The sequence below is a fragment of the Gobius niger genome (assembly GCF_951799975.1).
Source record: "Gobius niger genome assembly, chromosome: 24".
In the NCBI taxonomy this organism is placed as follows: Eukaryota; Metazoa; Chordata; class Actinopteri; order Gobiiformes; family Gobiidae; genus Gobius; species Gobius niger.
In genome coordinates, this window is record NC_136875.1 from 1260655 (window position 1) to 1331663 (window position 71009).

General features: G+C 43.0%; 3 protein-coding genes across 3 annotated transcripts in view; 1 reads left to right on the forward strand and 2 right to left on the reverse strand.

Moving 5' to 3' along the window:
- Positions 1-1300: 1300 nt before the first annotated feature.
- Positions 1301-56242, forward strand: LOC306982485 (lysyl oxidase homolog 2A-like; the record flags this gene model as incomplete). The annotated part of the gene is made up of 13 exons (XM_079582421.1): positions 1301-1580; positions 5059-5231; positions 28577-28785; positions 30768-30984; positions 35259-35442; positions 40849-41000; positions 41073-41240; positions 42718-42883; positions 43591-43831; positions 51911-52026; positions 52634-52770; positions 55106-55217; positions 55928-56242. 13 exons carry the CDS (start codon positions 1301-1303, stop codon positions 55996-55998), a joined length of 2226 nt encoding a protein of 741 aa, XP_079438547.1. The 3' UTR covers positions 55999-56242.
- Positions 56243-58942: 2700 nt separating this feature from the next.
- On the reverse strand, positions 58943-65600 carry r3hcc1 (R3H domain and coiled-coil containing 1). Its single transcript, XM_079582266.1, has 8 exons — positions 65436-65600; positions 65072-65196; positions 63970-64107; positions 63066-63759; positions 61423-61598; positions 59751-59821; positions 59587-59682; positions 58943-59143 (listed from the first exon to the last, which is right to left on the reverse strand). The coding sequence occupies exons 3-8, from the start codon at positions 64041-64043 to the stop codon at positions 59037-59039; spliced, it is 1218 nt and encodes a 405-aa protein (XP_079438392.1). The 5' UTR covers positions 64044-64107; positions 65072-65196; positions 65436-65600; the 3' UTR covers positions 58943-59036.
- Positions 65601-66046: 446 nt separating this feature from the next.
- The window catches only part of LOC306982357 (golgin subfamily A member 7-like), a 5169-nt gene continuing 206 nt past the window's right edge, over positions 66047-71009 (reverse strand). The window contains exons 2-6 of the mRNA XM_079582271.1: positions 69294-69416; positions 68066-68218; positions 67634-67735; positions 66805-66862; positions 66047-66490 (exon numbers count right to left, since the gene is read on the reverse strand). Coding sequence (XP_079438397.1) covers positions 66815-66862; positions 67634-67735; positions 68066-68218; positions 69294-69416 — 426 coding nt within the window. The 3' untranslated portion in view covers positions 66047-66490; positions 66805-66814. The remainder of the gene's footprint in view (positions 66491-66804; positions 66863-67633; positions 67736-68065; positions 68219-69293; positions 69417-71009) is intronic.

Genomic DNA, 71009 nt, shown 5'->3' on the forward strand with positions numbered 1-71009 from the left:
AAACTGCAATCAGAGTCACGTGTGGGATGCGGAAGTTCCCTCGATATTCTACGGGCTGTGCCCAATGACCAAAAACACATGGGCAGTAGGTGAGTTTTGTGATTCATAATTCTGCTAACAGTGCCACTGATTCGCTAATTGGTTTACTCCACTTCCTGTTTGCTCGCGTATGTTGCGCTGTAGAAGTCAAGCTGATGCGGAGTCTTACCAGCGGTAACCCAGCCCTACCCACTGCTCAGTCCTCCGGTACCCCTGGTCTGGAACCACTGAGCTATAGGTTTCTTCAGCCTAAAGCAGAAGAATAAGTGTAGTCAAGTGAAGCCCCGCCCCCTCTCTCTGAAGTTGTGTTTTTGACGTGTGAAGTGTGGTGCGCTCCTGCAGCTGCTCCTGAAGATGAATGGAAGTTTTCACACTGCGGCTCGGGCCCCAAACCAACTCAACTAAAGTTTATATACTTTTGTCTCAATGCACTGACGCGTTCAGTCAGACTTTCTAAACAGCTGAGAGAGGTTTTGGTGCTAAAAGTGAAGGTCGAAACCGTCACACTGTCACAGACAGGCTCCTGGCCCTTATGTACAGTATGGACAGCGCAGAAACAGGGATGGTTCATGAGCTGGGAGGTCAGGTATTTACGACGGGCCTCACGCCGAGGGGCCGCCCTTTAAACCCCGCCCCCAGCTCCTCTCACTGCCACGTTCCGAGGCCGGGAAGCTTTCACTGAGAGGCTGAACCTGAACCTCAGGAGTTCTGAAAACAGGCTCCCGGGTCAGCACTTTCAGCAGGAGATGAATGTGGCAGCTTTGAGAATCACTTCCAAATCATGGTTCCTGAACTGTCTCCCGTCACTTTATCCCATGATGTTCTCGGCGTTATTCAGCCTCTGTTCAGGGGAGTCACACTCTTCCTCATGTGTGAAAACGAAAAGTAGAAGCAGCCGCCCGGTCGGAGACTGAGCTGCTGCGGTTTGGTTCCAGGACAAGAAAAACAGGCGAAAATGAAATATGTGTTTCAGGCGCTCACCCCAACCTCAGGATCAGCAGGAATGCAGCAGCTACGGTGGCCCCACAGTTCAAACCGGCTTCACTTAGTGCGCGACAGGATCAGCATGGGCACTTGTGAAAAGATAGATGCTTTATTAACCCACAAGGGGACATTCAGTTCTCTCGACAGAATGAATGATTCAAAACGGGGGCTTTGCATGTTCTCCCCGTGTCTGTGTCGGTGTTGAATCCAGCCCAAAACACAAACTAGTGATTAATTCATTAGACTATAATGAACTCCCCTCTCTCCGCAGTGAACCATGTGGGCTCCTCTGTGCCTGCTCCTCCTCTGCGCCTCCTCCTCTCTGCTCGTCCTCCAGGCCGCGGGCGCCGGCGCCTCGGACCCCGGTTTGGCGCTGCGCCTCTCGGGGGAGAAGAGGAAGCAGCACGAGGGCCGTGTGGAGGTGCTCCTGAACGGGGAGTGGGGCACGGTCTGCGACGACGACTTCTCCCTGGCCGCGGCTCACGTGGTCTGCAGGGGGCTGGGCTTCACCGACGCAGAGAGCTGGGCGCCGCGGGCCAAGTACGGGCAGGGGCAAGGTAAGACACGTACAACGGGGACCGGGGGGGAGAGCGGGTTCAGCCTGGGTCATGTGAACGTCTTAGATTTAACGTCAGAGTAAAAAACAGACCGAACCCCCCTTTCACAGTGTTTAGTCGATGACGTTTGGACGACTCCACCGTGTTTCTTGACGTCTCCATTCACAAACACTGACATGTGTGGTTAGAGCTGGGCAATTCATCCAATTTTAATCTAAGCGATTTTAATAAAGGTCGATCTCGATAATCGTCATATTTGTCTTTAGTTCTAGTGGTAAAAATCGTGACAGATGCATAAAACTGAATGATTATAATTAATATATAATAATAATTAATATATATATATAATGACAATAGACGATTACTAACTTATTACTAACTATAAAAATTAAAAAACACAATTTCTTCTTTCTCTTGTCAAAAAAAATGACATTACCAAGCCCATTGCCACCAGCCGTCCTTGATCATTCATAATTTGGGATGTTTGATGGCTAATGCTAACAGTGTCCGCATGCGTATGTTTTGAACGCTGGCTCTCTTGGATGAACGCCCACTTTGTCCATTATATTTACATTCTATGGTACTAGCAAATGTTGACCAGAGGCTAACATTAGCTAAAAACAACTAGGCATTCACAGATACCGATACCAGTATCGGGTATCGGGCCAATAAGACATGCTTGTACTCATACTTATGCTCATTCATGTGGTCCCGATACCAGAAACCGATACCACCTGACGTGTGGCCGGTGTCACGTCGAGCGGCCTGAAAGTTCCCCTGCGCACGCTCCCGACTTTAAAATGTGTAAAATACACTTAAACTTCTTGTTACATTATTTTACAGGATTTAAGCCTAACCCTAATCCTAACTTTAACATACTTTGATTAAAAGCAGATTTGAATGAAAAATGCAAGTTGGAACATATGCCGGTCGTTCTGAGTGTGCACAAGTGTGCTCTCCTCAGCTGAGCAGAGCAAAGAGCAACAAGCTGGAGAATTCTTTAATGGAAATACAATATTCCACACAGAGCTGACTTTATTACAGACTGCGCTCTCTAAATCAGAGTCTGAGCTGGATTTACCCAGAGCTAAATGTTGTCTTCCTGGTGCCTCAGCGCTGGGTCTGCAGTGTTTACAGGACCCGTGTTGTTGGTCAAATACACAGCCGTGTGTTCAGGGCAACAGTTGCTAACATTAGCGGCTGGTCTGATGTTTACAACATTAGCGGCTAACGGCTCTGGCTCGCTTCATGCCCAGGGGCTTAATTCATCTGTTAAACTAAACCAGCCACTAAAAAGTACTCAGAAAATGGAATCTAAAGAGATACAGCATGTCTGTATTGAGCAAAATGTAGCTGCAGCGAAAACAAGCAAAATGCTGTAGACTAGATAAGTTCTAGTCTACCAAACACGTGGCTACAGGAAAATCCACAGAGTTGTAGTAAGGCAAAAAGAGGCCAATCAGCAGTAGTAATAAGTAATCATCTCAATATAATATATACATTTTAAAAAACAAGGCATTGAGTAACCTTTGGACATGGGCTTTCTGTCTATGATGGACGGTGCAATCAAAATGAAAAATGAAATAAATATAAAATGGCATATGTTCAATTCTGCTCTAACCTCTCTCAAAAGGAAAGCCTGCTTTACTCAAGGAAATGTAAATGAGTAATGTCACTAACTACTAACCAGTCTTCTGTGAAAAAGTCAGTCTATAACAGAGGTCACTAAACGGCGGACCTCGGTCTGTATCCGGACCCATGCGACCGCCCATTCAGACCCAAACCTTGGGTCCCAACTTTGGAGCGGATCACTTACCACTGATATAAGGCTCCCAAAAGAAGAATCTGAGGACACCCTAATTAATGATGCATTATCATAATGTGCATATTAATGTCACTGTTTCCCCATCGGCAGCGAGCAGGTCTGAACCAGAACTAAAGCAGGACTAAGCCAGGACTAAACCTGGACTAAGCAGGGCCCAGTGTGTTGAACTGAGAGAAGAAACACATCACTGTCACATATTATGAGCACATTGTGCATAACAGAGGTGAGAGGCATCCTGCTGTTCAAGAGCCAAAACCTCATTTTATAGCAAAAAAAACAATGACAGGATTCAATTAATTGCATTATTTTCAAATCACAGTAATTTAATAAAGGCCTTTGCTTGACATTTTTTTTCAATTCAGACCATGGTGAAATTTAATTTGTGACCCCTGGTCTATAAACTTTAGTCTGTACACTTTAAAATGTATGCTGACGCAAATGCCTCGTACTCGTATCGATATTTGGTATTGGCAAGTACTCAAATCAAAGTACTCGTATCGGTTTTAGCAAAAACTGTATGAGTGTGTCGCTTAAAACACACTGTAGAGTCCAAATGTTTGAATGTGAACGATAAGGGTCCAGGGTTTTACTTTTAAAAATCTCCTCTAGTTTATTATGGTCACTCAAAATGACCATTTCAGAAAAGAAACTAGAGATGAAGACTGTGTTTTGGAGGGGGACCATGAACGCTCCTGTTATTGGCTGTTTGTTGATAGTGGAATAACAATAAGGGTTCCTGTGTTTGCTCAGTGGTTTATAATCCGCTGTGAGTCAGATGAGGAAGCCTCAGGACGTGCAGTTTGTTCTGTAATGAACAAAATCAAACAAGTGGCATTGCACGATGACGACGGCGCTGCCCGGGGGCGGAGTCAGTAAAAACAGCTGTGTGTCTCATAAAGAGAATACTTTCCGTTCCTCATCACAGACATGAGGATCTCCACATCAGACACTTCAACACGGGTGGCGCGTTACGAGGATCACTGTGGAGAGGCCGTCAAAGTTTAAAGGGGATGTTCGCGATGACAGGGACAAAATGTGCTCACATAAATGTATTTTTAAACATCGTTAAGGCGAGGCGCTGGAGGCGGGGGAATAAAGGGAATCAAAAAATTAAAACTGGCCAAAATTGCAAAGTAATTTTTTACAGCAAAATCGAAATAATCCAAGACTATTCAGTGTGGAGTCTGTAGGAGCTACTACAGCCCTGTGTATATGTCTCCCAGCTTTAGCCGCTGCTGTCTCCCACAAATTTGGATTACAGAGTCACCTCAGTCGCCTTTCGTGCTAGATGTGGATACCAAGCATGTCAGTGTTTGTGAATGAATATAGGGAATAATGGGAAACAGAACGTCTGCAGTTCTGTTATGTGACCTTGTTTTCTCCGTAGGTCGTGTCTGGCTGTTATCTGCTTCTCTCTCTGTAGTCCTTTTACGTGACCTTGTTTTCTCCGTAGGTCGTGTCTGGCTGTTATCTGCTTCTCTCTCTGTAGTCCTGTTACGTGACCTTGTGTTCTCCGTAGGTCGGGTCTGGCTGGATAACGTGCTTCTCTCTCTGTAGTCCTGTTATGTGACCTTGTTTTCTCCGTAGGTCGTGTCTTGCTGTTATCTGCTTCTCTCTCTGTAGTCCTGTTACGTGACCTTGTTTTCTCCGTAGGTCGTGTCTGGCTGGATAACGTGCACTGCTCGGGCTCGGAGAAGTCGTTGCTTGAGTGCGAGTCGAACGGAGTGGGCGTGTCCGACTGTAAACACTCGGAGGACGTGGGCGTGGTCTGTTCACAGAGGCGGATCCCGGGATTCAAGTTCATCCGCAGCCACTCACACGACCAGGTAAGGCCATGAACAGCAGCAAATAGAGGGAAAAAATCTATAACATTGGAAACTTTCCACTCAGTTTGCTGCTGGATTACTGTCTTACTGTTCCTCTGTTATGACATCACAACCTGTACACATAAACTATACTATACTATACACGGCTAAAATGATGTTGTCTAGTGCTGCAGTAGTCTGTTCATGCTCTGCTATACGCACTTGAATGTTTCATGCTGTGGTCAATGTTGAGATTTTTCGCTAGTTTCCCCTGCAGTGTCTCACCTTCAGTCATACATCTTTAGCTCCCAGCTGAATGAATGAGCATGCAGGTGGGTTTTCCTTTATTTATTTCCATAATCACCACCGTAAGAGCTATAAAAATATCAGTGAATTAATCGTATGTCACAAAGAATCAACCTTACAATAAAAACATACCATTATTTCCCCAATCAGCTAGGGCCAAGACAATTGTCAGGACGTCTGGTGAACCCACCCGCCCTGTTCTGTTTGAATGTTTCCTATTTCCCCCAAAACAGGAAGCGCTCCATACCGGAAAACAAAACTTCAAAATAAACTGTCCAGTACACTCCCCCCAATAATGAGTGCATACAACGAGTGATTATCGGATAGTATTTTTTTTTCTTTTCTAAAATAGGGGGTGGGCCCTCTTTTTGTTCTGTTATCTTTTGTCCTTCAAAGGGGCTTATCTGAATTTTTAGTGGCTTCCACCACCACAACCAGTTTCTGAATTGGACGTTCGACCACTGAAATGTTCATCCTTTGCTCTGCACTCAGTGTTGGTCTACGATCTCCCAGTATCAGCCGCACTCTCCTCACTAGACCATCCTTACTTGGTACAGTTTCAAAAACTCTTCCAAGCCTCCACTCATTTTGAACAGCTTCTTCATCCGTCAAAATAATAAGCAGGAGGTACTTGGAGGTTTCTCTGCCATCACTGTCTTATAGTTATATTGGACAGGTACTCTTTGCGCCACCGACTCCAAAATGGCTCTGACAAATATTGCACCTGCCGCCATGGCTTTTTACTGGAACTAATTGGCCTGGTGGAGGCAATGCAGGCATGGTCTTCATAGTTAACAAGTGATTAGGTGTGAGTGGCAGAGGACCATTTGAATGGCAGAGTCACAGTTAAAGGGCGACTGTTAACAGTTGCCATAGCTTTGTAAAAGAAGGTCCTTAAGGAAGAATCGCTCAAGCCCTTAGATTGATCAATGGTCATGCGGAGGATATTTCTCACTATTTTGTTTGTTTGTTTGTTTGTTTGTTTGTATACTTTATTGTCCCCGTAGGGAAATTTGTCCTCTGCACCTTCGATGCTGCTGGGGCGGCCCGTAAGGAGCAGTGGTTAGCCTATCTTGACTCAGCTCCTGTAGGGCATGTGCAAATTCTTTCTTGGCTCCCACAAAATTGGTGCCCTGATCGCACCAGATCAATCGCCCAGAGCCTCTAATGGCAATGAGACGATGCAGTCCATTAATAAAGGCATCTGTGGATAAATCTTCCAACATTTCGATATGAATAGCACGAGAGCTGAGGCAAGTGTAGGGCAGGCCATATCTTGTAATTTCCTTTCGTCCTTGTTTTGTAAGAAATGGACCAAAGCAATCCATAAGTAAAGAAAGTAAAGGGAGGTGTTGTCTCAACACGCTCTTGAGGAAGGTCTGACATTCTTTGATTTTCCATTGATTTCACACATTTATAAATGCAAGAGGCAACAGCATGCCCGATTCCATGAATCTAATTTCCAGACTTCAGACATTATTTATTGTCATTCCCTTGCCTTGATGTTTAACATTTTCATGACAATGAAATATTAAAAAACGTGTAAGCTGATTAAAGAAGCAAATTACTTAGACTTCCTCCCAGACGTAAGATTCCTGTCTGGTCAACAATGGGATCCAAAGCATAAAGTTGACTTAGTGGGCAATGACCTTTTAACCTCCAGACAATTCCAATCATCCTTGAAGGCAGCACCTTGTAGTCCTTGATAATGCAGTGTTCTGCCTGCTCTCTGTCCGTTACAGAAGATTGATGATTCTACTTACTTCCTTTAACATGTCGCAATAATCGCGTGACCGCTCGAACTGCAGATGCCCAAGATTAAAGTTTGGACAGCTGATCCACACGACTGCTGAAAGCAAAGCCTTCCATGTTAAATGCTGTAGTATTCTGGACCTCAGGGTCCCCAGTTGCTATTTCAGGAGTTTCCTCCTCTGACAAGCCGAGATCCCCTTTCCACAAAAATTGAGGTCCAGTCAACCCGTTTGACAACAAAAGTTAATTAGGAGTCAGCCCCCTCGATGCATGGTCCATATGTCCATTGTTCTGGTAAAGATCCTAGATGGATTTTCTGTCCACCTCCTCAATGTCCTCGATCACCATCTCCTTCCTCTGAAATTAAATCTGAAATTAAATCTTTAGGCTTCATTTTTGATTTATTCCAGGACCACCCAAGAATCCATCAAAAAGTTTTCCACGACATCTGTATATGGTAATTCTTGTTTCAAAATCTGCTAGCTTGAACAGAAACAACTGCAGCTGTAAACTCTAAACGAGGAATTGTCGTAAACTTTATAGGCGACACACGAGATTTCCCAAGGATCAAGGCACAATAAATGTTGCCCTTTTCATTTTGAAAGCATCTGACAAGTGATGATGCTCTACCTTGAGAATTGATACAAATCCAACAGGTACATAGGTGCGGGGAATGGCAACATTGATCATGTTGGCAAGTTTATTCTTCCATTTCAACCAGTGAGGAAGCAACTCCACTGAGATGAGCTCATCCCAGGCAACACCAGGTCTGCACATTTCTTGTAAGATGTTTTTTGCCTTCAAAAGCACCGGCGATAACATTCCTCTCCTTGTAGCAGGTTGCTCTTTATATTTATATTGAATGTAAACTTGTCAGCTTCCACATTCCATTGAACACTAAGTGCTCATTCGAGTGACAGGTTTTCAAAGCTGAGATCCATGACTGATGTTGTCGAGCTCGCTCCAATTCTGGGAAACCATTAACGCTTGCTCGATCATCTCAGTCCTCCCATGGCACAAAGATCTATTGCCTCCATTGCAAGCTTGATGGCTTCATCAGAACTCGAGACACTGTTCAGGCCATCATCCACATAGAAATATCTCAACTCTGCATCTCCTGATTGAATAACTTCCTCCATGTATTTCACATACTAATCTTTATAGGTTGGATTTCATTGCAGCTTCCTCTTTAGCTGATTTAGCCGTTTTAAGGCAATGTCCTTGTTGTTTGGCAACACTGGCCGTCTTTTAAGAGGCAGAGATGTCTCGTAATGACCATCTTCATTCTTTTTAATCTCGTAACTAACCATGTCAAGAAAAGCGACATCATCTTGTGAAAAGGTCACCTCGTCGTTATCTAGATCTCTGAAGTCTGATTCAAGTACACGGACTGCGTCAGATAGAATCAGTGATGGCTGAGGGTTCTTCGACCGGTGCATCTATAAATGCATCCCCAAGTTGAGGAGCGCCCTGACTACACTCCTGCCTGAATCTGTACGACTAGCACAAGCTTCATCGTCACCTCCAGTAATGACTTGCTTTGGTGCCATGACTCTTGAACAGTTGTATCCAATTAGGAGCCCAACTTCACAATTCTTCAAGGGTTCCGTCTCTCCACTCATCCCAGCAAGATGACTCCATCCCTTTGCCGTCTCACGGGTTGGTATATGAGCGATATCCAGTGGGAAACAATCCTTTGAGTAGGTTACAGGAAGGTCATTTTTGATATCAGAATTATAGCCTTGCAAAGACCCGATACCCTTTCACTCAGAACTACCATGTCTGTGGCACTCACTGTGTGTTTGTCAGCATCCAACATGTCACAAACACGATAAAGGTAGTATCACTCTGAGGATCAAGAAGAGCGTCAATCACTATCTCCTCAGAGGGGTTATTCTTTGAGACCCACACAGGCAGGATCATAGATGTTAGGAGGTTTGAATTAACTGTTACTTGAAGAGATGTTGCAGTGCTATCCCCCTGTGCAGTGACGCAGATGTCTTCTCTTCCAAAATGATCCAAAAAATCCTGACATAAGTGCTGGATCTGTTGTTCTCCTACTGATAAGGGCGGTAAATGAAGCCTTCCACTTCCATAAATTGGCAGCGATTTAGGACAAGGTTATCCTGAGGCACAAAGAGGAAAAACCAGGTACTGCAGGTGGATCAACCAGAATGGGTGCCGAGGCTGGACGGGGCGGACGGGGCCCCATTTGAATGCAGTCCAGACTAAACCTGTGTGAAAGTGTTTTTTTGTTTCACTGACGACTTTCCCAGACGCTTCTGCCCACTCGTACCCCCACGCTCTCCCCAACCCCACAGCGGCGGCACATGCACGACTGCACGTACATGGGTGAGGTCACAGGAAGCGCGTCTGAAAGCTGTGTGCAGGAGTGTCCCCCTCTGCTCAGATGAGTCACTCCCTCGGGCTCGCTCTCAGGGGCCCGTCTCAAACATCTGGAAATGTGCACTAAAATCCCAAACTCCTGTACTGGCCTTCCCAGGTTTATGATCGTATTAGAACTATAAGGAGGTCCAAATCCACTTTTTAAAGCTCCTGAACTGATCCAACTTTTTTTAACACTTCATGCTCTGCTGATACTGAGCCAATACAGTCTTTTTGTTTTATTATAGTGTTATATGTTAAGCCCAGTTAAGGGAAAAACTACTGAAAAAGGATGTTCCACTTTATTATGCAGATCATCATTTTCAAGCAATATGGGAAAGAAAAAGGTTCTCTCTGCTGATGAAAAGTGTGAAATAGTTGAATACCTTGGTCTAGGTATAAAAACCTTTGATATTTCATGAAAGATTAAGTGTAATCATCACTGTTAAGAGATTTGTGGATGATTCAGACAGAAGACTCATTTTCAAACAGTCTTGTTCACTGATGAGGTCGTGTAACCCTGGATGGTCAGATGGATGGAGTAGTGGATGGTTGGTGAATGACCATCATGTCCCAACAAAGCTGTGACGTCAGTAAGGAGGGGGCGGAGTCATGTTTTGGGCCAGAATCATGGGGAGACAACGCACCATGTCCTGCTGTAAAGAAAACCTCTGCATCACTGGCTGCTATGGGCATAAAAAGAGACTAACTCATGATGTGGACCCCCTCCTCCCCTGACCTCAACCCTATTGAGAACCTTTGGAGCATCAAGAAAAAAAAACTTCTATGAGGGTGGGAGGCAGTTTTCATCCAAACAGCAGCTCTGGGAGGCTATTCTGACATCCTGCAAAGAAATCCAAGCAGAAACTGTCCAAAAACTCACAAGTTTAATGGATTTAAGAATTTTGAAGCTGCTATCACACAAGGGCTCCTATGTTAAAATATAACTTCACATGTTAAGATGTTTTTGATTGAAATAGCTTTTGATTTCAGTAAATATGACCTCCTAATGCTACAAATATAACAAATGACCATTTCCAGTTAATTACAAGCTTTAAAATGTATTGAAACGATGAGTTGCATAATAATTTGGAACAGTGGATTTTGAGGTTTTTACTATATTTATTTTGGAAAAAAATACTGTTTTCACTGGGAGATTTTTTCAACCACATTTAAATGATCCTCTACCAGGTAAAGACATGAAAATTATGCTGACTCTCATTTGAGTAGACAACTTAGAAAATCTCAGAAAAATGTCATTTGCATAATAATTTGGAACGCAGTATATAATATACCAATATGCATATATTATGTGTTACGTATGTTGAAAGTTTCACCCTTTCTATAAGCATGTGAGTAATAAGAGTCATATTAGAAGGTAATGTTGATAATAATGAGTCTAAAATAGTCATTTTATAATTGCAACATTTTAGGCTGTTTCATGAAACGACTTAAAATGTTGATCATTTCGGCTCTATCTGCCTCTAAAGGCCATTCAGGTCTATGGTGTTACGTTTAGGAAGACATAAGCACTTGGAGCACATGGCTAATCATCACACTACGTACCTGAGTCCCACCTCCGCTGTTGGACTCTGACTCCTTTGTTAAAGCAGAGAGTCCTCAGTTAGGTCTTTTCCACCAAGCTGGTGCCGGACCTAGAAACGAGCACCAGTGACGTTGTAGGAAAACAACACAACACAACATTTTTAAATGTCTGAAGCTTAGATGAGGGCAAACATAAGTTATCAACACTAGGGGTATAACGGTTCACGGGGATGTATTGAACCGCTTCGGTTCGGCCTGTTCGGTTCGGTCCACTTGCGTACCGTTTTGGTGTATTATTTTCATTAAATAATGTAAATTTATTATTAGCGTCATATTAAGTGCCGCGGAACAAAGTTCCTACGCGAGTTTCCGCACGGACGCTATTGAAGCTGCATGAGTAGCTGAGAGAAACGGCAGTTGTTGAAGGCGCTGGCTTTAAGTATTTGATTAAAAGTCTTGAGCCTCGCTACAATATCCCATCACGTCCGCACTTCAGCCAAAAAGTTATACCAGCGCTCAGAGCCGGTTCTTCCTATACGCAAACTACGCAAGGTGCCTAGTGTTGCTTCACTGATTAACCAACGCGTTGTTATGGGACAGGCTCTTCCAGCGCGCACTCACTCTCCGCCTACTTCGCCACAAATAAAACCAAGTTATAGTCTGCTGAAGTGAATGAGCAGGAGAGACCGACCGCCTTCCCCCTGTCTCTTCCAAAGCGCGAGTGCTTCTCCGCTCGTGTCCCGCTCGGCCGTCTGTCTCCCGGTGCTTCGCCTCATACTCGGCTCCTCCGCGGCTGCATCATGTCACCCGTGTCCCGGGCGCAGCTCTCATGTTTTCTCTGCGCGGACTCTGGGCTGCAGCTCTGGGCCTCACTCTCATTTAAACTCTCTTCTTATTGTGTCTGGTGAGTCTAGAGTATCAGGACAGTAGTTTGAGTAGACGAGAGTAAAGCCGTGTCCGAGGCCTTTTTGTGTAAAAGTGGAGTTGAATCCACATGGTTCTCATGAGCACAGTAACTTACAGTAACTCTGGTTCTCTGAATGTGCACAGTCTATAACGAGTTGGGCGACTCACAGACTAATTCTCAGCGGTCAGACAGAAACAACCCTCAGGTGCAGGTTTCAGTTAGTTTTAAATCAGCGGTTGCCAAATTGTGGGTCAGGGACCAGAGGTAAGAGAATGACACCATTTGCCATTTACTATTTTAAAAATGGAAATAGACTAGTAGTCGTCCTAAATACCAGTCTCACAGTGGTTTAGTGGTTAGTGGTTCTCACACAGGGGGTCGCTTTTATTTATTTTATGCAAGAATTCTATTGTGTATTGGCAGCTTTTCAAAAGAAACATTTTGTTAGTTCTTATTTATTTGTACCGAAAATTAACCAAACCGAGCCCTCCAAAACTGTGAACCGAACCGAATACAATTTTAGCGTACCGTTACACCCCTAATCAACACAGACAAATGGAGAAGCCAAAGCAGTGGTCAGTGGAGGAAGTCTCTTGCCGTGTGGTCCTTCACCTGTAGTGCAAGTGTAACTAGTACTATGCTGGAGGAAAGGCAAGTAAACACGGCACCAGCACCAGCGCCGAACTCGCCCGGCTGCTGCTGACTGGTGTGTTTAATGACTTAATGGCTTGTTGTTGGAGACCTGGCTGTGATTATCTCTTCACGAGTGACTTTAGCGGGAGCCTTTCCAGTCAGACATCACGGGGCTCATGTTGTTTTGACTGTAGTGTCCGCCTGGCTGTGGCAGAGGGGAGGCAGGGGAAAGCCTGTCGGCAGCAGTGTGTTTTTGTAGTGGGTTGTGGGGGTGTAGTGGTGTTGAAAGGCTTGTCTGAACTGACTCTGGATGGATGACTCTGGACACGAGAGACTGAAACTGGAGAACTCAGAGGCACATTCTTTCTTCTCACCCAGAACTTCCAGCCCGACCAGAACAGCCAGCCCGTCTCAGAGTCAGTGCTGGGCCGCACTGACGGGGGATTCCTCTTTTATTGAGCTCAAGTTACCATTCATTGGTTAGAAATGGATCATTGATGGCAGAGCTGCACAATTTATCGCCATATGATCATAATCGCTGATTTAGGAGACGTAGTTGTACACGTCGCAAGTCAAAGTCACAAAAGCGGCAACAATATTCCAAAGAATGAAAGGACTTTCAGCATGACTGTGTCAGGTCACTTTAAAATAATGGTAAAACATTTGAGTCGTATCAGCCCCAGCGGATGTTCTTGAATATCATTAATGGACAGTTTTGTTCAACCTGTGTCATGTGAAAAGACTGATTCCCTTATCAATAGCTAGCCTGGCTAACACCAGACTGAAATCATACGTGATATTTAGTCTGGGGACACCAATTCATTTTCTGGTAGGAGAGGTGTGGTTTAAGATCGTCCAGAGCCGTTTATTGGGCTGAATGTCTATCATGCGTCTGCACGAGGCCACAGCCAATCGTATCATCGTATCCAATGACATATGACGTACCCGCTGTAAACTTTCGAGCTAAACTATTTAGAACAAGGTCTAAAGCTTGATCGAACAATAGCGTTGTGTCTGCTGCTGTCATGTTTGATCCTCTTTTTTTATTAAATCCCTAAATAAACTACAAGCTCCTCGTTCTGTGATTGGTTCCCAAATACATGCGAAGATTTGGGCCTTGGTCCCCCGGCTGCTGTGCAGTTCCAAATGATTGGAGCGCACATAGCAGTCTGCCGTTAGCCAGGCTAATCAATACCAGCAGCTCCTGTGAATTCCACACTCTGTTTCTTTGGAGAATTTCTTCAAACCAAATAAAAATGATTTATGTGTTTTTTCTGGACCCGCTGCCCAGGAAAGAATGCTGAGTTATAGAAATGATAGAACTATTAAACGCTCAACGACCATTAAGTTTACCCACGGCCAGCGCTCTGGCCCAGCGCTATGGGCGCTACGTTATGGGCCGGTATTATGGGCCAGCGCTATGGGGCAGCGCTATGGGCCAGCGCTATGGGCTGGTGTTATGGACCGGTGCAATGGACCAGTGCAATGGGCCGGTAGCTTGACGCACATGTGCCGAAGACTCATTTCAGTCATTTCATTTAGATAGAAGTCTTTCCTTTGACCAACATCATGCACATGCTCATGAACATTGCCACTGCTTTATGAACTTTGTGGATACTACTTTCAGTAACAACCGAGATACTGCATTTTGTCATACTGGAGGGCGTGGCCTAGTGAGGAGGAAGGAAGAGTGTTATGGACATCATCACCTTTCCACTCCTTTAGACTGTTAACATATTAAGCACACACAAATTAAGTCGAGTTATGATTATGATTACGTTTCACTTATACACTTATACACTTGTACACTTGTACTTAGACAATCCAGATGCAATGTTCGGAGTGCGTTAGCACAAGAGCTAATTTTCAGCACCTGCTCATGAGACAAACAGTACACATTACATCGTCATGCATTGTCATGACATGACAAAAGAAATCATACATTTAAACAGCATGATCCATTGTTTATGAGAACTTTGGATTTTAATTTCATCTTAATTATCGTGTGTTTTTTAATGTAAGTATGCTGGTAAAGCTCATTCTAAACACGAGGGTGTTGAAATGAAGAAACTTCTCAAAATGTAAAAAAAAATATGCTTGTGTTATTTGACCTTTATTGAACCAGGAAAGTCCCACTGAGATTAAGAACCTCTTTCAGGGTAGTCCTGGCACCAGAGGGGAACCTATTGCACATGTTTTAGTGATAGGGTAAACCAGGGTACCCAGAGGAAACCTACACAGACACAGGGAGAACATGCAAACTCCACAGAAAGGCCCCGTCCAGGTGGAATTTGAACCTGGGACCTTCTTGCTGTGAGGCACGAGTGCTGACCTCTGCACCTCGGGGCCGATCACTTGTGTATCACCTCACAGTGATGCCAGTGCAAGGTCTCCTGTCAAAGACCTTTACAGTTGTTTTGTATGAAGAACATAAAGCAGTTGAAGTGAATCTCCTGGTGTTCTGCTTCTGGTTAAGTCTGCTGTTTGTCCTGAGCTGATCTCTGAGGTTACCGCAGTTCACAGCAGCAGCAGCAGCAGTACTTGTAGTAATTGCAGTAGTGGAGGAAGTTGAGTAACTACTTTTTCTTGATGTATCTGGTCTGTTTTGCGTTTGTCTCCTGATTTCAAAGGTTACTTCACAGTTTTTGTAAAACCTTTACAAAAACTGTAAAACTTTTACAAAAACTCGACCAGAAAAAGGATGAGAAACCTGTACTCTGTAAAAGTACTACTACTACTACAGATACAACAGTACTTGGAGTAAGTGGAGCTGTCATGAGTTAAAGCAAAACTCTATACGTTTTGTCTCTACAAGTGCCACTACAGCTGTTGTGGAGTAAATGCTGAAAAAAGACAAAGGGACAGCGGGATATTGTATGTACATTGTGCCACAACCCAATTATAAAATGTATATATATGTATAGTTTTTTTTTTTTCTCGCTCAAACTTGGCTATAAATACTGCTAAAGTGGTGCTACTCCACGGTTAGCTTTGCCCCTTAGCCTGTTAGCTTCTTCTGATCAACAAACCGAAAGCTGTAGACAGAAGCAGTCAGGACTTACCTGTACCATGTCATACACCTCAGAAATGATGATCAAAAGTGATTTTGTGGACAACTGAGAGCAGTGATTTAAGGGCCATACCGCCTTTGCTATGCCCAATCCCGTCAGATCTTGGAAGCTAAGCAGGGAAGGGCCTGGTCGGTACTTGGATGGGAGACCGTTTGGTAACACCAGGAAGCCTGGGGTGAATGTGGTGTGTGAGTGAGTGGTTGGTGGTGGTCGGAGGGGCCGATGGCGCAGACTGGTTGCCTCGCTTCCGTCAGTTTACCCCAGGGCAGCTGTGGCTACAACAGTAGCTTATCACCACCGAGTATGGAGTGAATGAATAATGACGACAATGTAGCGCTTTGAGAAACTTGTTAATACAGGCTTGTAAAACGCATTACAAGTGTAAGGCATCATTATTATTATTATTATTTATTCTATTACTGTGTATTGGTGCTCCGGGTCAGAGCAGGGAAAGTTGCAAGTGTGGTTTTCTGGCCAGAGACACCAGGGGGAGATGAAAGACCCCCCCAGTCATCCCATCCACACTTGTATTACCCCCAGAGGAACCGCGTGATGGGTTCATTATGGTAAAGATTGGGTGATGAATCTTGGAGCACCACACGCTGGCAACAGGGAGAACTAACCATTAATCCATCCGTCTCAAAACAAGTCGAGACAGTAGAAAATGATGACGTTTTGAGAGGATGTGATTCACCAAGGCAGTGACCGAGCGCATTATGGGTAATTTGTTTTGATAAAAAGACGTGGTGCTTGGGTGCACTTGCAGTAGTATTTGCAGTAACCTCTTCCTGTGTACTCTGTCGTTATGTAGTTAAGGTAATGACAGAGGAGAGCCGCTCTGGGTGTGTACTCACTCATGTACATCAAGTACTTTTGATATGTACTATCTTGTTGGGGAAGTGTTTACGGGTGTAAAAATACATTGAACAGGCTAATGCTAATGACCATAGAAAAACACATTGAACAGGCTAACGAACTCTGAACATTTTCCCGGACTAGCTGGGTTGCTAATTGCCCGCATACATTAGAACTGAATGACGCTTATTCCTATGGTTTTTGCCACAGACCTTGAAAAGTTGTCACATCATTTATGCGACATGAGAGCAGGGTTGGCAACAGAGTCATAAACAGACGGCGTTGAACAGTTTCAGCATTCGTGTTGAAACTGGCTCTGACAGACTTCAGCCGTCGCCCGCTCAGGAGGAAACTCACTTTGGCCACAGTAAAGTAGAGAAGTGTTAGTGATGGAAGAAGTCGTAGTTTTTTTGTGCTCTCTTTCCTCTGGTATGTGTTGTTTACTCTGAGGCTGATGACTGCAGCAGCCCGGCTTCTCCCAAGATTTCCTCTCTCCAGATGTTACACAACTGTTTGTTCTTCGAAAGGTTCCAACATCTGTCAGAGACATCTGTCAAAGCCTCTGTAGGAAACACATGTCCGGGCTGAGGACACGTGTTCTGCACACTTGTGTGGAAGAGCCTTTGTTCCAGACAGAGTGAGAACATTTGTGTAGAAGAGCCTTTGTTCCAGACAGAGTGAGAACATTTGTGTAGAAGAGCCTTTGTTCCAGACAGAGTAAGAACATTTGTGTAGAAGAGCCTTTGTTCCAGACAGAGTGAGAACATTTTTGTAGAAGAGCGTTTGTTCCAGACAGAGAACATTTGTGTAGAAGAGCGTTTGTTCCAGACAGAGTGAGAACATTTATGTAGAAGAGCCTTTGTTCCAGACAGAGTGAGAACATTTGTGTCGAAGAGCCTTTGTTCCAGACAGAGAACATTTATGTAGAAGAGCCTTTGTTCCAGACAGAGTGAGAACATTTGTGTAGAAGAGCCTTTGTTCCAGACAGAGTGAGAACATTTGTGCAGAAGAGCGTTTGTTCCAGACAGAGAACATTTGTGTAGAAGAGCCTTTGTTCCAGACAGAGTGAGAACATTTGTGTAGAAGAGCCTTTGTTCCAGACAGAGTAAGAACATTTGTGTAGAAGAGCCTTTGTTCCAGACAGAGTGAGAACATTTTTGTAGAAGAGCGTTTGTTCCAGACAGAGAACATTTGTGTAGAAGAGCGTTTGTTCCAGACAGAGTGAGAACATTTATGTAGAAGAGCCTTTGTTCCAGACAGAGTGAGAACATTTGTGTCGAAGAGCCTTTGTTCCAGACAGAGAACATTTATGTAGAAGAGCCTTTGTTCCAGACAGAGTGAGAACATTTGTGTAGAAGAGCCTTTGTTCCAGACAGAGTGAGAACATTTGTGCAGAAGAGCGTTTGTTCCAGACAGAGAACATTTGTGTAGAAGAGTGTTTGTTCCAGAGTGAGAACATTTGTGTAGAAGAGCGTTTGTTCCAGAGTGAGAACATTTGTGTAGAAGAGTGTTTGTTCCAGAGTGAGAACATTTGTGTAGAAGAGCGTTTGTTCCAGAGTGAGAACATTTGTGTAGAAGAGCCTTTGTTCCAGAGTGAGAACATTTGTGTAGAAGAGCGTTTGTTCCAGACAGAGTGAGAATATTTATGTAGAAGAACCTTTGTTCCAGACAGAGTGAGAACATTTATGTAGAAGAGCCTTTGTTCCAGACAGAGAACATTTGTGTGGAAGAGCCTTTGTTCCAGACAGAGTGAGAACATTTGTGTAGAAGAGCCTTTGTTCCAGACAGAGTAAGAACATTTGTGTAGAAGAGCCTTTGTTCCAGACAGAGTGAGAACATTTTTGTAGAAGAGCGTTTGTTCCAGACAGAGAACATTTGTGTAGAAGAGCGTTTGTTCCAGACAGAGTGAGAACATTTATGTAGAAGAGCCTTTGTTCCAGACAGAGTGAGAACATTTGTGTCGAAGAGCCTTTGTTCCAGACAGAGAACATTTATGTAGAAGAGCCTTTGTTCCAGACAGAGTGAGAACATTTGTGTAGAAGAGCCTTTGTTCCAGACAGAGTGAGAACATTTGTGCAGAAGAGCGTTTGTTCCAGACAGAGAACATTTGTGTAGAAGAGCCTTTGTTCCAGACAGAGTGAGAACATTTGTGTAGAAGAGCCTTTGTTCCAGACAGAGTAAGAACATTTGTGTAGAAGAGCCTTTGTTCCAGACAGAGTGAGAACATTTTTGTAGAAGAGCGTTTGTTCCAGACAGAGAACATTTGTGTAGAAGAGCGTTTGTTCCAGACAGAGTGAGAACATTTATGTAGAAGAGCCTTTGTTCCAGACAGAGTGAGAACATTTGTGTAGAAGAGCCTTTGTTCCAGACAGAGTGAGAACATTTGTGCAGAAGAGCGTTTGTTCCAGACAGAGAACATTTGTGTAGAAGAGTGTTTGTTCCAGAGTGAGAACATTTGTGTAGAAGAGCGTTTGTTCCAGAGTGAGAACATTTGTGTAGAAGAGTGTTTGTTCCAGAGTGAGAACATTTGTGTAGAAGAGCGTTTGTTCCAGAGTGAGAACATTTGTGTAGAAGAGCCTTTGTTCCAGAGTGAGAACATTTGTGTAGAAGAGCGTTTGTTCCAGACAGAGTGAGAATATTTATGTAGAAGAACCTTTGTTCCAGACAGAGTGAGAACATTTATGTAGAAGAGCCTTTGTTCCAGACAGAGTGAGAACATTTGTGTGGAAGAGCCTTTGTTCCAGACAGAGAACATTTGTGTGGAAGAGCCTTTGTTCCAGACAGAGTGAGAACATTTGTGTGGAAGAGCGTTTGTTCCAGAGTGAGAACATTTTGTAGAAGAGTGTTTGTTCCAGAGTGAGAACATTTGTGTAGAAGAGCCTTTGTTCCAGACAGAGAACATTTGTGTAGAAGAGCCTTTGTTCCAGACAGAGAACATTTGTGTAGAAGAGCCTTTGTTCCAGACAGACAGAGAACATTTTGTGCAGAAGAGCGTTTGTTCCAGACAGAGTAAGAACATTTGTGTAGAAGAGCGTTTGTTCCAGACAGAGTAAGAACATTTGTGTAGAAGAGCGTTTGTTCCAGAGTGAGAACATTTGTGTAGAAGAGCGTTTGTTCCAGACAGAACATTCTGAGTGTCCATAAACAGGCCGTTCTCTGGCAGACGCTCAGAACATGGAGGTCACTACATTCCTCTCTCGTTCTCTCCCTCTCCTATAGTCTGTAACATACACTGAGAGAAGTCGTCGTGTGGGAGGAGCTCAGGGAGAGAGCGGAGATCAGGACGGGCCTCACACAGATCCATGTGGAAACAGTTACAGATGTATTATAGATGTGGATGTGGAGTTCTATGTGCTGTCAGCCTTTACTCGGGGCAACAAACGAATTGTGCCAAAATGAATTGATGTATTGATCCAGTCTTTTTGTGGCTGTGTACCACTCTGCTTTTTAGATGTTCCTCCTTTACTGTTGTGTACAATTTAATTCATGAAATGTCAAATTCTTCCTTAACTCCTCGGTCCATCCATCCATCTTCTTCCACTTGTCCGTTGCCACGTGAAGGTGGCGGTTCCAGGAGGGGCTGTTTAAAGTCAAGTTTGCAAATCTTTAAGAGAAAAAAAAAATGCATGGATTTGTGTCGTTTGTGACATTAGAACTTCCCAGCATTACGTGTTTTTTATGTGGATTTACACTCACCGGTAACGGCTGAAGAAACAACACCGGTTCTTCAGCCGTTACCGGTGAGTGCAAACCTTTTGGCACAAATACACACACACATATGACAGTGACGGTGGAAAATGTCTGACGGAATTGGACACAACACTTTTCTTTTTCAAAATATTTAATGTAGATATGTCCCTTTTTCCACAGTACTTACCGTATGGCAGTACGTGTAAGTAAGTATTGTGACAAATGCGTTCCATTTCAGCCCTTAAAGCAGTACTAAGTAACTCTTGCCCCTAGAGGCCATAAGCACAACTGCAGGTGTTGTAGCAAGTTGCGATTTTTTTAACTTATTAATTGTCTTGGAGAGTAAAAAGAGAAAAGGCGAAGGGAGAGAGGGATATCGTACATCCAATTATACAATGGAAATCATTTTTTTCACTAAAACTTTACTGCACATACTGTTTAAAGTGACGCTAGCCTGCAGTTAGCTTTTCCCATTAGCATGTTAGCTTCTCCATCGTGATTCTATTAGGCTGTGTCCGAATGTCCACACTATTCCCTATATAGTGACTACATAGTGGTCACGCCATGTTGTAGGGGTGTCCGAATGTCCAGAGAGAAAAAAGTAGTCCACTCGAAATTTCCCACAATGCATCTCGAAAAGTAGTGAGCATCGATGGTCACTAAACGGGTCAATATAGACCACAATGCATTGCGAGAGTCGGAGAAGAGCCTGACAGAGACAGGTCTTTGAACTAAACACGACTGAAGTAAATCAGCTGTTTCAGTCGAGTGTTTGTGTTTCTCATGAATAAACGACCAAAATATAACCGGTTACGGTGAAAAGATGCTAACGTTAGCTGCTAACCTTTAGCTTGCGCTGTTAAATGACCGACAGCGTCCTCTCGAATAATCCAAGACATTCACGTAAAATCCATGTGAAGTAAAAGCGTATCTGACTCGTATTAATCCATAAATATTCCACTGTCTCATGAGTCTGGTTGGTCTTTATCGTAGAAATACTTTATTCCCGGAGTTTCGCGAACTTTTAGCAGATGTAGTCACTCAATCTCCTGGCGCTTCGGATACCGGGCTCTGACCTACTTTCGGCGTCTCTGAGCTCACGCTGGGGTGACTTTTTTTTTTTTCTTTCTTTTTGGTGATGATAGTAACGCCTGTAAAAGTGCCAAAACAGTCGTTCTGTTTCATAAAATAAATGTTTGTAACAATAAATAAATTCAGATTAAAAAAAATTAAAAAAAACACATCTGCAGCCGCAGCGCGCGTGACGTCACGCAGCGCGGAGAAAGTATCGCCAACAGAATCAATGACTATATAGTGACTATATAGTGCGGGCCTATGTAGTGAATGAGGGGTTAGGGAATAGTGTGGACATTCGGATACAGCCTTAGTGTGTATTGGTGGCCCCGGTCCGGTGGCAGCCAAGTTGCAAACATGGTTTTCTGGCCCGAGACACCAGGGGGAGATGAAAGAGCCTCCAATCATCCCATAAACACTTGCACTACCTCCACAGGGACTACGGAAAGGATTTATTAAGGTAAACACGTTACTTAGTACTGCTTTAAAACAAAAGAGTCTTTGGCATCGAGACACATTTTTGGACTGTGTGTTCCCCCTGAAGAAGCGACGCTCCTCCACATTTTCCACCAATGATTTCAGAGTCGGCTCTGGTTCAGTCCTGGGGAATCCCTTTGGTGCAGTCGTTTCTGGAAAAGGGATTTGAGAGGAGTGACTGTGGGAGAACAGTCATCAGTCTGAGCAAAGCAAGGCGAGGGCTCAGGTGAGGGTGTTTGGAGGAAGGCGTGGCTCACGGACACGACATGAAGAGGTCAGCTACGGTCCGGACGGTTCTACACTGACCATCTGCTGGGGCTTTAAGTTTCAAATCCCTTTTAGCGCCACTTCTCCGAGAGCAAAGAGTGTCTGCGTTGGATTTGGGGAAACGTGCTTGGTTCAGGCGGAGGTTGTGACGGTCTTTAGTGCAGTGACTCTGGACTGTGTTTCCAGGTCACGGTGAGTGCGAGACATTCCTCCGGCGTCGCTCACGTTTTCACTCTGAGCCTGATTCATGGGCACAGCGCGGCCTCTGTCTGAGCTGCCCTGTTTACGGGACGTGTTTTCCAGGGCGAGGGAAGAGAAAATATTTGGTCTCTTTAGTGTCTGAGTCTGATGTGTGCCAGGGCAGTTTCCACAGAGGCACGTTTGGAAACACGTGCCACAAACATGAACTCCCCTGAAGAAGGATCACACCAATATAATGGCATGAGTAATGAGTGGAATTGTGACCTGATCGCCATGACGACATCATCATATCGTGATTCAGCTTTGAGCTCAGACTCAGGGTTGCACCAGAACTAAACCAGACTCAAGCAGAAACAAACCGTGTCATCAGGGTTTCGTCCGCTGTGCTGTGGGTTTGTCACATGTTTTGTTCCGTTTTAGTCGCTTTTATGTGATATTTTTTCACATAAAAGCTCGTTTTTGTCGCTCGTTTCACGCTTTTTTCAAGAACCTTTTAGATTTGGGTAAAGTCATTGAGTGGTGAAGTGTGGAGTCTGTAGGAGCGGCTAAAGTGCAGATGTTGTTAAAGAGTGAATGACATTGATGATTTGGAGAAAACAGCCCTAAAGTCACTTTTTCTGCACACTTTTTGGACTGTTTTACAGACCGCTGTAGGTTCAGATGAACGCTGTAGGTTCAGATAAACGCTGTAGGTTCAGATGAACGCTGTAGGCTCAGATGAACGCTGTAGGTTCAGATGAACGCTGTAGGTTCAGATGAACGCTGTAGGTTCAGATGAACGCTGTAGGTTCAGATGAACGCTGTAGGTTCAGATGAACGCTGTAGGCTCAGATGAACGCTGTAGGTTCAGATGAACGCTGTAGGTTCAGATGAACGCTGTAGGTTCAGATGAACGCTGTAGGTTCAGATGAACGCTGTAGGTTCAGATGAACGCTGTAGGTTCAGATGAACGCTGTAGGTTCAGATGAACGCTGTAGGTTCAGATGAACGCTGTAGGTTCAGATGAACGCTGTAGGCTCAGATGAACGCTGTAGGTTCAGATGAACGCTGTAGGTTCAGATGAACGCTGTAGGCTCAGATGAACGCTGTAGGTTCAGATGAACGCTGTAGGTTCAGATGAACGCTGTAGGTTCAGATGAACGCTGTAGGTTCAGATGAACGCTGTAGGTTCAGATGAACGCTGTAGGTTCAGATGAACGCTGTAGGTTACATATTGTCTGGGCCAGTATTGTTTCACAGCGCACGGCGAGTGCTGGTGTAAAACGGCTGTGCTTTTATACTGAGGAAAAACAATAAAACACTATTTCCTGCATTTTGAGGGACAAATTGTATTTCTTTGAAAACATTTTAACAGGTATTATTGCGAGTAATAATATAGTAATATAGTAAACTATACTAGTATTGCTGCCCCCGCGACCCGGCCCCGGATAAAGCGGAAGAAAATGGATGGATGGATGGATGGATACTAGTATTATTAGTAATAATTGCCCCTGCGTTGGTTGAAACACAGCGTAGGCCCCTCCTACAGGCTGCAATGAAACATTTTGACCAAATTTGGTATGGGCTGCATGGTGATACAGCAGTTAGCACCTACCACTAAAAACATGTACAATAGGCCAGGATGAATGAGGTTGGTGGTGGTGGGTGGGGCCGATGACTCAGACGAGGCTGAACCATTTATTGCATTAGCACATCAGACGTGTGATTTTGTCCACGTGGGCTCATGGCAAAATATTACAGTAAGATTATTGTAAATTATATAAATGACATATACCATGTAGAATGATGTTGAATGATATTTACAATGATTATAAAGGACTTAAAGGTGATTGTTAGTTTGGCTAATTCATGATTATTTATTAGTCAGTTGTGAATGAGTTTAGGCTATATTTTAGTGATATACAACAACAAGTTATTTATTGGCAAACTGGGTTGTTGGGGGAAATTGAAATTTCAATATTGCTTTTTGGCAAAATTGTTCCGTCCTAAAGCAGACTGGCAGCCTCGCTTCCATCAGTCTACCCCAGGGCAGCTGTAGCTACCGCCAAGTATGGAGTGATGCTTTGAGAAACTTGTAAACACAGGCTTGTAAAGCACAATACAAGTATATGCGTTTTTAATATCATTATTAAACCATTTTAAGTCCATTTTAAGCTGCTGATGCTGGATTGCCATCACCAATGACATCCTTGGTATTCAAATGACAGTATTGGCCTGGTATGTGAGTGGCCTTGCCTGTTGTCACCTCCTGACCGGGTTTGTCTGTCTCTGAGACGCCGCAGACGGTTCCGACAGAACAGTGTGAGTTTGTGGAAAGAGCTCAGATGAGTGTGTATGTTACCTCAGCACAGCCCGCCGTTTAGTCTGTCCCTCACACAGACAGAGTCAGAGCTTCCTTCCTCTGACCCTCCACTGACCACACCGCTCGCCTCCGTCTGAGCATGACCCAAACACACAGAGAGTGGGAGGACTGTCTCAGCTCTTTCTGACTCTTTCCTCTTTGGTCAACCTCACGTATGGTCGCAGAACAATGTGGAGGATTTGAATTTTGACCTAAACCCCTCAGATCAGGGGTTAGTGTGTTTATTATTTGGTGCACAATGAGGAAGGTCCTACAGGTGCAGACGCCTGTATCATGCTGCTGTATCACTCTCTAAACAAAGTGCTGATGGAGGTCACAGCTCCAATCGGTAAATGGTTAATGTTATGGCTAACTTTATTGTCCCCATAGAGAAATGTGTCAGAGGCAGTGGGAGACCTGTCAGGAAATGGGGAGACCTGCCAAACTGCATGCTTTTTCAAAGACCTGTAGTGTAGGAGCGTGATCGAAGCCTGATTGACAGGTGGGATCAACCAATCAGGGAAACTCTGGGTATGACACAGGAACAAGCTGCAGGAAACCTTCAGTGAACATGTCTGCCAATACAATGCTGGTTCTTATTTAAAACAGACGAAAGAGCAGAAGAAAACAGTGTATCATCTCTATTGTTTTGGAAGAGTGTGGTGACCGCTAGGGCTGAAAGATATATTGTTATCGTATTGTCTTATTCAACATTCAAAACATTAAAATCGAAAAAAGCAAGATAGACAACAGATTTTCATCAATAAAGCTGCTCTCTTTATTATTATGTTTTTATTTTTCACCTAACCCATAGTATTGTATCGATATTGAGATATGAAATTTTGTCCATATCGTTCAGCCCTAGTGACCGCTTCCATCTCTTGGTGCGATGAACTCCCGCCTCTCGGTCTGTGATTGGACCGATATTGGTCAAATCGGGAAATGATCGGCTGCAAGCATCTGCGCAGACATCAGGACCAGGGATAGTCCAGTGGTGGTGCTGGCTGTATAGAGGCGCTAAGCCTGAAAAGTTATGCTGTGTCGCTTTAATCATTGTTAAGAACTATTAAACCGAATTTTAAAAGTTCATAATTGCTATAAAACACATTTTATTTGACCAAAACTAGTCATTTATGTGAGCCTCATTCAGTTTGTATCAGAAGTACCTTATCTTATCACGGCTGTTTTAGCAGCTAAGCCGTAGTGTCTTGTATCTGTCCGGGCCTGATAGTCACGTTGTGCACTCCTCCCTCAGATGGAAAACTCCTGCTCACGTCTCGCTCCCTCAGACCCCCCTCTCTCTTCTCTCTCTGGTTTTGTAAAGTTCTGGTGAAACGCTGAGTGTGAGTTTCCTGCTGATGGTAAATCCACTCTGATCCTGGTCTGAGACATTCTTTCAGCGTGATGTGATTCGAGGAAACCACCTCCTGCACGAAGAGAGACAGAGGGGAGAGGAGCAGCAAAACCACCCGGTACTTAGGCATAATTATGGACAAATGACTTCAATGTTCTTAAGTGAGTTTACAAGCACTTCTTCGACTGTGGAAGGAAGCCGGCCAGAGCTAATGTCTGGACTTAAGACAAAGCAGAAAATTCCATCAATTCATTGAACCATTGAATGCTCCAATGGAAAAACTTTAAATGGCCATGAAAAACACAATGTTATATCCTCATTACAAACAGACCTGGAGCTGTTCCATGCAGATGGGAGAAACCTCTCTTCAGCTGAATCCTAAATGAGGCCACCAGGGGGAGCTGTTTCCAACAATGAGCCTGAACAGAGACTAGTAATTGATGAACTGGCTCTTATCAGTCCCTCCAGGATTTCACAATCAAATAATTATTTCATTTTTATTTAGTTTTATTGTAGTTGACAAAAATATCTGGACATTTTTGTCATAGTTTTCGTCCAATGAAAAACTTTTGATTTAGTTTTAGTCTGAGTTTAAAGTGAGTTTCTGATCAGTTCAATCCATTTAACTTGTATTTGTGTGTGGTGAGGAAGCTCATTCAGACTGAAGCTCCGCCTCCTCACACTCGCATTGGTCGGACATTACAGCGATGGATCTGTATTTGGTGATAGGCTTTAATCTGATTCAATATTATTAGACGCTTCTTTCGCCGTGATGTGGTGGTGTTTGTGTGAGGGGCTGGTGCGTTCCTTTATCAGCTACGTTTTCAGGGCTCTGTTTTTATTAGAGTTACTATATGGACTCACAGAGACAGAATCATTTTTCTTTAGAACGTCTCTGGACAACCAAGACTCTCCCACGACTAGCTGGTCCTCTCTGGTTAATTTCTTGCAGAATCAATTACGTCATCAATTTTACCCAAGAAATTGATAACAATTTGAAAACACTACATATTAAAAAATGCATTAAACTTGTGAGTTTTTGGAAAGTTTCTGCTTGGATTTCTTTGCAGGATGTTAGAATAGCCTCCCAGAGCTGCTGTTTGGATGAAAACTGCCTCCCACCCTCATAGAAGTTTTTTTTGCTGAAGCTCCAAAGGTTCTCAATAGGGTTGAGGTCAGGGAGGAGGGGGTCCACATCATGAGTTTCTCTCCTTTTTTGCCCATAGCAGCCAGTGATGCAGAGGTATTCTTTACAGCAGGACATGGTGCGTTGTCATGCATGACCATGATCTTGTTCGGGAATGGTTTTGTACCATAGAAGAAAGTGGTCATTTTCACACCTTCAGGGATCCTAAAGGGGCCGACCAGCTCTCTCCCCATGATTCTGGCCGAAAACATGACTCCGCCCCCTCCTTACTGACGTCACAGCCTTGTTGGGACATTGTGGCCATTCACCAACCATCCACTACTCCAATGATCTGACCATCCAGGGTCACACGGCCTCATCAGTGAACAAGACTGTTTGAAAATGAGTCCTCATGTATTTCTGAGCCACTGCAGCCGTTTCTGTTTCAGCTTCATTGAACAGTTTAGGGGAGGCCCGGATAGAAGGTTTTTGCACAACTGCAGCCTCTGGAGGGTCCTACACCCTGATGTTCGGGAGACTCCAGAGGCACCAGCAGCTTCAAATACCTGTCTGCTCTTTTGTAGCAGCTGTTCTCTTAATCTGATGTATTTGTCTGGCAGAAACTGTCCTTATTGTGCCTTTATCTGCACAAACCCGAGTGTGTCTGAATCATCCACAAATCTCTTATCAGTATGATACAGTACTTAATCTTTCATGAAATATCGAAGGTTTTCATACCTAGACCAAGGCATTCAACTCTTTTACGCTTTTCATCTGCAGAGAGAAACTTTTTCTTTCCCATATTGCTTGAAAATGATGATCTGCTTAATAATGTGGAACATCCTTTTTCAGTATTTTTTTCCTTTTACTGGGCTTAACCTGAAAACTAATCATCCCAGGTCTCTGAGATTAATGTCAGTGATTCATAGAGCCCTGAGACACAATACCATCCATGAGTTTCATTGAAACACTTTTTTTTTTTACTGAAATACAATTTGCATTACTAATTTGGAACGCAGTGTCAATACAAAAATGAGAGTCTCTTTGGTTAAAACAGATGTAAAATGAAAAGAAAGGTTGACTTTGACACTTGAAATCAGGCATTTTCAAGGGACTGTCTTATTGCTTCCATTCAAAACACCTTCAGATTGTCCAGTGCCGGTGAACTGATGTGTTCCTGAGTGAGACTGGACATTTTCCTGTGGTTCTGACACTGGGGCGGGATATTTTATCTACAGAACAAGAAGTTATGAGATTATTATCTGCCGCCATAGAATAAGAGGAGCTGTTTTCAGCCAGAGGGAGCAGGACCTCAGCATAAGTTCCCTCTGTCTTCGTACTCCAGTCCTCCTCATCACGCTGACTGTCCCTGCTGTTTTCAGGCGGTGAACGTGCAGGTGGAGGACGTGCGGATCCGCGCCACATACTCGCACAGGAAGCGCGTGCCCATCACCGAGGGCTTCCTGGAAGTGAAGGACGCTGGGAAATGGAGGCAGATCTGTGACATGGACTGGACAACGAGGAACAGCCGCGTCATCTGCGGCATGTACGGCTTCCCCACAGAGAAAAGATACAACCCCAAGCCCTACAAGTGAGTACCACTACAACTACTGCTGCTACTGCTCCTACTACTGCTACTACTACTGCTACTACTACTACTACTCCTACAACCGCTCCTACAAAACTGTGTCTGTACCACTTGGTAGTTCCATTGGGTACTACATAACGTCGGCCCGAAAGATGAAGAAGGAACTCACCATGCAAAGGGTGAGGAACGTCCTGGAGACAGTCTCACAATTGTCCTTAAAACTACATTTTCAGTCAATGATGATCCTTAAATATGGTTAGTTGTCCACACACTCGACAGGCTGACCCATAAAGTTGTTTTTTGGTCTTGTGAGGGAGCCTGCTTTCTAAAATCAATGTGGTGTGGTCAGTTCTTCCATTTTTGACATTTAAAAAACAAAAAACTGGACCGGGACCATGTTTATACAAGATGAAAAGCAATGGAGAGAGACTGCAGCCCTGTGGAGATCCAGTATTTGACCGACCTAACTCAGATAAGGTGCCGTTATTACTGCTACAAATAGTACTATGAATACTGATACTATTGTGGCAGTGTTCGTCTTGTTAACTAAAATATTTCTTCCTATTTTTAGTCAAAGTAATATTTTTTATGTATTCTCAAACACTGACAGTTTGGTATCCATGTGTAGCACGAAAAGGCTGGCCGAGATGACGCTGTAATCCAAACATCTTTTTTTCACAAGGATTTTTCTGTATCGAATTACTACCTCATTTACGTTATTCAGCTTAAAACCCAAACATTCTTCATTAATAACTAAAGAAGAGAGAAAACCCCTCTGAGCAAATCTTTGTAACTAATATGTCACATAATATAACATTTAAACCTGCTCCATTATTTAGATTTGAACATAGGGCCCACAGTCTTTTAAGTTTTCTGCTGCACAAAACTCACTGCAGATTTGATCCTTTTGTTTAGTCCAGTCCTGTATTTCATTATTGACACTGTTTACATGTGTTACATAATTATCTTCTCTCTCTCTCTTTTCCGTTGGCTTTCGCTGTGAAATTAGCCAGACTCTCACAGACCAGTGAACTCAGCACAGGCCATGAAAGGTTTCAGTAAATTTAACGTGAGGAATGGGAGTTTCATATCTTAACGACTGTGTTTTGAGAGCGGCACGTGTTTTTTTCAGCAGCAGGAGCCGTCAGGGAACATGAGAACCACCAGGAACATGTGAGAACATGTGAGAACATCTGCGGATCCTCTCAGGGTGTCAGGGGTCAGAACAAAGACAGTAGGAACTTAATGAAATCTGTGGAGCAGAGGCAAGGCATGTTTATTTATACCAGGCACTTCGTACACATATAAAGCTTACATGTTTTTCACAGTGTAACCTCCCTCTCGCTGTACTGCTGGGCAGCTGTGTTGTGGAAATGAAAGTTAATTAAAATATTAAAAAAAAAAAGAAAAACCTGGGGTTGACTCTCTCTGCAGGCTGCTGGTCTCTCCTTAAACACCTGTCTCTCTCTCTCTCTCTCTCTCTCTCTCTCTCTCTCTCTCTCTCTCTCTCTCTCTCTCTCTCTCTCTCTCGGCAGGCTGCTGGTCTCTCCTTAAACACCTGTCTCTCTCTCTCTCTCTCTCTCTCTCTCTCTCTCTCTCTCTCTCTCTCTCGGCAGGCTGCTGGTCTCTCCTTAAACACCTGTCTCTCTCTCTCTCTCTCTCTCTCTCTCTCTCTCTCTCTCTCTCTCTCTCTCTGCAGGCTGCTGGTCTCTCCTTAAACACCTCTCTCTCTCTCTCTCTCTCTCTCTGCAGGCTGCTGGTCTCCTTAAACACCTGTCTCTCTCTCTCTCTCGGCAGGCTGCTGGTCTCCTTAAACACCTGTCTCTCTCTCTCTCTCTGCAGGCTGCTGGTCTCTCCTTAAACACCTGTCTCTCTCTCTCTCTCTCTGCAGGCTGCTGGTCTCTCCTTAAACACCTGTCTCTCTCTCTCTCTCGGCAGGCTGCTGGTCTCTCCTTAAACACCTGTCTCTCTCTCTCTCTCTGCAGGCTGCTGTCGTCGCGGCGTAAGAAGAACTTCTGGGGCCACTCGGTGAACTGCACAGGGAACGAGGCGGGTCTGTCGGAGTGTAAACTGGGCCGAGAGGTTCCTCTGAAGGGCAACAGCACCTGCTCCAAGGGCGGGCCTGTGGTGGTCAGCTGCGCCCCGGGGAGAGCCTTTGCCCCCAGCGTCAGCGCGGGCTTCAGGAAGGCCTACAGGCTGGAGGTAAGAACGTACAGGTGGAGACAGGGAGACTACAGGCTGGAGGTGAAAGTGCATCTCAGATTCAGAATGCCAGACTGCTCACTCACTCCTGTAGTCTGACTCGTCTCTGTTGCTGATGAAGCCCACCACTGTTGTGTCGTCTGCTAACTTGATGAAGAGGTTTGAGTCGTACTTTGGAGGCAGTCATGGGTATGAGCTCACGGACTGGGCGACGCGTGGAGCGGCTTCAAAAACGTGGCTACGACGCAAACTCCTAAATATTGTCCCGTTCACCCACTGTTTCTTAAACATTACGTCAAAGTTGAGCAAATGCAAATAATAAGCTCCGATTTACATTTGTATTAGTGTGAGAAGAGCACTGGAGTTGACGCTCTGAATAAGTCGTTCTCCTCTCAGACTTTACGCACAAGTTTTAACACATTTCTGTTGCAAAAGTCGTGTTCCGTGACTCTGTTCAGATCCATTTATCCTGCAATCTCGCGTTTTCCTAACATACATAGTAATATGCAGCATATATAGGCTGTGTAAATGTCTTTAAAAAAGTGCTTATAATGAGAAATGGACGATATCATCTGTGAACATCAACCCTAGTAAGCTACATTTGGAGCCACAGTTTCCCCTGGGGCAGACTGACAGAAGCGAGGCTGCTCACATCTGCGCCTGAGGTCTGAGGCACCGAGATGGGGGAGGGGGAAAAGATTTCATCAAATTAGAATATTTTGGAAATAGACTGTAAGTCATTATCAAAAAAATGAAAACATACAAAGGCTTGACAAATGTCACTTTACATGTAATGAGTCTATATCATGTAGTAGTTTCACATGTTGAATTACAGAAATCAATCAACTTTTGAATGATATTCTTATTTTACGAGTTACACCATATACAGTGGGAGGAAAAAGTGAGTACTTCTTCTTCTTACTAAATTGGTCATAAAATGTGGTCTGATCTTTATTAAAATCTTAAGAATGAATAAACAGTATCTGCTTGAACTAATACCACCCAAACACTTACATTTGATCATATTTTTATTGGCCATAAGATGTAAACATTCACAGGACAGTGAGGAATAAGTAAGTACACCCCCTGAATCTAACAGAGCGGCTCATGCAGCGGCTTTTTAATTGCACACTAAAATGTTTTATTTGCGTTAATGCTTTAATAACGCGACAGCACAAATTAAAATACAATAATCCAAAAATGTGGTATTGGATCGCATCGGCCAGTGTTGATATAATGACTCGACAGCGTTATTATGTTTTCAGCTTAGTCCGTTTTGAAGCTGGCCAGTTTATTAGGTTATTGGTTTCTACAAGTTCCAAACACTAATTGTTCAACACCCTATTTTGTTTACCCTTTGTGTCCATTTTACTTTAGAGTATCTACCTTTCCCTCATTCCTCTTACAGAGATCTGCAGAAACAAACCCAGAGCAGCTTCTTTCAGTGTAAATGATTCATCTGATGTAATGATAATTCTGACGTACTTGATGTACTGGTGTCTCGCTCCTGTTGCGAGCTGTAAATATCTGAGCCGTGATCAGCTTCGGAAAACAGTGACGAGCTTTTTCCGCCGCCGTAAACTTTAACAGCGGCACGTGGCGACCGCTCCGGCTGCAGCTGCTCGTGTTTACGCTCCCGTGATTTACGAGGACGATAAATTAAATTATTATGATTATTATTATGAGCTAAACACAACAGCAAAGATGACACCAGCGTTTCCACACTGGAGAGAGTACACAGTGTTTCTGAGACGATGAAGACGTTTGAACTTCAGGCTCTGGGATCATCTGTCACATTGCAGTGTCACTTTAGAGATTTGTGTCTAGTTTAGTTTCAACTTTATAGTTTTATTGTCAGAGTAAAAAGCAGACCAGACTCTCTCTTAACGATGTTTATTTATCACGTTTTGGCGACTTGGGCTCTTGTCTGAAATCACTCCAACATGGCCGTGCTCCATCACATTTCCCACGCGTGTCCATTCACAAATGCTCCAAATATGGACTTTTCTTTGTGGTGGATGTAGGGGATGGCAAGACGGGTTGGGCCACGTAAGACATTTCTTCGCTTTCCTGCCGAGGCTTTCATCATCTTGGCATGATGGAAAGTCTGCAGATTCTCCAGAACCATGGGCAGAGACCTCTAACTCATGAGGCTTTGGCATTCTACAGAAACAGAATAAGTGACCGGGGAAGGTTGGGGATGTCCAAGGAGAGCGTTCGGCCACTATTCTGTAGGGTTGACCCCAGGGGCGGACTGGCCATATGTCCATTCTGGAAGAGCACAGAAGGGCCACTGGCTCTAGGGCCACCGGTCTGGGCCTCTCACTTTACTGTACCCTTACCCCCGGGCGAAACCGAGCTCTGCCCAAATCTAAAAGCTTAACCTCTTAACTCCCGCCTCAACCGAGAGGATCTTTTTCCTCCCGTCATCAGATTTTTTTCCCATCATTTTTTTGTTGGATATTCAACTCATTTTTGTAACTTTTTAGTAATTTTTTTGTCACTTTTTAGTCATTTTTTTTGCCACATTTCCATCATTGTTTTCGTCTCAGTTTTGTTGCTTTTTTCACAGCTTTTTTCCAGAAGCTTTTGGACTGGGGTAAAGCCAAACTGGAGAAAATGTGCTCGGACAACGTGACAAAAAGTGACCATGACTTTTCTAGATTTGAGCTTTCAAATGAGGCGTTACAGTGTTGCTCTCCAGTCAAGAAGCTTTTAGATTTGGGCAAAGCCGAACTGAAGAAAATGCTCTTGGTTAAGGCGGGGGGTCAGAGGTTCACATATGTATTTGTGGAAGTGTCGCATTTACGCTAATTTGGGCCAGGCTGACCAGAGTCCAGGGCTGTTTTTCAGTCCCAGTCCGGCCCCTGGTTGACCCAGTCACATTTACTTATGACGGGATGATATTTTATAGATTTATTGTTAATTTGAAACAGGTCCTTAACAAAGAAAACTATATTTTTTAAAAACAAAAACCCATAAACCGAACAGATGGATCAGACCTGTCAGGGGGACGGCAGGAGAACAACAGGCTCTGGATTCTGGGTTCTCATAAGGTTCAAAGAGTGGCTTGAATTGGGCCAAAGTTGGTCCTGTGCATAACATGTGCCTTGTTTTGTTTTATCATGTGTTTAAACAAGGGGGTGTTGAAAATGACACTTTAAACAATGCATCTGGTAGGGCTGCTCGATTATTGAAAAAATAATAATCCCGATTATTTTTGTCATAATTGAAATCACGATTATTCCAACGATTATTTGTTGCCCTTAAAAAAATCCATTAAAAAAGTGACAAAAATCCAGCAAAAAAAGACAAAAATCCAGCAAAAAAAGACAAAAATCCAGCAAAAAAGTGACAAAAATCCAGCAAAAAAAGACAAAAATCCATTAAAAAAGTGACAAAAATCCATCAAAAAAAGACACAAATCCAGCAAAAAAAGTGACAAAAATCCAGCAAAAAAAGACAAAAATCCAGCAGAAAAAAAGCAAAAAAGTGACAAAAATCCATTAAAAAAAATGACAAAAATCCAGCAAAAAAAGTGACAAAAATCCAGCAAAAAAAGACAAAAATCCAGCAGAAAAAAAGCAAAAAAGTGACAAAAATCCATTAAAAAAAATGACAAAAATCCAGCAAAAAAAGACAAAAATCCAGCAAAAAAAGACAAAAATCCAGCAAAAAAAGACAAAAATCCAGCAAAAAAAGACAAAAATCCAGCAAAAAAAGTGACAAAAATCCAGCAAAAAAAGTGACAAAAATCCAGCAAAAAAGTGACAAAAATCCAGCAAAAAAAGACAAAAATCCAGCAAAAAGGTGACAAAAATCCAGCAAAAAAAGACAAAAATCCAGCAAAAAAGCGACCAAAATCCAAAAATTAAAAATTTGAAAAAAAAATTTGAAAAAAAATATAAAATGAAAAAAAATAATAATAATTGAAAAATAAAATTATAATTTTGTAATCGTTTACTGTTGTAATCGAAATCGTAATCGAATTTCGATTAATTGCACAGCCCTAGCATCTGGTTCGTCCAATGTTATTGCTATGTCCACATTAGATAAATAAAATAAAATCCTGGAAATGATGAGAAATGCCCAAACAATGGCAGAAAACTTGCAATAACTTTAAAACAAATCATATTTATGTCAGTAATCCACATCAAAGGTTTCAAATTGATATCGTTACCTTTAATTTCATTTCTTGGTTCACCTGCAGCGTCTCGCCTTATGGAACATGAAGCATTGACCCCCTGATTGACCCTCCCTCCCTCTCTCCACAGCAGCCCCTGGTTCGCCTCAGAGGTGGAGCGAGGATCGGCGAGGGCCGTGTGGAGGTGCTGAAGAACGGAGAGTGGGGCACGGTCTGTGATGACCACTGGGACCTGACCGCCGCCACCGTCGTGTGCCGCGAGCTGGGCTTCGGCAGCGCTAAGGAGGCCCTGACCGGTGCCAGGATGGGCCAAGGTACTGACCACACCCACTATCATCTCACCTGTCCTGACCACACCCACCACCATCTCACCTGTCCTGACCACACCCACCACTATCACACCTGTACTGACCACACCCACCACCATCTCACCTGTCCTGACCACACCCACCACCATCTCACCTGTCCTGACCACACCCACCACCATCTCACCTGTACTGACCACACCCACCACCATCTCACCTGTCCTGACCACACCCACCACCATCTCACCTGTCCTTATAGGCTATATATTCATAAACTATAATAGAAAAAAACAGTAAACAAGAATAACTGGACCTCTCTACTCTAAATATATGACCGACTTTATAGTTTACATTAATATCACATACATTTATCTGATCATTACAACTTGTGCATAAACTAAAATGCAAACACTTGACCACTGACTGCAGTGACCATCAGAGTAAGCCTTACACTTCTGGTGGAGTTTAAAGTAATCTGTGGAAATTTAAAAATCCTCCTTGATTTTATTTTAATTTTATGGGCCCTTATACACCGCCATGTGTTAAAGGGACTAGATGCAAGTTCGCCATTTTATACTCACTACTGCCACCTCAGGCCATATGTGTAACTGCACCTTCTATATTAAGCTCGTGCATGACGGCAATTCGGGCCGAAGTGACACCTTTTTGAGTGACAGTGCAGGATTTTAGAGGCAGTTGTGGTGAACAGGTCTGAGCTCATTCTACACATTAGGACATGGAGGAACATGTAGGGGGAAGAAAATACTTACTTTTAACATTTTTAAACTCCCTATAGTCCTTTTAAGTCCACCATGTAAACGTGAATGATAAAAGAGCAGATCAAATGTCTCCGAGTGGCTCTCAGGAGACGCCTCGCTGAGTGGGAAGACGCTTCTCCGTCAACATGGTTTCAATATTGGGGGACTTTTTCATGAGAGAGAGTTGAACATTTTCCCACAGTCGACTGGTTTGGATTCACAGTGACTCACGCGACCTGCCCGAGGCTCAGCAGGAGGCCTCGTGCTGCCTGCGTTCAGAGGAGCACATTTGGAACGGCATGCCATGTGAATAAATCACAAAAAAAAGAAAAATAAGTGGTGAGATGTGTGTGAGACGTCTCCCTGACCTGCCCCTCTCAGTCGGTCTAGACCTGGTCCTGTTGAGGTAAAGTCTAAAGTCAGGACTCGGTGGAAACGGAGGATATTAATGTTGAAATAAGAAACAGGTCCTGATTCAGAGAAATGTGATGCGTCTGGTCTGATGAGAGCCAGATGCAGAGGCCAGATCTGAGCTTTTTGGTCCGTTCTCTTGCCCTTGAACAGAAACGTGTTGTTTGACCCACAGCAGCAGCTCAGATTTAATACTTTTAAAGCCATTTAGTGCCAAAATGCTATGTTGTTCACCTGTGCTGATTTAGGGTGACCAGATGTCTGGGTTTGCCTTTGCATGAGTCTCATTTGTCTGACCAATAAACAGTGACATCACACCGCTCTAAAGGAGTGGATGTTATAAGAGCTGTTCAAAATGTGGCTTTGTTTTAAAAGGTGCAGAACTCAAGGAGGTCATTTGTATTTGACTCCATTTTAAAAATAATCGTTTTTGTATATTCACATTTGTATCCTCGCGTTTTTTAATTAACTGATGGATTTGATTTTAGTATCTTTAACAAGTTCAAGACGAATAAATATAAAGTAAGGGGAAATTGATATAGCCAAAAGTCATTTAAATTAGCTCTAGTTGACCCATGTGTGATCATCTCTGGGCTCAAATCGAGACATTAAAGAACTTTAACAGCATCGGGAATATATTCTTTGGTGTCTCTTCCTGGACAATTGACGATATGTTTTAATAAAATAGTATTTGACCTGGACGTGGACATGTGAAGAGGAGATATAACAGGGAGGACTGCATCGGTTTGTCTGTAGCTTTGTGAGGCACATCCCGTCTTCGGGCTCTAGCTCTAAACGGATTCTTGCATTCTTGACTTCACTGTTTTCCTGGTGGACGTACCTCTGGACATGTGGTGTTTCTGATACAGTTGGACACATGGTTTCCTTCAAGTCTACCTGCAGCACCGCGTCTACACACTCAGACACACAGGAGCTCTGGCCTGTGGGGGAATGTCAGCTCGTGGGTTATGAAGCATGTCTAATTATCTTACTGCCACTTTTGTAATCCTGTTACTGCAATTAACTACACGCAAAAATGTTTGAACTTGGTATCTCAAAGCAACTTCGGCAGCTAGAAAAGCCAATGTAAAAGAGGAGAAAAAACCTCTGGGAGAACCATAGAAGGTCCCTCCAACCACCATCAACCACTCACACACAGGCATTGGGTGAAGTGTCTTGCCCAAGGACACAGCGGCAGTGGCCGGGATTCATACTCCCGACCTTCCGATCATGAGACGACCCGCTCTACCATCTGCGCCACTGTCGCCCCGCAGAAGGAAAGATCCACTCCCATGGACGGACAGCCTATAGAGACCCAGGGCCGATGGGAGTCCCTCTTCGGTTCTTCTTGTCCAATCCTTGTCCATAAAACCGGAGCTTGGAGCTAAAGGCTCTGCCTCCTACAGTGATTTTGGAGACTCGAGGAATCACTAGTCCCTGAGTTTTGAGAGCGGAGTCTCTGGTTGGTCGATAGCGTCTTGGAGACAGAGCGGATCCACACCCTTTATGGATTTAAATGTGATTGATGATGATGATTTTAAATTTGATTCTTAACTCAACAAGAAGCCAGTGGAGAGACTTTAGCACAGGTGTGATGTGTTCTCTTCTCTTTGTCTCTTCTACATCACTCATAGTTAGGATATTTTGTATTTTAGCAATGTTGTGTAGGTGAAAGAACGCTATTCCACAGGCCTGGTTTATAGGTGTTTTGAAAGACAGGTCTTGGTCAAACAGAACTCCAAGGTTTTTTACTATAGAGCTCGTCGATATGCTAATATTATCCAGGAGAAAATCTGCTGAGATAAAGACTCTCTCAGCTTTTGAGGACCTAATATAATAACCTTGTTTTTTAGTTTCATCAGGGTTTAGACGGAGGCAATTCACAGTCATCCAGGTCTTAATGGTCTTTACGCAGGAGCTAAGCGTTTCTAATTTACCCGTCTCAACTGGTTTCATTGATAAGTACAGCTGTGGGCCGTCCGCATAACTTACAGAAAAACGTTTCCAGATACCATTATTGTGAACCGCCCTAACGGAGACCTGTTACTCAGCACAGTTTAGTTGTCGTCTCATTTTAGAAAAAAGCTGTTGTACGTGTCGTTGAACCAGGGACCCTCAGGCAGGGAGTCCTCGGCGCTGCCTCTGTCCCAGCTCTGAGTCTTCACAGTGACAGATGTTTACAGCTTCAGAGGAATCTGCTTCTGGGCTCCGTCCAAACGTCCAACGCAGGAATCTGAAAAATCCCAAAGCGTTTTATAAGAACATGTTAAATGTGGACGTTTGAGCCGCAGAGCGAGCCGAGTCCTGCTTTAAACCTCTTCTATTGTCATGTTTATTTTTTGTTTTCTCTCTTTGTCTCGTGTGAGAAACATTGCGGACCAGAGACATTTTAGAAAAACCTCAGAGCCTGGTTCACGTTGGACATGCTTTTTATAGCCTCCAACAGCCAACAACTTTTCAGCCAAACGCACATTTCCACAACAACAATCTCTCCGCTCTCCTGCAGAACGGACCTTCCTACAGATTCAGTCCTTCTCAAAAGCCTCCGTTATAAACAACGTGCTGCTCATTCAGACCCAGACCTTCAGTGCTCCAGCTCTGGAGGACTCCACTCCAATACTAATTTCATTGTCCAAAACTGTCCACTGAGTTTAAAAAGCTTTCTGTCTGAGCTGCTGTGTCCTGTAGAGACCATTTGTTCATGTTCTCTTTATTTTTGCTTCAGAGATGGGTCCGATACACATGAATGCTTTAAATAATTGTATAAATATACATTTTATTTCTAGGATTGGAAAAAAATCCTTGATTCCAAGAATTGAACATTAACATATTTGAAATATGTGTTACTTCGGGTCTGAAGTGCCGTCATACAAGAGCTCAATATAGAGGCTGCAGTTACATGTGTGAGACCTGAGGTGGCAGTAGTGAGTATAAAATGACCAACTTGCATCTAGTCTTTTTAAGACCGGTAGAAAAATGGTAAAAATTCACAGGGTTGAATCTCAACAAGGTAGTAGAACTTCAATTTGCAACAAGAAGAAATTAGAGTGAGACAAAAAATGTTTTGAGTAAATATTTTATTGAAAACAACAGTTAAACTGAAATAGTGTTTTTGCAGCTGATCAAAAGTTTAGGACGACGTTTAAAGGACAAAAAATGTGCAAAAATGTGGATTCAGAGCCTCTCACCGCTCGCCAATCCCTGCTGAGGCGGGACGCAGTAACACAGTCATTTACAATTTCTTAGAAGCTCCTTAGGATTATGGAGGAAAAAGTCAAGTGGAAGACCCAAAATAAAGTTCCCCAGCACTGAACCTGAGGATCTGATTGGCTGGATGGTCCTCGACCCAAATGAAGCCATTACTGGAGCGAATGGAGCCCAAAAAACAGTGGTTCCCTCAGACTGAGGCCCTCGTCTGCTATATATGAACATATTAACATGTTTGTCTTACATGTTCTCGTAGGAATGGGCCCCGTGCACATGAACATATTAACATGTTTATCTTGTATGTTCTTGTAGGAATGGGCCCCGTGCACATGAACATATTAACATGTTTATCTTGTATGTTCTCGTAGGAATGGGCCCCGTGCACATGAACATATTACATGTTTATCTTGTATGTTCTCGTAGGAATGGGCCCCGTGCACATGAACATATTAACATGTTTATCTTGTATGTTCTCGTAGGAATGGGCCCCGTGCACATGAACATATTAACATGTTTATCTTGTATGTTCTCATAGGAATGGGCCCCGTGCACATCAACATATTAACATGTTTGTCTTGTATGTTCCCACAGGAATGGGCCCCGTGCACATGAACATATTAACATGTTTATCTTGTATGTTCTGGTAGGAATGGGCCCCGTGCACATGAACATATTAACATGTTTGTCTTGTATGTTCTGGTAGGAATGAGCCCCGTGCACATGAACATATTAACATGTTTATCTTGTATGTTCTGGTAGGAATGGGCCCCGTGCACATGAACATATTAACATGTTTATCTTGTATGTTCTGGTAGGAATGGGCCCCGTGCACATGAACATATTAACATGTTTATCTTGTATGTTCTGGTAGGAATGGGCCCCGTGCACATGAACATATTAACATGTTTGTCTTGTATGTTCTCGTAGGAATGGGCCCCGTGCACATGAACATATTAACATGTTTATCTTGTATGTTCTGGTAGGAATGGGCCCCGTGCACATGAACATATTAACATGTTTGTCTTGTATGTTCTGGTAGGAATGGGCCCCGTGCACATGAACGAGGTGCAGTGTTCCGGTTTTGAGAAGTCTTTGACCGAGTGTCGCTTCAACAGAGAATCCACCGACTGCAGCCACGAGGAGGACGCCGCCGTGAGGTGCCACATCCCCGAGATGGGCTTCAACAAACGGGTGGGTGCCACAGGAGGTGGGGTTGTAGTCGTCGTCATGGTGATAGAGGTGATAACACTTTCTGTCCTGTAGCTGCGTCTGTCCGGAGGCCGGAACCCGTTGGAGGGCCGCGTGGAGGTCCTGGGGCAGAGGAATGGCTCTCTGGTCTGGGGCGAGGTCTGCAGTGAGGGCTGGGGCACCATGGAGGCCATGGTGGTGTGCCGACAGCTGGGCCTCGGGTTCGCTTCCCATGCCTTCCAGGTCAGTGTCATATTCATTTTGTCGACTCAAAAATGTTTGTTTGTTTTTAAATGTCTTCATTTTTGTCGACTCTTCATTGTTGAGAAAGCCATGTTTTTGTAACTAAAATGTGACTAAAACCAAAGTAAAAGTTGTTAAAATCGAATCCTAAAAACTAAAAAGAAGTATAAAATGAAAACGAAAAAGAAGTGACTTCAGCAATGTGAAAGCTCTGCTATAGATTAATGATATAAATAAGATGGAGAAATATATTGCAAGTTTTTTGTCATTTAATGTTTTTGCATAAAAAAATATATATTTTATACCTGGAAATTGACTAAATTGCCGAACAAATTCTGAATAATGGACAGAGCCAGGTTTAAATGGGTGGTTTTCTTTTGTGACGTATTAGTTACAACGACTTGCTCAGAGGGATTTAGGATCTTGTTTAGTTATTGATTTAGTTTTTTTGAATTTGAATAAATGAGTGAAAATGTCTTACAAATTCAAATTTCTCCTTATGAAAAAAATAAATAAAAATTATTCAAGGCTCAATAAATCCGACTGGAATTAGATACTGAAAAACTCCTGTGAAAAAAACTTACAAATGTTCAGTCCCAGACTGTAAAGTTCAGACTGTAGGAGCTAATAAAATGAAGATGTAGTTATAGTAATATATAGTAATAGTTGATGGCATCCCGATCAAAACATTCATTGGGACCATACCGTATTTTGTAAGGTGTTGCCAGCGTTAGCGCCCTCTCTCAGGTGTAATCTGATGCCGCTTGCGGTTTTAATTCAACATGTTTATTGTAAACATTAGGGACTTTTGTTTCCAGGTGAAAGTTTATACGTCATAGACCACACTGACCCAAGACCTGAGCATCTAAAACGTTGAGTTCTGCTGCAGAATCTCGCCTTAAAACAGTAGAATGGACCATCTTAGTATGAGTACAATAAGACGTTTTTCCACAGAGCGAGCACACGGGGTAAGGTATGTGAGTGAGGTCACAGCGGTATGTGTAATTCATGTCTTTAATGGAACAGACATGAAAACCTTTGTAAAACTGTCAACACTGGAGTCCCTACTGCAGTAACACTCGTAGTATTAGTATTAATGGTAGTAGTTAATGTGGGAGTATGTAATGTATAAAAAAGTCTCTGCAGTCTCTGTCACAAACAGTGTTTACTCTAAATATCCGCTTCATTTGTCACGACAGGAGAAAACAGAGACAGGAAGTCATCAATCTCCACATTTAAGCACTTGGTTTATTTAAGTAAAAGTTAAAATACTAGAGCAACTATTATTCCAATGAAAAGTTGCTTTTGATTTAAGTGAAAATAATGAAGTATTTGCTGTAGAAAAAATGTAAGCCAATGATCTGTGAGGGTCACACCTTTATAGAACTGTAGTGGAGTTGAAAGTGTTATATTAACACAAATACCACTCGAGTAATCATCTTTAAAAGTACTTTGACCACGTATGCTCTGTGCACAGGAGACATGGTACTGGCAGAGCGACACTTCAGCCAACGCAGTAGTGATGAGTGGAGTGAAGTGCTCGGGGGCGGAGCTGACCCTGGATCAGTGTTTACATCATGGGAAACACGTGGACTGTCCACGAGGAGGGGGACGCTTCGCCGCCGGGGTCTCCTGTACGCACAGTAAGTACTTCTTATACTTCTTATACTACTACTACTACTAATGCTACTATCGCTGCTGCTGCCATTACCTTATTTTCAATGCCTGTACTTTAACAATACCCATACCTATTTTTCCCTATGTCTCAACTTTACCCCCACAATTTTTTTTAAAATGTTTCACGTTTTTACTTTTGCGTTTTTTTATACCATACTGGTATCATTTAACAGCACCCAGCTCTAAGTAAAAAGTCTTATTTTACATCTGCTGATGCTACCGTTAGAGGCCCCCGACCTGGTGCTGATGCTAACCCTCTCCTCTCTCGTTAGAGGGCCCGGACCTGGTGCTGAGACTAACCCTCTCTCGTTAGCGGCCCCGGTCCAGGTACTGATGCTAGCCCTCTCCTCTCTTGTTGTGCTGATGCTAGCCCTCTCCTCTCTCGTTAGCGGCCCCGGACCTGGCGCTGATGCTAGCCCTTTCCTCTTTCGTTATGCTAATGCTAACCTTCCCTCTCTCATTAGAGGGCCCGGACCTGGTGCTGAGACTAACCCTCTCTCGTTAGCGGCCCCGGTCCAGGTACTGATGCTAGCCCTCTCCTCTCCTGTTGTGCTGATGCTAGCCCTCTCCTCTCTCGTTAGCGGCCCCGGACCTGGCGCTGATGCTAGCCCTCTCCTCTCTCGTTAGCGGCCCCGGACCTGGCGCTGATGCTAACCCTCTCCTCTCTCGTTAGCGGCCCCGGACCTGGTGCTGAACGCGGCGGTCGTGGAGCAAACCACATACCTGGAAGACCGGCCCCTGTATGCACTGCAGTGCGCTATAGAGGAGAACTGTCTGTCCAGTTCCGTGTCCGCCGCTGACCCCTCGTCGTACCGCCGCCTCATGAGGTTCTCATCACAAATCCACAACAATGGCCAGTCCGACTTTAGGCCGCTGTCCGGGCCGCAGAGCTGGGTGTGGCACGAGTGTCACAGGTAACTTTACTGTTATACTAAGCTAGTGTTTGAAAAAGACCATTATATAGAGGGCTCCATAGACTTTTCTTTTAACTCATTGTGTTCAATAATGACTTAAAGCGCACATGACAGATCACATAGATGGATAACATCAGTTGAAAATAGTAATTATCTTTTTATTTCAGTGAAGAATGAAGAAATGTTGGGCAGAAAAGTTATTTTTATTTGACTTGTTGTAAAGGTTAAGTTCAGATCAGTTTGACTCATTTCCCATTGACATTTTAATGTTTAAAATGTTTGCCTCTATCTATGTCACTTCCTGTCTATGTCCAAGAAGGAAGTGAAACTATTCGCCGCCCCCTCATTCCGCCCCGCCCACTTTTGCCACTTTTTGCGTTGTTTCGGCACTTCCGTTTTCCAGACACTTCCGGTCGAGCGCAAAGCCCGTTCATTTAAACGGAGAACGAGGGAAAATATTCTCCGCTCAAATCTGATGTTTAGTCGATTGATTTGTGTTAAATGTCCAATGTTCATTTGCTCCGACATGTCGACACTGCAGCGTTTCTCAGCGCGGCCGAAAAACGGCTTTGTTTTCGTGTAGTGACTGATTTTATTTGGACTCCTCCAGTCCCATGTTAACACATAGGAGAAAAGGGGCGGGCACAATTCATGGCGGCGCCCACGCGAACCTCCGGAATAAGAATAAGTATCACAAAAATGGGCAAACTAAAGAAAACTGGGTAATATAATTGTGTTAATTATGTTTTAACAAAAATTGTGTCTAGTGTGACATATGCATTTTAAAGAGGTGAAAAAGTTTCAATGTTGAGTCCATAAGAGAAGGAAACTTTCGGAGCCAGCTGCCACTTATGCTTAGGCTTCAGGAAGAAGGAGGCTATAATTACAGTCTATGCTCCGGCTGCGTCTGAAACCATCAAATACATAACTTCTATGTCCTGAAGAAAAGAGATATTTCAGGATTTTTGACATAGGGCCTCATTTCCTAGTTATCCAGAGTGTTGCTGATTTCTGGAGATATTTTTTTTTGTAATTCATGCAGGTCTTATATTTGAAGAGTTATGTGGCGCTAGGCTACTGCTAGGCTTGTGCTAGGCTAGCGCATTTCTATGGTACCGGCTACCCTGCATTAAAAACATGAGAAAACCCTTGAATTACAAAAAAAATATCTCCAGAAATCAGCAACAGTGAGGTCATTAACACACTCTGAGGTCATTAACACACAGTGAGGTCATTAACACACAGTGAGGTCATTAACACAGTGAGGTCATTAACACACAGTGATGTCGTTGCTCATGAATCACTCGAGGGTGGGGGGATTTGGCGCAGTGGCTTATGGGATGGCACATGGCTCCTAATCGCCGGTGAGTTAGCATCAGAGGTCCCTATGCTAAAGTGGCTATGATAGCTAGCATACGGGCTCCTTTCTCTAACCCCTTCCTGACTGACAGCCCAGTTCAGAGGTTTGTTATTATGGCGACGCTGACGCACATCCGGTTTGGCGTTCGACCTCTTACCAATTTTGGCGTTTGAGATGGGGCACACTCCACAGTGAGAGGGTCAGAGGTCACGGCCTGTGGTATTTCCTGTCCGAGCGGGTGTTAAATGAGCCTCTGGGTAAAAACTGTAAAACCTAAAGTTAGATTTAAGACTTCCCTCTGTCCCCGTCTGAACCACAGGGTGACAGCCCGATTTAGACCTGGGCCTGGTTTAGCACTGGTTTTGTCCAGGTTTAGTAATGGTTTAGTCCTGGTGTAGCACTGGTGTAGTCCTGGTTTAGTAATGGTTTAGTCCTGGTTTAGTAATGGTTTAGTCCTGGTTTAGTAATGGTGTAGTCCTGGTTTAGTAATGGTTTAGTCCTGGTTTAGCACTGGTTTAGTCCTGGTTTAGTAATGGTTTAGTCCTGGTTTAGTAATGGTTTAGTCCTGGTTTAGTAATGGTTTAGTAATGGTTTTGTCCAGGTTTAGTAATGGTTTAGTCCTGGTTTAGCACTGGTTTAGTCCTGGTTTAGTAATGGTTTAGTCCTGGTTTAGTAATGGTTTAGTCCTGGTTTAGTAATGGTTTAGTCCTGGTTTAGTCCTGGTTTAGTCCTGGTTTAGTCCTGGTTTAGTAATGGTTTAGTCCTGGTTTAGTCCTGGTTTAGTAATGGTTTAGTCCTGGTGTAGCACTGGTTTAGTCCTGGTTTAGTCCTGGTTTAGTCCTGGTTTAGTAATGGTTTAGTCCTGGTGTAGCACTGGTTTAGTCCCGGTTTAGTCCTGGTTTAGTAATGGTTTAGTCCTGGTGTAGCACTGGTTTAGTCCTGGTTTAGTCCTGGTTTAGTCCTGGTTTAGTAATGGTTTAGTCCTGGTTTAGTCCTGGTTTAGTCCTGGTTTAGTAATGGTTTAGTCCTGGTTTAGTAATGGTTTAGTCCTGGTTTAGTAATGGTTTAGTCCTGGTTTAGTAATGGTTTAGTCCTGGTGTAGCACTGGTTTAGTCCTGGTTTAGTAATGGTTTAGTCCTGGTTTAGTCCTGGTTTAGTAATGGTTTAGTCCTGGTGTAGCACTGGTTTAGTCCTGGTTTAGTCCTGGTGTAGCACTGGTTTAGTCCTGGTTTAGTCCTGGTTTAGTCCTGGTTTAGTCCTGGTTTAGTCCTGGTTTAGTAATGGTTTAGTCCTGGTGTAGCGCTGGTTTAGTCCTGGTTTAGTCCTGGTTTAGTCCTGGTTTAGTCCTGGTTTAGTAATGGTTTAGTCCTGGTTTAGTCCTGGTTTAGTAATGGTTTAGTCCTGGTGTAGCACTGGTTTAGTCCTGGTTTAGTCCTGGTTTAGTAATGGTTTAGTCCTGGTGTAGCACTGGTTTAGTCCTGGTTTAGTAATGGTTTAGTCCTGGTGTAGCACTGGTTTAGTCCTGGTTTAGTCCTGGTTTAGTCCTGGTTTAGTAATGGTTTAGTCCTGGTGTAGCACTGGTTTAGTCCTGGTGTAGCACTGGTTTAGTCCTGGTTTAGTCCTGGTTTAGCACTGGTTTTGTCCAGGTTTAGTAATGGTTTAGTCCTGGTGTAGCACTGGTTTAGTCCTGGTTTAGTAATGGTTTAGTCCTGGTTTAGTAATGGTTTAGTCCTGGTTTAGTAATGGTTTAGTCCTGGTTTAGTAATGGTTTAGTCCTGGTTTAGTAATGGTTTAGTCCTGGTTTAGTAATGGTTTCGTCCTGGTTTAGTAATGGTTTAGTCCTGGTTTAGTCCTGGTTTAGTCCTGGTTTAGTCCTGGTTTAGTAATGGTTTAGTCCTGGTTTAGTAATGGTTTAGTCCTGGTTTAGTCCTGGTTTAGTAATGGTTTCGTCCTGGTTTAGTAATGGTTTAGTCCTGGTTTAGTAATGGTTTAGTCCTGGTTTAGTAATGGTTTAGTCCTGGTTTAGTCCTGGTTTAGTCCTGGTTTAGTCCTGGTTTAGTAATGGTTTAGTCCTGGTTTAGTCCTGGTTTAGTCCTGGTTTAGTCCTGGTTTAGTAATGGTTTAGTCCTGGTGTAGCACTGGTTTAGTCCTGGTTTAGTCCTGGTTTAGTAATGGTTTAGTCCTGGTGTAGCACTGGTTTAGTCCTGGTTTAGTAATGGTTTTGTCCTGGTTTAGTCCTGGTTTAGTCCTGGTTTAGTCCTGGTTTAGTCCTGGTTTAGTAATGGTTTAGTCCTGGTGTAGCACTGGTTTAGTCCTGGTTTAGTCCTGGTTTAGTAATGGTTTAGTCCTGGTGTAGCACTGGTTTAGTCCTGGTTTAGTCCTGGTTTAGTCCTGGTTTAGTCCTGGTTTAGTCCTGGTTTAGTCCTGGTTTAGTCCTGGTTTAGTCCTGGTTTAGCACTGGTTTAACCCTGGTTTAGTAATGGTTTAGTCCTGGTGTAGCACTGGTTTAGTCCTGGTTTAGTAATGGTTTAGTCCTGGTTTAGTAATGGTTTAGTCCTGGTTTAGTCCTGGTTTAGTCCTGGTTTAGCACTGGTTTAGTCCTGGTTTAGTAATGGTTTAGTCCTGGTTTAGTAATGGTTTAGTCCTGGTTTAGTAATGGTTTAGTCCTGGTTTAGTAATGGTTTAGTCCTGGTTTAGTAATGGTTTCGTCCTGGTTTAGTAATGGTTTAGTCCTGGTTTAGTCCTGGTTTAGTCCTGGTTTAGTCCTGGTTTAGTCCTGGTTTAGTAATGGTTTAGTCCTGGTGTAGCACTGGTTTAGTCCTGGTTTAGTCCTGGTTTAGTAATGGTTTAGTCCTGGTTTAGGAATGGTTTAGTCCTGGTTTAGTAATGGTTTAGTCCTGGTTTAGTAATGGTTTAGTCCTGGTTTAGCAATGGTTTAGTCCTGGTTTAGTCCTGGTTTAGTAATGGTTTAGTCCTGGTTTAGTAATGGTTTAGTCCTGGTTTAGCAATGGTTTAGTCCTGGTGTAGCACTGGTTTAGTCCTGGTTTAGTCCTGGTTTAGTCCTGGTTTAGTAATGGTTTAGTCCTGGTGTAGCACTGGTTTAGTCCTGGTTTAGTCCTGGTTTAGTAATGGTTTAGTCCTGGTGTAGCACTGGTTTAGTCCTGGTTTAGTCCTGGTTTAGTCCTGGTTTAGTAATGGTTTAGTCCTGGTTTAGTCCTGGTTTAGTCCTGGTTTAGTCCTGGTTTAGTAATGGTTTAGTCCTGGTGTAGCACTGGTTTAGTCCTGGTTTAGTCCTGGTTTAGTCCTGGTTTAGTCCTGGTGTAGCACTGGTTTAGTCCTGGTTTAGTCCTGGTTTAGTCCTGGTTTAGCCCTGGTTTAGTCCTGATTTAGCCCTGATTTAGTCCTGGTTTAGTCCTGGTTTAGTCCTGGTTTAGTCCTGGTTTAGTCCTGGTTTAGTCCTGGTTTAGCACTGGTTTAGTCCTGGTTTAGTCCTGGTTTAGTCCTGGTGTAGCACTGGTTTAGTCCTGGTTTAGTCCTGGTTTAGTCCTGGTTTAGTAATGGTTTAGTCCTGGTTTAGTAATGGTTTAGTCCTGGTTTAGTAATGGTTTAGTCCTGGTTTAGCAATGGTTTAGTCCTGGTTTAGTAATGGTTTAGTCCTGGTTTAGTAATGGTTTAGTCCTGGTTTAGCAATGGTTTAGTCCTGGTTTAGTAATGGTTTAGTCCTGGTTTAGCAATGGTTTAGTCCTGGTGTAGCACTGGTTTAGTCCTGGTTTAGTCCTGGTTTAGTCCTGGTTTAGTAATGGTTTAGTCCTGGTGTAGCACTGGTTTAGTCCTGGTTTAGTAATGGTTTAGTCCTGGTGTAGCACTGGTTTAGTCCTGGTTTAGTCCTGGTTTAGTCCTGGTTTAGTAATGGTTTAGTCCTGGTGTAGCACTGGTTTAGTCCTGGTGTAGCACTGGTTTAGTCCTGGTGTAGCACTGGTTTAGTCCTGGTTTAGTCCTGGTTTAGTCCTGGTTTAGTCCTGGTTTAGCACTGGTTTAGTCCTGGTTTAGTCCTGGTTTAGTAATGGTTTAGTCCAGGTTTAGCACTGGTTTAGCACTGGTTTAGTCCTGGTTTAGTCCTGGTTTAGTAATGGTTTAGTCCTGGTGTAGCACTGGTTTAGTCCTGGTTTAGTCCTGGTTTAGTAATGGTTTAGTCCTGGTGTAGCACTGGTTTAGTCCTGGTTTAGTCCTGGTTTAGTCCTGGTTTAGTCCTGGTTTAGTCCTGGTTTAGTCCTGGTTTAGTCCTGGTTTAGTCCTGGTTTAGTAATGGTTTAGTCCTGGTTTAGTCCTGGTTTAGTCCTGGTTTAGCACTGGTTTAACCCTGGTTTAGTAATGGTTTAGTCCTGGTGTAGCACTGGTTTAGTCCTGGTTTAGTAATGGTTTAGTCCTGGTTTAGTAATGGTTTAGTCCTGGTTTAGTCCTGGTTTAGTCCTGGTTTAGCACTGGTTTAGTCCTGGTTTAGTAATGGTTTAGTCCTGGTTTAGTAATGGTTTAGTCCTGGTTTAGTAATGGTTTAGTCCTGGTTTAGTAATGGTTTAGTCCTGGTTTAGTAATGGTTTCGTCCTGGTTTAGTAATGGTTTAGTCCTGGTTTAGTCCTGGTTTAGTCCTGGTTTAGTCCTGGTTTAGTCCTGGTTTAGTAATGGTTTAGTCCTGGTGTAGCACTGGTTTAGTCCTGGTTTAGTCCTGGTTTAGTAATGGTTTAGTCCTGGTTTAGGAATGGTTTAGTCCTGGTTTAGTAATGGTTTAGTCCTGGTTTAGTAATGGTTTAGTCCTGGTTTAGTAATGGTTTAGTCCTGGTGTAGCACTGGTTTAGTCCTGGTTTAGTCCTGGTTTAGTCCTGGTTTAGCAATGGTTTAGTCCTGGTTTAGTCCTGGTTTAGTAATGGTTTAGTCCTGGTTTAGTAATGGTTTAGTCCTGGTTTAGCAATGGTTTAGTCCTGGTGTAGCACTGGTTTAGTCCTGGTTTAGTCCTGGTTTAGTCCTGGTTTAGTAATGGTTTAGTCCTGGTGTAGCACTGGTTTAGTCCTGGTTTAGTCCTGGTTTAGTAATGGTTTAGTCCTGGTGTAGCACTGGTTTAGTCCTGGTTTAGTCCTGGTTTAGTCCTGGTTTAGTAATGGTTTAGTCCTGGTTTAGTCCTGGTTTAGTCCTGGTTTAGTCCTGGTTTAGTAATGGTTTAGTCCTGGTTTAGTCCTGGTTTAGTCCTGGTTTAGTCCTGGTTTAGTCCTGGTGTAGCACTGGTTTAGTCCTGGTTTAGTCCTGGTTTAGTCCTGGTTTAGCCCTGGTTTAGTCCTGATTTAGCCCTGATTTAGTCCTGGTTTAGTCCTGGTTTAGTCCTGGTTTAGTCCTGGTTTAGTCCTGGTTTAGTCCTGGTTTAGCACTGGTTTAGTCCTGGTTTAGTCCTGGTTTAGTCCTGGTGTAGCACTGGTTTAGTCCTGGTTTAGTCCTGGTTTAGTCCTGGTTTAGTAATGGTTTAGTCCTGGTTTAGTAATGGTTTAGTCCTGGTTTAGTAATGGTTTAGTCCTGGTTTAGCAATGGTTTAGTCCTGGTTTAGTCCTGGTTTAGTAATGGTTTAGTCCTGGTTTAGTAATGGTTTAGTCCTGGTTTAGCAATGGTTTAGTCCTGGTGTAGCACTGGTTTAGTCCTGGTTTAGTCCTGGTTTAGTCCTGGTTTAGTAATGGTTTAGTCCTGGTGTAGCACTGGTTTAGTCCTGGTTTAGTAATGGTTTAGTCCTGGTGTAGCACTGGTTTAGTCCTGGTTTAGTCCTGGTTTAGTCCTGGTTTAGTAATGGTTTAGTCCTGGTGTAGCACTGGTTTAGTCCTGGTGTAGCACTGGTTTAGTCCTGGTGTAGCACTGGTTTAGTCCTGGTTTAGTCCTGGTTTAGTCCTGGTTTAGTCCTGGTTTAGCACTGGTTTAGTCCTGGTTTAGTAATGGTTTAGTCCAGGTTTAGCACTGGTTTAGCACTGGTTTAGTCCTGGTTTAGTCCTGGTTTAGTAATGGTTTAGTCCTGGTGTAGCACTGGTTTAGTCCTGGTTTAGTCCTGGTTTAGTAATGGTTTAGTCCTGGTGTAGCACTGGTTTAGTCCTGGTTTAGTCCTGGTTTAGTAATGGTTTAGTCCTGGTTTAGCCTCAGTTTAGTCCTGGTTTAGTCCTGGTTTAGTCCTGGTTTAGTAATGGTTTCGTCCTCCAAAGAGGACTCTCCAGCAGAGGGCGCTGCTGGTGCTGCTGCTTAACAATGGTTAATGAGATTAGTACTTATATTGCAGACATTACCACAGTATTTAAAGTATTTAAAGTGCAATACTTGTATTGCAGACATTACCACAGTATATAAAGTGCAGTACTTGTATTGCAGACATTACCACAGTATTTAAAGTATTTAAAGTGCAATACTTGTATTGCAGACATTACCACAGTATATAAAGTACAGTACTTGTATTGCAGACATTACCACAGTATATAAAGTGCAGTACTTGTATTGCAGACATTACCACAGTATATAAAGTACAGTACTTGTATTGCAGACATTACCACAGTATATAAAGTGCAGTACTTGTATTGCAGACATTACCACAGTATATAAAGTGCAGTACTTGTATTGCAGACATTACCACAGTATTTAAACTGCAGTACTTGTATTGCAGACATTACCACAGTATATAAAGTGCAGTACTTGTATTGCAGACATTACCACAGTATGGAGGTCTTCACGCACTACGACCTGCTGAGTCTAAACGGGACCAAAGTGGCTGAAGGACACAAGGCGTCGTTCTGTCTGGAGGACACTCAGTGTGACGAAGGTACAAATACTACTACTGCTAATACTTTGAGGTAACTTCAAATACAGTGGTTGTTTAAGGCCAGACGCTGCAGCAAAACTCAAATATCTGGCTCGAGAAAAAAACAGAAGTGAGTGAGTGCTTTATGTGTCACCAGTTCATAAGCCAGAACAATCGTAGTGATAGAAGACATGTGTGGCTCAGTTGTGAGTCTTGCCTGGATACCTCCTCGTAGGTCCCTTCCTTGTTTCCTGTAGCTCTTCTTGTGACCATTTTCAAGCATAATAGCCTTACTTTTTAACACAAAATGAATTGTGTCAGTCTCTACAGCAGGACATTGGTCTCTCTATATTTAAGTGTATTTTTTTCCTGCAGCGTCTCAAAAGTAAGTTGGTTTATCATCGTGCATTTTTTGCAGCGGAATCAAGTTTTTTTTCCCCCTGACAGAATCGTACAGACGACTGTCATAAATCTATCTTAAGTCAGTGAATTCCAGCGTCTGACCCTGAGCCGCAGCTGCAGACGTGGAAAACAGGAGCAGGCCCGCAGTACTTACAGATACATACTGGTACTTCCTGATACTCCTGGTCAAATCTTACTAAAGTCCTTTTCCCGGGGTGTGTCTCAGGGATCCAGAAGCGTTACGAATGCGCCAACTTCGGGCAGCAGGGCGTGACGGTGGGCTGCTGGGACCTGTACCGCCACGACATCGACTGCCAGTGGATCGACATCACTGACCTGCGCCCCGGAGACTACATCTTCCAGGTAACCATTCATCATTCGCCTGGTTTTATTTTAGTTTCATTCAGTCCATCATTTCACTTTTCTTGCCTCGGACATTGGGTTTTTGTGACGTTTCAAGCCAATATCCAGCAGCAATGGATTCTACCAATTTGTTTCCCATTTTTGTACTTTCTGTTCCTAAATGGCCTTGTTTTGGGCCGTGCAGCTGGTCAGGGCAGTCTGTGACGCTCAGACAGAGTCCATCATGGTCTCCACATGTTTCTGATGTAACGTGAGCAGACGAGGCGCACGAGGGAGCGGGGCATTTCAGGTCAATCCCACAGAAAATCCCCTTGGTTTCTTTAAACAGGGATCAGGTCCAGGAGCTCTGACTGACACTCACTCTTTTGTCTTGTCTTGGAAAGAGTAAATCTACTCCAGGCCTGGATCTGTACTTTACTCCAGTAGTATTTTTTATAGTATTACTTCACTTCATTTGAAAGATAAGTATAATTCTTTCTGCTCCACTACATTTCTATCAAGGAATTCAGCCTCATTCAGTTACTTTTCCAAACACTTCTTTAAACGGATTTGTTCTTATTTTTCTTTGAATAGAACTATCTACTGCAAATGCTTCACTTTGACTTGTATTGGAGTAGTATTTGAATCGTTTGTTTTTGCAAATAACATGGGAAACGTGAATCTGAATTCACGTGCAGAAACCAGGTTCTTCACGTATCAGTTATTTATTTTAGATATCAGTTGTTTAGGTTACGCTTGAATAAAGGAAAAGACTGCACCACTGTTCAGGCTTGAAAATAGATCAAAGTAGAAAGTTTGTCACCTGAGGATGTGGCGCTTATTTAAAGGAACAGGCCACGGTTTTTACATACTGAGATATGTTCTTACCTTAGCTGTGACGAGTTCTTTAGGACCTGTCTGATCTTCAGTCACGTAAACACAGCGCAGACGGCGTTAGCATTTAGCCTCTCCCTCTCTCCTCTATAGCTCCAAAACAGGTCAAGATAGAAGCTACCAAGCTCTTCCACGTTTTCCCTATTTAAATATGGTTACGTGAAGTGTTCCACTACAAAGTATAATTACACAAAATTAAACAATGTGGATTTTCTAAGCGGATAAAAGGGGGAACTATAATGTAAGGCGTAATAATACCAGGAGTAGTTCGAAATCCGCGCAGTAATCTTCACTTTACTGTGCAGATGCCAAATTACTCCTGGTATTATTACGCCTTACAATATAGTTAGAGTATCCCATGTGCACTCCTGATGTCTACAATAATGCAGGCCGTTAGCTGTACTTCTTCAATACTGGAGTTAACATTAGTTTTTGGGGGGGATGAGGGGGTGAGAACCTCTGGGTACCTCACGGTTCGATACGATACCCGATACATGGCTTACAATAACGATCATCTCACGATACATGCTACTTTTAATACCACATATTATTCATCATTTACATTTCTTTTCATGTGCTTTGTACCACTTTTTTCTGTGTTTATAAATGATCCCTGACTTACTCAGTGAAAATCGGTGTATAGATCTGTCAGTGACTTTATTTACATTTAAATAAAGAAACCACAGTCCTATTTCAAAAGGAATAAATCTACCCCAAATAATGCAATACATATATTTAATATATAAATATAAAAAATCAATAAAAGTAATTTCTTTGTGTGAGTGTTTGGTCCAAGTGCTTAAACCTGCAGTGCTGCCCCCTGCTGTCCTGACTCTATTGACGGTGAAAACAGTGGAGCACTGCTGCCTCATTAATATGCATGAAGTCACTTATTAATAAGCATGACGTCATCAAAAGTATCGATATTTGAATATAAAGTATTGGCTTCATATCGTCCCGTAAAACATCGATATATTAGAAAATCGATATATTGTCATTTTAAATTCAACCATCCTAGAGGGAAAGACACACATTTTTTCCTCCATCTTTGACCAACAGCATCATAACTTGTACCTATTATTGAACAGTACTCAGCTCTATGTGTATTATGGGATGTTTTATAAAGATAAAAGAATAAACCCCGGCCATTTCAATTGGCACAAAAATATGCACACATTTTATAGGATTCTAAAGTGAAGTTATTTTAAGAAACAGATTTAGCAGGAGTTTGTAGAACTCCAAAGTACAGGGTCAAAAGCTTCAGTAAAAGCTAAATAAAGAAGCTTCCTGCTGTTTCAGAAGCTCCTGACTTGGCTGCACTGATTTAGCCTTTGACAAACTTTACAGATCCACAAAAACACAATCACTCAAGTTTATAATGTCTGAGTCAGAAAAGATCCATTTCTCTTTCCCCTGGACTGTTGTTAACGCTGCCCCCTGCTGTCTGTGTGCGGCGCTGCAGGTGGTCATCAACCCCACCTTCGAAGTGGCCGAGTCCGATTACTCCAACAACGTGATGAAATGTAAAGCTCGCTACGACGGACACCGGATGTGGACCTACAACTGCCACACAGGTAACATACTTACTGTCACGTTGTACTCCATTATGGATGTTTTTGTCATGTATATTTGTGTTATATAAGTGAGTGCAGTTAGAATGTGCCGGACCAAAGAGTTTTTATGTGGACTGACTGGCCTGACAAAAGTTACTCGTAAACAGAACCACGTTGGAGTCCAAAAGTACCTCACAGTCCGCTCTGTGTGTTTCTTACGGACCTCCAGTCTTAAAGTAAAGATATTATTACCAAAATACTCCACCACCAAGTCTTTATTTGATTCTATTAAAAGATAAATATTCCAACATAAACATTTATAAAACAAATAGACAAACAAAAGAAGTTTATAAAAAACTAGAATTGCAGTGTTATCTGCTGTAAGTACTGCAGTAAGTGTAGTACAGTGTATTAATACTGATGTTTTAGTCCCGAGCTGCAAACTGAAACCTGAGGGAGTTCCTGACAGTTTCAATAAAACACATTTTCAATACTGAAGTAAAACAGTCAAGTGGCAAGAAGTTTTTGTTGTGGATTCGACTTGACGTGAGGCACTTCAGACGGACTCTGCTCCTCACAGCGTCTGCAGAGCACCACACAGAGGAAAGCACCACATATAAATAACAACAACAACAACAATAACAAAATAGACTGACGGCGAGGCAACCAGTCTACGCCATCAGCATTTTGAGGTGCTTTTCTTTTTGACAGCCTGCGTGTGTGATTAACAGGGGGGTCTCGGAGCTCGGACACAGAGGAGCTTTTCCCCGGACTCGTCGACAACCGGCTTTCCCTCAGGTAGAGCCGCCGCGCCGTCACGCCACAACCACTAGAGGGCGCTGCGCTGAAGACTGGAGACTCGGCGGAACACGAGCGGTGAGGATGTGTCTCACTGGAATGATCAGGTTCAAAAGCGGACTTCTTCAGCTTTGTAAAAAGGACTTTATTGAGTGAATCGGTGCTACACTTTGACTCAGCGGCTTTGAACAACGTGCACATTCAAGAGCTTTGGAGCGCCGGGTTGCCAGGTTTCAGCAGAAAAACTCAGAGAGATCTGCAATCAAGGGCCCGGGGGGAGGGGGGGGGGGGGGGGGGGGGGGGGGTTATATGTTATATGTATTTAATGAAGTGATAGTCTGTAAGATTGTAAGATGAGGAGAGAGAAACAATCCCTCCCTCCTGATTGGACCTGACACTCCAGTCCAGGCGCTCAATTATCAATTATCATTATCATCATAACAATCTATTACGTCTGTAAAGCTTTGAAACTTACAGACTGTTGCTTTAATTGAACATTTAAAGGTTAAAGAACATAAAGAAGTTCTCCAGTCAAAGGAAAGAGGAGAATATTTGATCTTCTGATGATTCTGGATTGTAGGACCAGGTCTGAAGAGGCTGAACTGAGGCTTCATCTCTTTAAACATGAGTTGTGGAGGAGCATTGACAAAGACCAAGGTGTTGCCAGATTTGTGTTTTCCCAGAAGGTCAGGCCAATGAAGGAACTGGATTTTTATGACCATATCAAATTTAAAATAGGCCTAGAGTTGTTTTAAAATAAGTATAAAAGTTACACAATGCACCTTTATACGCGCCTCAATAATGAGGATTATATTCTGGATTTAACCCTCCGTGTAAATGTGTGTGAGACAGTTCTGCAGTCTTCTGGTAGCTCTATCTCTGCCCTGAAGGCACCAGGGACCTCTCTTTAGGAATAAGCTACACATGAACAATATCTTGAGAGCCAAACAAGTTTCATTATGCTTGTGTGTAATGACAAATAAAGCATTCTGTTCTGTTCTGTTCTGTTCTGTTCTGTTCTACATGAACCACAGCCACGGAAACGCTGGGAAACCTGGTGACCCTGCTGCTGCCACTTTGAGAATGAGTTAGTTTATTTTGTCTTTTAAAAGGGTGAATTGTGCCTTTGGTGAAATGTCAAACAGAGCCTTAAGTTTTCTATTGCGACTAAACTTTAACCCTTGTGCATCTTTGGCCATAACTTGATCTATCCGTATGGGAGATAATGAACTGATTTTAAAATGTCCCACCAGAGCCGTGGGAAGATGTTTTTGTTAGGGGCGCTGAGGGACAAAATTTACCCCCAAAATACTTTTTCTGTGCCTAAATCCTATTTATTAACCTCTTAACTCTTAACTTAAGGGCATTTTCTCCAGTTCAGCTTTACCCAAATCCTGTAGGCCAGTGTAACGCCTCATTTGAAAGCTAAGACCAACAAAACTAAATTGATATTTTTCCTCACATCAGATTTTTTTTCATCACTTTTATTGTTGGGCAGTCGTCTCATTTTTGTCAAATTTTCGTGACTTTATTGTCACTTTTTCGTCAAATTATTCGCATTTTTTTGTCAAATTCTTATCACTTTTTCGTCCATTTTTTCTCCATTTTTCGTAAAAAAATTCTCACTTTTTTGTCAACTTTTTGTCCATTTTCATCATTTTTTCTCAATTTTTCGTCCATGTTTTCTCACTTTTGTCACATTTTCATCATTGTTTTCGACTCAGTTTTGTTGTTATTTTCAAACCTTTTTCCAGAAGCTTTTGGATTGGGGTAAAGCTGGAGAAAATGGTTCAGGTGGGAGTTAAGGGGTTAATATTGCCTGCAGTTCACAAACTATCCACCAGGGGGTGCAGCAGCGCCCTCAGCACCCTGGGTTCCCACGGCCTTGTGTCCCACAGAGGTTAATGTAAAGTTTATATTTTTGTAAAAGTCAAAGACTTGGTGAATTCCTCCTTTGAGCCCAGTCCAAATGAACGACATATTTATTGATCAAGCCGTCCTCGTTTCTCTCCTCAGACTGATGGTTCCAACCCCACAGAGCCATGTGAAAGAGTTGTTTTGTTTTTGTTTCGTTTGGCTCCGAGCCCTTGATTTTCAAAGGGCCGATGGAGTCTGCGCTGCATGTTGTTTGTGTGAGTGTGAAACGCTTCGGGAAATAAACGACTTCATGACCAGTGTGTGAGTTATTATCAGACAGGTCCATTAGTCCCAGTGTTCATTTTCACAACATATATTATTTTACTTTTAATCTTAGTCTTTTGACTAAAATTTAATTTAATTTTAGTCGAAATTTAGTCAAAAAAAACTTCTCAATTTTTGTCTAGTTTTAGTCGACTAAATTTAAGACTAATTTATTCGACTTTGCATTGATAATATTCATTATAATCATATTTAATGTTGTTCCTCTGCTTCATGGAGCTGCCCCACATGAACAAAGCTCAGAGCTGATCCTTTAACAGAGAATTTACATGATCTGAGGCTCTTTCAGACGCTCAATACAAGTTTGGATGATTTTAGTCTCTCCTTTTCATTTTTATTTAGTCTTATTTTAGTCGACTAAAATATCTGGACATTTTAGTCATAGTTTTAGTCTCATGAGAAACTTTTAATTTAGTTTTAGTCCAATTTTAGTCACAAAAATATCACTTTGACTAAAATTAAGACTAAATATTTTAGTCGACGAAATTAACACTGATTAGTCCCACGGAACCTTTTAACATTGACCGAGAATCACATGCAGTTACGCAGTGTACCTTTAACCAGAATGCGTACAGGTTGGCAGGTCTGCAGTGATGTCATCATTTTCAAAGAAATCTACACTTGAGGCCAGTTTGAATCTAATTTAATGCTTTTCGATCACCTTTTTAGGCCTTAGGTTTGGCAGTTTATCTGATCTTTCAGGCAAAAGGGTGAAAACCAGTGACCAGTCGATGCAGCAGATGTTTCATTTCTGTGGGTGAACAGACTCTTCTTCCTGCTGAAGTGTGTTTAAGCAGCGGGCGGGCATGCTAACCACTGTGCCACCGTACCTGCAGTGGTGCGTCAGTATCTCCTCCCTCGCGGCGCCTGCAGACCCAGAGCTCTGGTGACCATCCGACGAGCCACGGCCGAGTCTGTGCGCGGGCGCTCTTTCACCGGCTGCAAGAACTCTACACAACCAGACCACAGTCAGACTCCAGGCTCCCACGCCTCATTGTAGGGGGAAAACATGTCAGCACATTTGTTTTTCACCCAAACCTGGCTGTAAATACTGTTTAAGTGGCGCAGGCCCGCAGTTAGCTTTGCCCGTTAGCCTGTTAGCTTCTTCTTCGTGATTCCATTACTGTGGATTTGTGACTCCGACCCGGTGGCAGCGAAGTTGCAATTGCTTTTTTCTGGCCAGAGACACCGGGGGAGATGAAAGACCCCCCAATCATCCCATTAACACTTGTATTACCCCCAGAGGGACTACGGGAAGGACTTATTAAGATAAACAAGTTACTTCGTTCTGCTTTAACTGATCGGAAACTCACTGTAGTTGAGCACAAGTTGCGGAGTTAGCGAAAAGTTGCAAAAGACATTGCTAATTTTTGATATAGTTGTGGTAAAGCACCTGCTCGGTGGACAGCTTTGCCCTTGGCCTTCTTGCTGCCCTGGGACAGAGCACGGGCCTTCAGCAGAGGGTGGTTGATGGACAGGGCCTGCAGCGCTGGAACCAGAGACAGACCTTTGAGCATACGTCTGTGTGGCGTATATCAGAGACTGACTCACACTCACCTGCTGCCTGGCAGGAGAAGATGCCCAGAGCGTGTGTGTTGTCCACCCACTTGATCTTCATCCCGCCGTCACTGAAAAGGAAGTACTCTGTTCAAACGGGTTCACACTGGAGGTCGAGCGGATTTTTAATACCTAATTCCAAGCCTAATTTATTGAGTAATGGAGAAATTGATTTTTTTTACATTAATAAATGAAAAAGTCTTTGTAACTAATACGCCAACAAAATATAACCATTCATTTAGACCTGATTCGATCCTTATTCAGATTTTGTTGCTGAAAATATGGGAAATTTGGGGCATTTCCAGGCATAAATAACGCCTTATTTTTATATGAAAACATAAAATGACAGAAAACATGCAATACATTATTTTATTTTTTACATTGTTTTTACATTGTGAAGGGGGTTGGCATGGCCGACAGCCGATATACAGGCCAATATTTTAAGGCGAGACACTGCAGGTGAATAGGGAAAAAGTGTATATTAACAGATATCAATTTGAAGCTTTTGCTGTCGATCACTGGCATAAATGTGAGAAAAAAATACATTGCAAGTTTTCTGTCATTTTATCTTTTCATATAAGAACAAGGTGTTTTATGCCTAAAAATGCCCCAAATTTCCCATCTTTTCAGCGACGAAATCTGAATAATGGATAGAGCTACATTCAAATGTATGGTTTCATTTTATTGATGAATGAGTTTCCAAGACTTTCTCAGAGGGGATTTTGGATTTCTTGTTTAGTTTTAAAATAAGCAGTTTTTTAGTGGAAAAAAATGTAAAAATGTAATTTTCGCCTTATTTTTTGACATTCAAAACTCAATAAATGGGGTTTAGGGATTAAATAATAAAAAAATCCCTCTGAAAAAATCTTCCAAATATTGTTCAGTCCAAGGCTGGAAAATGTGAAGTCTTTAGGTCCGACTGACGTGGACATAGTGTCGCCACAATGACAGAAACATGTGTTTTGAGAAAAAGGGCCTTGAAATTGTGTTCTCCCATATAAGTCTATGGGAGAACATTGAATCAGCGCAATATTTAAACATGTTTTTGTGAAGATTAGGCATATTTTCTGTTTACAGGTGAAAGCTTGTATGTTCAGAGACCAATTTGGCCCAAAACCTGAAAACTGAAAAAAATGAGTTTTGCCTGTAGTGTCTCTCCTTAAGTGTTTTAATTTGAGGTCATTTTATTTTGAAATCTCTCAAACAGTCCATAGTTAAACATTTATAATTATAGTAAAGGTTTCAAACATAGAAATATATAGAAATATCTAATAGAGGTGGGGCAATAATGTTTATTTCTCAGGCCGATGACAATTATTGGGGATTTTGATTGGCCGATACTGTTGCACTGCTGATATTTTTTGAAAATGTCTGGTCTATAATTCTGTGTATGAAGCTTCTAAACGTGTCAGTGTTGAACTGTGACAGCAGGGGGCGCTGTCACAGCTTATTTGAAAGACAAACATCAGTCGATTCCGAAGCAAATAACGGTAAGTCTCTATCTATCCATATATGGTCAAGAAATTACACACCAAAGTTTACAACATAAAATATATCAACTGTGGCAAAATATTAGTAATAAAAATCTCACTCTGTTTGGTGTTTGAGGATGGACTGGAGTCTCAGAGGAACCTGGGGCCTCTGGTGTCGCCTGAGACTGGGGAGCGCTCACCTGTAGTCCGTGAAGGCGTCCAGCAGGTCCTCGGTTTTGAAGAGCGCGGGGAAGTTGTAGATCTCGATGACGTGGCTGAACTCCTCCGTCTGAACCGAGACCGAGTCAAAGGCAGAGAAGTCGCCGTGAACCGCGGAGACGCAGAAACTCACGCCGCCTTTCAGACACGCTCGGATCTGAGGACGGGAGATCACACGCACAATGTCAAAATGTTTTTCACAATCAAATGTAAACAATGGACAGAGCTTAGATTCAAATGTATGGGAAAAATCGGTCAAAATTCTAATTTCTCTGCTTTTTTTAGGTCAATAGATACAGGCGGCATCTCGTCATAGAAGGGGGCGTGGCTTCACCAAGGGGGAAAACGGACACAATTTTTCACTCTTTTTAGCCATTTTCTGGTGGAATATCAACTTATTTATCACATACAAATAAAGTCAAGTGTAAATCGGTTGTTCAGTAGAAGTGAAAAAACGGCAGTTGTAGCTAGCACTAGCTAACCGTTAGCATTAGCCTGATGCTAACATGTAGCATCATGTTAGCATTCTCCGTTTTTTTATGTATTTATGGGCTGTTGAACCACTTTGCTCCTCTCCATGTCTTTGTATCTTTATTTAGTAGAAACTATATTCATAATTCAGCATTTGTTAAAGTAGTTTTTGAATAATTAGAGAAAGTTCAAAATTGTTTTCCCCCTTAACTGTTTTCAAACATGACCATATATGGGCGATTCCAGAGATGCCGTCTGTATCTATGCTCAATATAATGCCAACAAACAAATGTCCCAACAGGGAATCATAAAGTATACCTTAAGTGACCCTTAATAGTTTCACTAATGCTTTAGTGATGCATTTACGTTGTGTGGTTTTCTGTTATTGTTCTGGGGCATGAGCTGGTGTTTGATCACGTTTCTGCGGCGTGGAGAGCCCCGCGTAGGGCTGCAAGGTTTCAACAACAACAAAATCTCAATTAGATATTTGTGGTCAAAATGGTGCAGCCCGAGCCCTGAGTGAGAGCGGGACCCTCAGTACATTCGCTTTCTTTCAGGACACGGACCGTGTTCAACTCACAGTGGGATAAAGAAAGTCTGTAATGAGAGCTTCAAAAGGACTTGAGGCGTGATGTAAAGGAAGAGATGCAAGATACCAGCCTCATCTGGGCCAACACTGTTGTTGCATCAGGCGGAAGATCGAGCCCTGAATCTGTCAGCCTTAAGTTATTGCGACATGCAGTTTTTGTATTCTATTGTCTTGGTACTTTGTGAGATGTTTGGTTCTATGAGGGCGACACCGGCCTCAGCACCAGACGGCAGACCTCATCACTTGTTTGCTGTGTGGTGACTTTATTTGGATCTGACAGAGTGGAACAAAATAAACCAGAATGGTCTAAAGCAGCGGTTCTCAATTGGCAGGTCGCGTCCCACAAGTTGGTCACAAGCTTTTCAGCTTTTCTGAGGCAACATTTCTTTAAATATTCATCAACTGAAGATTGTTACATAACTATAATTAAGTTGTAGCCATGATTTCAGTTTCAATGCTTATCTCATGGTTATTCAAAAATATATTTTTTTGCATTATACATAAATATTAAGGTCACAGCAGGTTCCAAGTCTTGCCAGCTGAGACCAATTGCCTAAGGCGTACCTCGTCACTGAGCTCCTCTGTGTCCGAGTCTGCGTCTGGGTTTTCTGTATCGCAGCTGTTTGGCCTTTCAGGACCTCCTCCAGGAACCCCACCAGGAACCTCTTCACATCCTCCTCTAGAAGTTCCTCCAGGGACCCCTCCTCTCTCCTCCTGTGTCAGGGCGGCCATGTTCCCAATGTCTTCGTCCCAAATCTCCACGTCTGGTCCATTTACTGAGTTCTCTGCAGCATTTAGCTCCTCTTCTGCGTTGTTCACAGTCTCCTCCGTGCTTCCAAAAGGCCTACAGTCCTCCTCTGCCCCTCCACAGTCCTCCTCTGCCCCTCCACAGTCCTCCTCTGCCCCTCCACAGTCCTCCTCTGCCCCTCCACAGTCCTCCTCTGCCCCTCCACAGTCCTCCTCTGCACCTCCACAGTCCTTCTCTGCCCCTCCACAGTCCTCCTCTGCCCCTCCACAGTCCTCCTCTGCCCCTCCACAGTCCTTCTCTGCCCCTCCACAGTCCTCCTCTGCCCCGCCACAGTCCGGCAGCGCTGTCTCCTTCAGCCGCTCCCTCACGGCGCGGGGCAGGAACAGCGGCTGGTCCGGGCGTCGCGGGCCTCGGGGTTTCGTCGGGCTGCGTTTGGGTTTTGAATCTCGACGTTCCTTCCTTTCGTCGTTGCAAAAACTCTCAGGGTCACTGTCCTCCTTCGCCTCCGCCCTGAGAGAAAGAGGAGGAACATCGGGGAAAGGAAGACATTTATCAGGCGCCAGTCACAAAACCAGACACAAATCTCTAAACTGACACAGCAGGATAAGTCTATGTTTCACCTGCAGCGTCAGATTTGACCCGATTGTGTGTGGGAGTAAGATACTGTTCTCCTTTAACTCGAAGGATTGCTGATTTGCGTGTAATAGATGTATTATTGACCTGATGTCAAAGAAGCAGACGGCCGTCCTGCGGCTCCAGCTCTCGCCCACAGAGAAGGAGCAGAGCTGGGGCATGTCCTCCACCGTCCTGTGGATCAGGTACCGGAGGCGGCTCGGGAGCGGAGGGAACACCAGCACCCTGGACACACATGACATCATAACATCAACACTCAGTGTGCACGTGCAACACTCATACTATATTACATTTAGGCTTGACTTGCAGCTGATGTTTTTGGTCCTCAAGTCTTTTGTCTAAGTCTCCTCTAGTAAAGGGGGGGTATTATGCTAAATCGACTTTTTCAAGCTTTTCATCATGTTATTCTGTCACTCCCTCATTAAAAACATGGCTGAAGTGTTGCCTTGGCACATTCACGTATTTTTGAGTAATCTGTAAAAACTCTGATGGCGGCCATTTTAGGGATAGGTTTGCCTGAGTCCTCCTAGGAACGCCCCCACCTCCTGGAGACGCCTCCGAGCTTTCGTCACCAGCCGAGTAACCAACCACTGCTCCTCAGCAGAACCCCCTCCCCACTGATGCCACAGACAGCGTGTGGAGGGGGCGTGTCTAAAGGCTCAGAGGTTCTTAAAGAGACAGAGGCCTATTTCAAGACATTCACTACAGCCATTTTGAGAGAGACATTTTATACAAGGCAGTTATTCTAATTTACTGCATTTACAGACCAACAGAAGGTTTGTCTATATGTCTGTGAAAGGCGCTATATAAATAAAGATCTTCTTCTTCTTCTTCTTCTTCTTCTTCTTGTCATCATTGTAGTGTGATATAGACTGGTGCTATGGGACTGAAAAAAGCAGAATACCCCCTCTTTAAAGGTTTACAATGGCTTTAATAAAAACATGTATTAAATAGCTGTTGATAATAAGCTCTGAATAATAATCAGGAGCATCCTCAGGGCTGCGTTTACAAGTCTTGAGTGATTTGTCGATTTTAGATCTGACTTAATTAAGCACAGTGTCATTATTTAACAGTGGTATACTTTAAGCTGGTTTAGAACCTCACCTAAGTAAGACAACTTCATCGTCGTCAGGTTTCGATTTCGGACATTTTAGTGCTTTATAACTATGTTAAAGTTGGGGACACGAACCTGTTCCACTGGTTCTCCTGCTGAAGCGCCTCCAGCTCCTCCAGAACCAGGTGCACGAACTCATTCTCGTGTTTGGGGAGATAAACACCGTCAATACATGGAAACGCCAGCGTGAAGACCAAGCCCTGAGGAAAGAAAAGCGCACATTATCCTCCACAAATGTGTTCATGACTAACGACAACATGACTTTTGTTATTATCTGCCATGCTAGTCAACACCATTACATAGAAATGACTGTTTCAAAACGCCTCACCCAAGCTCCACCATTTCACGTTGTTTTTAAAATCATTAATAACACATGCACAAAATACCACCATTTATTTCATTACTTATATATATTTTTTATTATTATTAAATGACGTACTTTTTAATTTCCCACAGCACGTTTAAACTGGCCTGGTCACCGTTAAGTTTGAGCCCTAAAAAATAAGAAAAATTGCAAAATACACCCCGGACTTTGAGGAGTTAGCCGCTAGCATCACAGTATCAGGACACGGTTCCTCGAGTGTTTCCGGTCTGGGATTTTCACAATAAAACCAAGAAATAAAAAATAAAAAATATTCTTCTTCTAACCCATTGAAAACGTTTATCAATTTTATAATGTTTAAGCATGTTATTTAGCATGATTTCGCTCTTTTTTAATGAATTAGAAAATATAATATATAGCCAACTTAATTTTATAATTTTATTAATGTTTTTTATTGTACACATATTAACTTCGACTATCAAATAGAAATCGTTAGCCACATAGCATAACTGCCTAGTCATTTTATGTGTTTCCTATAAAAAGTCTTTTTACATGTTTTCCAAAATCAAAACAAAAATGAGTTAGGCAATTATGCTATGTGGCTGACGAAATGTTTCTCATTTGCTGGAAAAACAAAACTACTGCCTAATTTTTTTGGAAGAAACATTTATTTACACAATAAACGATGACACTTTGGTTAATCAAACAAAAAAGGGGGAAAAAAAGCACAGTAGAAAAGTTTAACTTGTAGACGTTAAGGTTATGTGGGATTTTAATGACTTTGAAGTGAAAGAAAAGCACTTAAGGAATGACAACCAAAATTAGGCGTAATAAACATAAAATGATTTTAAAAAGGATATGAATTACAACAAAGTACTGTGTGTTAAAAGACATATTCATGAGCATCATTTTTGTCACATTCATGCACAGATAATGAATGATTTTTGTTGAAATACAAGCAAAAACGTACTATTTGTGAGTCACAAAACAAAGTTAAAATCAGCCCAAGAGGGAGATGGTGTTGTGTTTGAAGCCAAAGATAGAACAAACATTATGTGAGGAGAAAAAAATATAAATAATACAGTTCAGGATCCAAGTCTATGTACATCTGTTTCAGTGAAGCACCGTCCCAACTCGATGACACCCAAAAGATGGCGCCGTCTTTCTGCAGCCTGGAGGGAGAGAGGTTTGTGTGTCAGAGAAACAGACAGTCAGGTAGTGTGGGAATTTGGATTTGTTGCAACATTTAAGTTTTAGTCCTGAATATTTACATTTACTTCAAGTTTGTACCTTAAGCAGGAAGAATCCCGAGTCTGAACAGATTTCATGAAAGTTACTAGGCCTACAGAAGATCAGAGTGTGTTCTGACAGGAGGGGGCGTGGCATCACGATGGTGGCTCTCCATTGTGATGTTGCTCGTCCATCGGAACAACCCAAGTACAATGGCTTGTGTTTGAAATGTAACTGAAAGGAATGGCTGTCTTACCTCGTCCTCTTTATCTGCTGGAGCCGATGCTTCTGTCTTCAAAGATGGTGATTTCAAGCTGAGTTTAAAGTTAGGGGAATTACCAAAATAAGAAACGTCGCTGCTTTAGCCACTCTTCCTCAGCCACTATTTAGCCCATCTTTAGCCACTATATAGCCGCTCTCTAGTCTCTCTCTCTGGTCCCTCTCTCTCTCTTTCTGGTCCCTCTCGCTCTTGGCACCTCTCTCTGGCCCCCCTCTCTCTCTCTCTCTCTCTCTGGCCCCTCTCTCTCTCTCTCTCTGGCCCCTCTCTCTCTCTCTCTCTCTCTGGCCCCTCCCTCTCTCTCTCTCTGGCCCCTCTCTCTCTCTCTCTCTGGCCCCTCTCTCTCTCTCTGGCCCCTCTCTCTCTCTCTCTGGCCCCTCTCTCTCTCTCTCTCTCTCTCTCTCTCTGGCCCCTCTCTCTCTGGCCCCTCCCTCTCTCTCTCTCTGGCCCCTCTCTCTCTCTCTCTCTCTCTCTCTCTGGCCCCTCTCTCTCTGGCCCCTCTCTCTCTCTCTCTCTGGCCCCTCTCTCTCTCTCTCTCTCTCTCTCTCTGGCCCCTCTCTCTCTGGCCCCTCTCTCTCTCTCTGGCCCCTCTCTCTCTCTCTCTCTCTCTCTCTCTCTCTCTCTCTCTCTCTCTCTCTCTCTCTCTCTGGCCCCTCTCTCTCTCTCTCTGGCCCCTCTCTCTCTGGCCCCTCCCTCTCTCTCTCTCTGGCCCCTCTCTCTCTCTCTCTCTCTCTCTCTCTCTGGCCCCTCTCTCTCTGGCCCCTCTCTCTCTCTCTCTGGCCCCTCTCTAGTCCAGTGTGAAGGATACCACCCGCAGCCCCCTCTCGATGGGGTCTGTGAGCAGAAGTCCTCGTGGCGCGTAGATCTTCTCGTTCTGATCCTTGATGTATCTTGAAATCTTCTTCAAAACCTGGAACCAACACAGAAATGAGCAGCGATTATCGTCTCACACGCCGCGGTCATAAATGCTTAACCACAGTGAATACTCTGATATCAGTGTGTGCAGCTCGCAGTAAAGTAAAGACGGCATTTGTATACTAAAACATTTACTAATTAATCGCAAACCCGACTCTTAAATGCAGTTAATTATTGCCAATATCAAATAGTTGTTAATTGTGATTATTATTATATAGAGGTGAAGTAGACGGATGAAGACACGGTAGGGAACTATAAAGTGAGAGTCTCGTGTGTATGACATTCAGTACAATACAGGGTATGGGGATGATGTCACGGGCCGCACCTTCTCGTAGTGCGTCTCCAGACACAGGAACACGGTGTAGGCGGTGAGACAGGCCAGGCAGCCCTCCAGGTACGAGCGGCCCCCGAGCTTCTCCGCCTCGGCGTAAAGGTTATTCAGCGTCTGCATCGTCTCCTCGAACTGCTGCTTGTCCACCTGCAACACCGACGCCACAGTCACGAGAGCGGAATGAAGCTTTCAAACCATCATTCACACATATTACAGATGTACTTTTGGCAAAAGCAAAAAAAGTCAATCTAATGCTTTTTAAATAACACGCTTTACGCATAAAAACGGCCACAATGTCCTGTATTTTCAGCCAGGAAATCAGAATAATGGACAAAGCCAGGTTTAAATGATTGGTTTGATCTTGTGACATATTAGTTGCAAAGATTTTCTCAGGGATTTCGGATCTTGATTAGTGTTTGAATAAACTAGTTATTAAAAGGGACGATAAGTAGTTTTAAAAAAATATGTATTTTCCTCCCCCTACATGTCCTAATGTGTAGAATGAGCTCAGATCAATGGCCACTGGCTGCTCTGCTTTGTGACAACACTAGAGGCCGCCATTGCTCCGTCATTGCTGTAGTACCTCCATATAGCCCCCATTGGAAAGCATTGCACTTTAGATACGTTAAAAACTTTAAAGTCTTGTTTCGAATTTTCTTAAACTTTCTACAGCTAGATATTCCTCCTGTGATAACACTGGGTTAGTTACAATTAAAGGCTGTTTTTTGTAAGAAACATTTTCAAAATATGGTACTAATGAGGGCCGAACTACACGTCACACACGGGCCGAGTCGAAAGTGAAGATCCCGCCCTTATGCCCTATTTAGGAACATGCTTCATCAAAGCTGGGGAGGGGGAGTAATGACGGTCTATTAATATAATATGTCTATTGCTCAGACCCGTTCACCACAACTGCCTCTAAAATCCTGCACCGTCACCCAAAAAGTTGTTACTTCGGGTCTGAAGTGCCGTCATGCACGAGCTTAATATAAGGTGCAGTTACACATATGACCTGAGGTGGCAGTAGTGAGTATAAAATGGCCAACTTGCATCTAGCCCATTTAAGTGGAAAAAATATGAAGAATTTTTTTTAAAATTTAATCTAATTTCTGTTGGGATTTTTTTTGGTCCATTTTTTCTCTCACATTAAGACGTTAAAGAAATAGACCACAGCGTCCTGATATAAAGGTGCAGGATTTAAGTGGACGGTTGTGAGTCTCACCCGTGACTCGAGCTCTGACGGCAGCTTGGTGTGGAAACGGCAGAAGGTCCCTGAGCCGTAGTCCCTCTGAATGAAGATTTTGGAGGAGGCCGGAGGAGTCTGCAGCTCCTGGAGGCTGTGGGTCTGAGGAACAAATCAAAATCAGGAATTACAGACAATTTTAAACTATCATTTGATTCCGAAAACTGTGATGAAAATCTGCAGATATTTTGGTGGATACATAAAAACTCAAGAAAAATGAAAAGGGAGCAGTATAATCTAATCCAGACACAATATTTCAATGGCTCAAACTTAACAAGTAAATGCATTTATTATGTCTTAAGTTTTGCCAACATTTGATTATGCAGAGGAGTTTGGGACGACGTTTTGGTAGTTTTTACATGATCTCATTTTATGCTTTAAAGGAATAGGCCACCATTTTTACATACCGAGAATTGTTCTTACCTTAGTTTTGACGTGTTTGACGTATTATTACACCTTACAATATAGTTCCCTCTTTTATCCGCTTAGAAAATCCACATTGTTTAATTTTGTGTAATTATACTTTGTAGTGGAACACTTCACTAACCATATTTAAATAGGGAAAACGTGGAAGAGCTTGGTAGCTTCTATCTTGACCTGTTTTGGAGCTATAGAGGAGAGAGGGAGAGGCTAAATGCTAACGCCGTCTGCGCTGTGTTTACGTGACTGAAGATCAGACAGGTCCTAAAGAACTCGTCAAAGCTCAGGTAAGAACATATCTCAGTATGTAAAAACGGTGGCCTGTTCCTTTAAAGTGACCTATAAAGTAGTGACTTAGATAAGATAAAATAGCCTTTATTGATCTCAATATGGAGAAATGTACTTGTTACACTCAGCTATAGAGTTCAGGAAAGGCCACAGTTTTTGCAGCTGTTAGCATACATTTCCATAGACTAACATTAGCTAAAAACAGTATAAAAAGTGGAGAAAATAGCCATGGAACAGCTCCGTTAGCCGCTGAGTTACTGCTGGTAAAAACATCTAACTCACTGTGGTGTCCAAGTGTTTTAATGTGAACAATAATTCCAGTATTTTAACTTTTAAAATCTACATTAGTTTACAATTGCTGCTAATCCCATAATGCTTAGCGATATGACGTCACATTCCCGAACTCTATTAGAAACACTCAGGGTGTGCAAATAGGCACAATTCTTTTAATGACTACGGATAATAAATCACAAAAGCCGGTAACTTTAGACACAGAGGCAAACGATAATACACCACAGAGAGTCTATGCTAAACTCTGAACATTATTATTATTATTGTATTGAGATATTCGGGTTTAAATGTTGTTTTTTGTTCCGCGACTGCTGTTATTACGTCACGGAATATTTTACCTGTGGGTGGAGAAGTGCGTCTAAATCTCTCTCATGTGACTTCATTACTCTCTAAACGTCACATTAGTATTAGTTTTAGTGTCAGTTTTAGTATTAGTCTTATTAACACAAAACCCTGAGCAGCGCCTCCCTGTGTACAGTCGGCGGTACTGCAGCGTGAAGCATCGGGCAAACCAGAACCAAAATGAACTCACATTTTAGGTCATATTCGGGAACAACAGCTTTTAAACGCGCATCATTATCGAGTCAACAAGTTTAATCAATAAAACGCCATCTAAATGACGGTATTAAACGCACAGATGCGGTTTACTGGGGCATTTAAAGCCTCCGACTGATGCTAATAACACGTAGCTTGCGT

Excerpts from the sequence above, each read along its gene's own strand:
- r3hcc1 (XM_079582266.1), bottom strand. The coding sequence starts at position 64,043 with ATGCCCCAGCTCTGCTCCTTCTCTGTGGGCGAGAGCTGGAGCCGCAGG. Across the intron at positions 63,760-63,969 it reads GTCTGCTTCTTTGACATCAG|GGCGGAGGCGAAGGAGGACA; the intron begins GTCAATAATACA and ends TCTTTCTCTCAG. Across the intron at positions 61,599-63,065 it reads CAGAGGAGCTCAGTGACGAG|ATCCGAGCGTGTCTGAAAGG; the intron begins GTACGCCTTAGG and ends TCCCGTCCTCAG.